We start from the raw sequence: 66,555 nt of genomic DNA on the forward strand, positions 1-66,555 counted from the left end.
CCATGTTTCTCACCTTTGGAAGGATGGCCCGCCCCACTAAGCTGGGTTGTAGGTAGCCTTAGAAGCCCATGTTTCTCACCTTTGGAAGGATGGCCCGCCCCACTAAGCTGGGTTGGAGGTATCCTTAGAAGCCCATGTTTCTCAGCTCTGGAAGGATGGCCCGCCCCACTAAGCTGGGTTGGAGGTAGCCTTAGAAGCCCATGTTTCTCACCTTTGGAAGGATGGCCCGCCCCACTAAGCTGGGTTGGAGGTAACCTTAGAAGCCCATGTTACTCAGCTCTGGAAGGATGACCCGCCCCACTAAACTGGGCTGGAGGTAGCCTTAGAAGCCCATGTTTCTCAGCTCTGGAAGGATGGCCCGCCCCACTAAGCTGGGTTGGAGGTAGCCTTAGAAGCCCATGTTTCTCACCTTTGGAAGGATGGCCCGCCCCACTAAGCTGGGTTGGAGGTATCCTTAGAAGCCCATGTTACTCAGCTCTGGAAGGATGGCCCGCCCCACTAAGCTGGGCTGGAGGTAGCCTTAGAAGCCCATGTTTCTCAGCTTTGGAAGGATGGCCCGCCCCACTAAGCTGGGCTGGAGGTAGCCTTAGAAGCCCATGTTTCTCAGCTTTGGAAGGATGGCCCGCCCCACTAAGCTGGGCTGGAGGTAGCCTTAGAAGCCCATGTTACTCAGCTCTGGAAGGATGGCCCGCCCCACTAAGCTGGGTTGGAGGTAGCCTTAGAAGCCCATGTTTCTCAGCTTTGGAAGGATGGCCCGCCCCACTAAGCTGGGCTGGAGGTAGCCTTAGAAGCCCATGTTTCTCAGCTTTGAAAGGATGGCCCGCCCCACTAAGCTGGGCTGGAGGTAGCCTTAGAAGCCCATGTTTCTCACCTTTGGAAGGATGGCCCGCCCCACTAAGCTGGGCTGGAGGTATCCTTAGAAGCCCATGTTACTCAGCTCTGGAAGGATGGCCCGCCCCACTAAGCTGGGCTGGAGGTAGCCTTAGAAGCCCATGTTACTCAGCTCTGGAAGGATGGCCCGCCCCACTAAGCTGGGCTGGAGGTAGCCTTAGAAGCCCATGTTACTCAGCTCTGGAAGGATGGCCCGCCCCACTAAGCTGGGTTGTAGGTAGCCTTAGAAGCCCATGTTACTCAGCTCTGGAAGGATGGCCCGCCCCACTAAGCTGGGTTGTAGGTAGCCTTAGAAGCCCATGTTTCTCACCTTTGGAAGGATGGCCCGCCCCACTAAGCTGGGTTGGAGGTAGCCTTAGAAGCCCATGTTTCTCAGCTTTGGAAGGATGGCCCGCCCCACTAAGCTGGGCTGGAGGTAGCCTTAGAAGCCCATGTTTCTCAGCTTTGGAAGGATGGCCCGCCCCACTAAGCTGGGTTGGAGGTAACCTTAGAAGCCCATGTTTCTCAGCTTTGGAAGGATGGCCCGCCCCACTAAGCTGGGTTGGAGGTAGTCTTAGAAGCCCATGTTTCTCACCTTTGGAAGGATGGCCCGCCCCACTAAGCTGGGTTGGAGGTAGCCTTAGAAGCCCATGTTTCTCAGCTCTGGAAGGATGGCCCGCCCCACTAAGCTGGGTTGGAGGTAACCTTAGAAGCCCATGTTTCTCAGCTCTGGAAGGATGGCCCGCCCCACTAAGCTGGGTTGGAGGTAGCCTTAGAAGCCCATGTTTCTCAGCTTTGGAAGGATGGCCCGCCCCACTAAGCTGGGTTGGAGGTAACCTTAGAAGCCCATGTTTCTCAGCTTTGGAAGGATGGCCCGCCCCACTAAGCTGGGTTGGAGGTAGCCTTAGAAGCCCATGTTTCTCACCTTTGGAAGGATGGCCCGCCCCACTAAGCTGGGTTGGAGGTAGCCTTAGAAGCCCATGTTTCTCAGCTTTGGAAGGATGGCCCGCCCCACTAAGCTGGGTTGGAGGTAGCCTTAGAAGCCCATGTTACTCAGCTTTGGAAGGATGGCCCGCCCCACTAAGCTGGGTTGGAGGTAGCCTTAGAAGCCCATGTTTCTCACCTTTGGAAGGATGGCCCGCCCCACTAAGCTGGGTTGGAGGTAACCTTAGAAGCCCATGTTACTCAGCTCTGGAAGGATGACCCGCCCCACTAAACTGGGCTGGAGGTAGCCTTAGAAGCCCATGTTTCTCAGCTCTGGAAGGATGGCCCGCCCCACTAAGCTGGGTTGGAGGTAGCCTTAGAAGCCCATGTTTCTCACCTTTGGAAGGATGGCCCGCCCCACTAAGCTGGGTTGGAGGTATCCTTAGAAGCCCATGTTACTCAGCTCTGGAAGGATGGCCCGCCCCACTAAGCTGGGCTGGAGGTAGCCTTAGAAGCCCATGTTTCTCACCTTTGGAAGGATGGCCCGCCCCACTAAGCTGGGCTGGAGGTAGCCTTAGAAGCCCATGTTTCTCAGCTTTGGAAGGATGGCCCGCCCCAATAAGCTGGGCTGGAGGTAGCCTTAGAAGCCCATGTTTCTCAGCTTTGGAAGGATGGCCCGCCCCACTAAGCTGGGCTGGAGGTAGCCTTAGAAGCCCATGTTTCTCAGCTTTGGAAGGATGGCCCGCCCCACTAAGCTGGGCTGGAGGTAGCCTTAGAAGCCCATGTTTCTCACCTTTGGAAGGATGGCCCGCCCCACTAAGCTGGGTTGGAGGTATCCTTAGAAGCCCATGTTTCTCAGCTCTGGAAGGATGGCCCGCCCCACTAAGCTGGGTTGGAGGTAGCCTTAGAAGCCCATGTTTCTCACCTTTGGAAGGATGGCCCGCCCCACTAAGCTGGGTTGGAGGTAACCTTAGAAGCCCATGTTACTCAGCTCTGGAAGGATGACCCGCCCCACTAAACTGGGCTGGAGGTAGCCTTAGAAGCCCATGTTTCTCAGCTCTGGAAGGATGGCCCGCCCCACTAAGCTGGGTTGGAGGTAGCCTTAGAAGCCCATGTTTCTCACCTTTGGAAGGATGGCCCGCCCCACTAAGCTGGGTTGGAGGTAACCTTAGAAGCCCATGTTACTCAGCTCTGGAAGGATGGCCCGCCCCACTAAGCTGGGCTGGAGGTAGCCTTAGAAGCCCATGTTTCTCACCTTTGGAAGGATGGCCCGCCCCACTAAGCTGGGCTGGAGGTAGCCTTAGAAGCCCATGTTTCTCAGCTTTGGAAGGATGGCCCGCCCCACTAAGCTGGGCTGGAGGTAGCCTTAGAAGCCCATGTTTCTCAGCTTGGAAGGATGGCCCGCCCCACTAAGCTGGGCTGGAGGTAGCCTTAGAAGCCCATGTTACTCAGCTCTGGAAGGATGGCCCGCCCCACTAAGCTGGGTTGGAGGTAGCCTTAGAAGCCCATGTTTCTCAGCTTTGGAAGGATGGCCCGCCCCACTAAGCTGGGCTGGAGGTAGCCTTAGAAGCCCATGTTTCTCAGCTTTGAAAGGATGGCCCGCCCCACTAAGCTGGGCTGGAGGTAGCCTTAGAAGCCCATGTTTCTCACCTTTGGAAGGATGGCCCGCCCCACTAAGCTGGGCTGGAGGTATCCTTAGAAGCCCATGTTACTCAGCTCTGGAAGGATGGCCCGCCCCACTAAGCTGGGTTGGAGGTAGCCTTAGAAGCCCATGTTTCTCAGCTTTGGAAGGATGGCCCGCCCCACTAAGCTGGGTTGGAGGTAGCCTTAGAAGCCCATGTTTCTCAGCTTTGGAAGGATGGCCCGCCCCACTAAGCTGGGCTGGAGGGAGCCTTAGAAGCCCATGTTTCTCAGCTCTGGAAGGATGGCCCGCCCCACTAAGCTGGGTTGGAGGTAGCCTTAGAAGCCCATGTTTCTCAGCTCTGGAAGGATGGCCCGCCCCACTAAGCTGGGTTGGAGGTAGCCTTAGAAGCCCATGTTTCTCAGCTCTGGAAGGATGGCCCGCCCCACTAAGCTGGGTTGGAGGTAGCCTTAGAAGCCCATGTTTCTCAGCTCTGGAAGGATGGCCCGCCCCACTAAGCTGGGCTGGAGGTAGCCTTAGAAGCCCATGTTTCTCAGCTCTGGAAGGATGGCCCGCCCCACTAAGCTGGGTTGGAGGTAGCCTTAGAAGCCCATGTTTCTCAGCTCTGGAAGGATGGCCCGCCCCACTAAGCTGGGTTGGAGGTAGCCTTAGAAGCCCGTGTTTCTCAGCTCTGGAAGGTTGGCCCGCCCCACTAAGCTGGGTTGGAGGTAGCCTTAGAAGCCCCTGTTTCTCAGCTCTGGAAGGATGGCCCGCCCCACTAAGCTGGGTTGGAGGTAGCCTTAGAAGCCCATGTTTCTCAGCTCTGGAAGGATGGCCCGCCCCACTAAGCTGGGCTGGAGGTAGCCTTAGAAGCCCATGTTTCTCACCTTTGGAAGGATGGCCCGCCCCACTAAGCTGGGCTGGAGGTAGCCTTAGAAGCCCATGTTTCTCAGCTCTGGAAGGATGGCCCGCCCCACTAAGCTGGGTTGGAGGTAGCCTTAGAAGCCCATGTTTCTCAGCTCTGGAAGGATGACCCGCCCCACTAAGCTGGGTTGGAGGTAGCCTTAGAAGCCCATGTTTCTCACCTTTGGAAGGATGGCCCGCCCCACTAAGCTGGGCTGGAGGTAGCCTTAGAAGCCCATGTTTCTCAGCTCTGGAAGGATGGCCCGCCCCACTAAGCTGGGCTGGAGGTAGCCTTAGAAGCCCATGTTTCTCACCTTTGGAAGGATGGCAGGCCCCACTAAGCTGGGCTGGAGGTAGCCTTAGAAGCCCATGTTTCTCAGCTCTGGAAGGATGGCCCGCCCCACTAAGCTGGGTTGGAGGTAGCCTTTGAAGCCCATGTTTCTCAGCTCTGGAAGGATGGCCCGCCCCACTAAGCTGGGTTGGAGGTAGCCTTAGAAGCCCATGTTTCTCAGCTCTGGAAGGATGACCCGCCCCACTAAGCTGGGCTGGAGGTAGCCTTAGAAGCCCATGTTTCTCAGCTCTGGAAGGATGGCCCGCCCCACTAAGCTGGGCTGGAGGTAGCCTTAGAAGCCCATGTTTCTCAGCTCTGGAAGGATGGCCCGCCCCACTAAGCTGGGTTGGAGGTAGCCTTAGAAGCCCATGTTTCTCAGCTCTGGAAGGATGGCCCGCCCCACTAAGCTGGGCTGGAGGGAGCCTTAGAAGCCCATGTTCCTCAGCTCTGGAAGGATGGCCCGCCCCACTAAGCTGGGTTGGAGGTAGCCTTAGAAGCCCATGTTTCTCAGCTTTGGAAGGATGGCCCGCCCCACTAAGCTGGGTTGGAGGTAGCCTTAGAAGCCCATGTTTCTCAGCTCTGGAAGGATGGCCCGCCCCACTAAGCTGGGTTGGAGGTAGCCTTAGAAGCCCATGTTTCTCAGCTTTGGAAGGATGGCCCGCCCCACTAAGCTGGGTTGGAGGTAGCCTTAGAAGCCCATGTTTCTCAGCTCTGGAAGGATGGCCCGCCCCACTAAGCTGGGCTGGAGGTAGCCTTAGAAGCCCATGTTTCTCAGCTCTGGAAGGATGGCCCGCCCCACTAAGCTGGGCTGGAGGTAGGCTTAGAAGCCCATGTTTCTCAGCTCTGGAAGGATGGCCCGCCCCACTAAGCTGGGTTGGAGGTAGCCTTAGAAGCCCATGTTTCTCAGCTCTGGAAGGATGGCCCGCCCCACTAAGCTGGGTTGGAGGTAGCCTTAGAAGCCCATGTTTCTCAGCTCTGGAAGGATGGCCCGCCCCACTAAGCTGGGCTGGAGGTAGCCTTAGAAGCCCATGTTTCTCAGCTCTGGAAGGATGGCCCGCCCCACTAAGCTGGGTTGGAGGTAGCCTTAGAAGCCCATGTTTCTCAGCTCTGGAAGGATGGCCCGCCCCACTAAGCTGGGTTGGAGGTAGCCTTAGAAGCCCATGTTTCTCAGCTTTGGAAGGATGGCCCGCCCCACTAAGCTGGGTTGGAGGTAGCCTTAGAAGCCCATGTTTCTCAGCTCTGGAAGGATGGCCCGCCCCACTAAGCTGGGCTGGAGGTAGCCTTAGAAGCCCATGTTTCTCACCTTTGGAAGGATGGCCTCCCCACTAAGCTGGGCTGGAGGTAGCCTTAGAAGCCCATGTTTCTCAGCTCTGGAAGGATGGCCCGCCCCACTAAGCTGGGTTGGAGGTAGCCTTAGAAGCCCATGTTTCTCAGCTCTGGAAGGATGACCCGCCCCACTAAGCTGGGCTGGAGGTAGCCTTAGAAGCCCATGTTTCTCACCTTTGGAAGGATGGCCCGTCCCACTAAGCTGGGCTGGAGGTAGCCTTAGAAGCCCATGTTTCTCAGCTCTGGAAGGATGGCCCGCCCCACTAAGCTGGGCTGGAGGTAGCCTTAGAAGCCCATGTTTCTCACCTTTGGAAGGATGGCAGGCCCCACTAAGCTGGGCTGGAGGTAGCCTTAGAAGCCCATGTTTCTCAGCTCTGGAAGGATGGCCCGCCCCACTAAGCTGGGTTGGAGGTAGCCTTAGAAGCCCATGTTTCTCAGCTCTGGAAGGATGGCCCGCCCCACTAAGCTGGGTTGGAGGTAGCCTTAGAAGCCCATGTTTCTCAGCTCTGGAAGGATGACCCGCCCCACTAAGCTGGGCTGGAGGTAGCCTTAGAAGCCCATGTTTCTCAGCTCTGGAAGGATGGCCCGCCCCACTAAGCTGGGCTGGAGGTAGCCTTAGAAGCCCATGTTTCTCAGCTCTGGAAGGATGGCCCGCCCCACTAAGCTGGGTTGGAGGTAGCCTTAGAAGCCCATGTTTCTCAGCTCTGGAAGGATGGCCCGCCCCACTAAGCTGGGCTGGAGGGAGCCTTAGAAGCCCATGTTCCTCAGCTCTGGAAGGATGGCCCGCCCCACTAAGCTGGGTTGGAGGTAGCCTTAGAAGCCCATGTTTCTCAGCTTTGGAAGGATGGCCCGCCCCACTAAGCTGGGTTGGAGGTAGCCTTAGAAGCCCATGTTTCTCAGCTCTGGAAGGATGGCCCGCCCCACTAAGCTGGGTTGGAGGTAGCCTTAGAAGCCCATGTTTCTCAGCTTTGGAAGGATGGCCCGCCCCACTAAGCTGGGTTGGAGGTAGCCTTAGAAGCCCATGTTTCTCAGCTCTGGAAGGATGGCCCGCCCCACTAAGCTGGGCTGGAGGTAGCCTTAGAAGCCCATGTTTCTCAGCTCTGGAAGGATGGCCCGCCCCACTAAGCTGGGCTGGAGGTAGGCTTAGAAGCCCATGTTTCTCAGCTCTGGAAGGATGGCCCGCCCCACTAAGCTGGGTTGGAGGTAGCCTTAGAAGCCCATGTTTCTCAGCTCTGGAAGGATGGCCCGCCCCACTAAGCTGGGTTGGAGGTAGCCTTAGAAGCCCATGTTTCTCAGCTCTGGAAGGATGGCCCGCCCCACTAAGCTGGGCTGGAGGTAGCCTTAGAAGCCCATGTTTCTCAGCTCTGGAAGGATGGCCCGCCCCACTAAGCTGGGTTGGAGGTAGCCTTAGAAGCCCATGTTTCTCAGCTCTGGAAGGATGGCCCGCCCCACTAAGCTGGGCTGGAGGTAGCCTTAGAAGCCCATGTTTCTCAGCTCTGGAAGGATGGCCCGCCCCACTAAGCTGGGTTGGAGGTAGCCTTAGAAGCCCATGTTTCTCAGCTCTGGAAGGATGGCCCGCCCCACTAAGCTGGGTTGGAGGTAGCCTTAGAAGCCCATGTTTCTCAGCTCTGGAAGGATGGCCCGCCCCACTAAGCTGGGCTGGAGGTAGCCTTAGAAGCCCATGTTTCTCACCTTTGGAAGGATGGCCCGCCCCACTAAGCTGGGCTGGAGGTAGCCTTAGAAGCCCATGTTTCTCAGCGCTGGAAGGATGGCCCGCCCCACTAAGCTGGGTTGGAGGTAGCCTTAGAAGCCCATGTTTCTCAGCTCTGGAAGGATGACCCGCCCCACTAAGCTGGGCTGGAGGTAGCCTTAGAAGCCCATGTTTCTCACCTTTGGAAGGATGGCCCGCCCCACTAAGCTGGGCTGGAGGTAGCCTTAGAAGCCCATGTTTCTCAGCTCTGGAAGGATGGCCCGCCCCACTAAGCTGGGCTGGAGGTAGCCTTAGAAGCCCATGTTTCTCACCTTTGGAAGGATGGCAGGCCCCACTAAGCTGGGCTGGAGGTAGCCTTACAAGCCCATGTTTCTCAGCTCTGAAAGGATGGCCCGCCCCACTAAGCTGGGTTGGAGGTAGCCTTAGAAGCCCATGTTTCTCAGCTCTGGAAGGATGGCCCGCCCCACTAAGCTGGGTTGGAGGTAGCCTTAGAAGCCCATGTTACTCAGCTCTGGAAGGATGGCCCGCCCCACTAAGCTGGGTTGGAGGTAGCCTTAGAAGCCCATGTTTCTCAGCTCTGGAAGGATGACCCGCCCCACTAAGCTGGGCTGGAGGTAGCCTTAGAAGCCCATGTTTCTCAGCTCTGGAAGGATGGCCCGCCCCACTAAGCTGGGCTGGAGGTAGCCTTAGAAGCCCATGTTTCTCAGCTCTGGAAGGATGGCCCGCCCCACTAAGCTGGGCTGGAGGTAGCCTTAGAAGCCCATGTTTCTCAGCTCTGGAAGGATGACCCGCCCCACTAAGCTGGGCTGGAGGTAGCCTTAGAAGCCCATGTTTCTCACCTTTGGAAGGATGGCCCGCCCCACTAAGCTGGGCTGGAGGTAGCCTTAGAAGCCCATGTTTCTCAGCTCTGGAAGGATGGCCCGCCCCACTAAGCTGGGCTGGAGGTAATGTTATGAAAGCTTGTTTTTGTGTGTTTTTTTCCTGCTCCATTCTCACACAACTGGAGCACATAAGCATTTCGTTGCACCTTTGATACCTGCTGTTAACTGTGTAAGTGATGACTAAATTATATTTTTTATTTGATCTTGCAGCAGAGGGCTACTCAGAGGGCTACTGCAATTCTACTCATTTTGCCATTGGGTAGAGCTACTTTTTTTTCTTCTTCTTCAGTTTTACAGCTAATTTCCTGCAATGCTACCCCTTTGCCATTGGGTGGAGATACATTTTTGCATTTTAAAAAGCTAATTTCCTGCAATTCTACACATTCTGTAATGACTTATGTTAATATAATATTTGAGTGCGAATGACTAACAAAATCCATGGGGGCCACCTGGAGGTAAGAGCCCCTGGGCACGTGTCCTGCATGCCCGTTGGTATTCGGCCAACGTTCAGATAGATGAGTAGGATAACTACCAATCCCCAAAAATGTGTTGACATTGCTAATTGAATGACTAACCAGGTTTACATCCAAACTTTTTATAGGAGTAAAGTACATGTCAGATTCAAAAAATCACTACAGGCCTAATGGAAACATTACATTTGTCAGTAAACTTTCCAAATGTCCACAAAACAGTATAAGCTAGACAAGGTGGGATCTTTTTGAGTTGTCAAATTTATGCGAGAAACGGTGGTGGAAACGACTTTATGCGCAAATATCATATCACATCATAACGAAGTAAACTCGGTGTCACCTGGTGATGGTGTGTGGTCCGCCCACTACGACTCGGGAAATGCAGTTAATTAGGCTACAGATGAAATAAATGATGATGAACTTCACGGGGATGTGAAAGTGCACGCAATGAGCTTGATGCTCCTTTCCAATAAATATCGAACGTCTAATTCTGGTGACATGATTGGCTGCCATTTGACAAATAAAAATGATCTTGCTCTTTTGTAATGATCTCATCATGTAGGCTATACTGGATCTGCACGCTGTTCGATAGAGCGCTCGTGCGAAGACCTGACCGGCACATTCGCTATATAACGCAAACATTTTTGTTACAAAACCGTCAGTATTGAAAATGCGATGGAAACCAATTTTTAAAAAAGCAGTACCAGTCAAAAGTCTGGACACACCTACTCATTCCAGGATTTTTCTTAATTTTTTATTATTTTCTACATTGTAGAATAGTAGTGAAGATATCAACACTATGAACACATATGGAATAATGTAGTAACCAAAAAAGTGTTAAACAAATCAAATATATTTTATATTTGAGTTTCTCCAAATAGCCACCCTTTCCTTGATGACAGCTTTGCACACTCTTGGCATTCTCTCAACCAGCTTCATGAGGTAGTCACCTGGAATGCACTTCAATTAACAGATGTGCCTTCTTAAAAGTTCATTTGTGTAATTTCTTTCCTTCTTAATGCGTTTGAGCCAATCAGTTGTGTTGTGAGGGGTGGTATACAGAAGATAGCCCTATTTGGTAAAATACCAAGTTTGAAATTACCTTTATTTAACTAGGCAAGTCAGTTAAGAACAAATTCTTATTTACAATGACATCATACCAGGGAACAGTGGGTTAACTGCCTTGTTCAGGGGCAGAACGACAGATTTTTTACCTTGTCAGCTCGGGGATTCGATCCAGCAACCTTTTGGTTACTGGCCCAACGCTCTAACAACTAGGCTACCTGCCATCCCATTTTATGGCAAGAACAGCTTAAATAAGGAAAGAGAAACGACAGTCCACCATTTCTTTAAGACATGAAGGTCAGTCAATCAGGAAAAGTTCAAGAACTTAGAAAGTTTCTTGAAGTGCAGTCGCAAAAACCATCAAACGCTATGATGAAACTGGCTCTAATGAGGACCGCCACAGGAAAGGAAGACCCAGAGTTACCTCTGCTGCAGAGGATATGTTCATTAGAGTTAACTGCACCTCAGATTGCAGCCCAAATAAATGCTTCACAGAGTTCAAGTAACAGACACATCTCAACATCAACTGTTCAGAGGAGACTGCGTGAATCAGGCCATGGTCGAATTGCTGCAAATAAACCACCACTAAAGGACACCAATAATAAGAAGAGACTTGCTTGGGCCAAGAAACACGAGCAATGGACAATAGACCGGTGGAAATCTGTCCTTTGGTCTGATGAGTGCAAATTTGAGATTTTTGGTTCCAACCGCCGTGTCTTTGTGAAACGCAGAGTAGGTGAATGGATGATCTCCGCATGTGTGGTTCCCACTGTGAAGCATGGAGGAGGAGGGGTGATGGTGTGGGGGGGCTTTGCTGGTAACAATGTCTGTGATTTATTTAGAATTCAAGGCACACTTAACCAGCATGGCTACCACAGCATTCTGCAGCGATACGTCATCCCATCTCGTTTGGGATTAGTGGGACTATCATTTGTTTTTCAACAGGACAATGACCCAAAACACACCTCCAGGCTGTGTAAGGGATATTTGACCAAGAGCTGTATCAGATTACCTGCCCTCCACAATCACCCGACCTCAACCCAATTGAGATGGTTTGGGATGCGTTGGACCGCAGAGTGAAGGAAAAGTAGCCTACAAGTGCTCAGCGTATGTGGGAACTCCTTCAAGACTGTTGGAAAAGCATTCCTTATGAAGCCGGTTGAGAGAATGCCAAGAGTGTGCAAAGCTGTCATCAAGGCAAAGGGTAGCTACTTTGAAGAATCTAAGACTTAAAATATATTTTGATTTGTTTAACACTTTTTTGGTTACTACATGATTCCATATGTGTTATTTCATAGTTTTGATGTCTTCACTATTATTCTACAATGTAGAAAATAGTAAAAATAAAGAAAAACCCTTAAATTAGGTGTTTGTCCAATTTTTGACTGGTACTGTATATTCGGTACATGGGAATTTATATGGAAAATGTATGTTTCTGTGTACTGCATCATCACACACAGGGTTTTATCTGCAACAAGTCAATTTGATGGAAACACATCTCTGATGGGAAAACGTACAGATTGTTTTTATGCTGATGTTAGAATATTCACATGAAAATCTGTCACCAATTGGATGGAAACGTCAGATAAAAAATAATAAGGAAAAACTGACGATGCACAACCAAATGTCGAAATTGCACCTGATTAATTCTACTATTCTTACTCTCAATATTAAGTTGAGACCCTGACTCAGTTCAGGGACTCATGTTTGTACCATGTTTTGTGTTGCTACCATGTTGTGCTGCTGCCATGTTGTTGCTACCATGTTGTTGTCATGTTGTGTTTCTACCATGCTGTGTCTTCATGTGTTGCGTCCATGCTATTTTGTCGTCTTAGGTCTCTCTTTATGTAGTGTTGTGTTGTCTCTCTTGTCGTGATGTGTGTTTTGTCCTATATTTTATTTGCAGATAAAAAAAAAAATCCCAGCCCCCATTCCCTCAGGAGGCCTTTTGCCTTTTGGTAAGCCGTCATTGTAAATAAGAATTTGTTCTTAACTGACTTGCCTAGACAATTAAAGGTAAAAAAAATTTTTTTTAAGTTCCAGAAAAAGCCCTTAGTGACCGCTTATCGCTGGAACCGGCCGTGTATGTGAGTTTATGTTGCTTATCCCTGGAACCGGCCGCGTATGTGAGTTTATGTTGCTTATCCCTGGAACCGGCCGCGTATGTGAGTTTATGTTGCTTATCGCTGGAACCGGCCGCGTATGTGAGTTTATGTTGCTTATCCCTGGAACCGGCCGCGTATGTGAGTTTATGTTGCTTATCCCTGGAACCGGCCGCGTATGTGAGTTTATGTTGCTTATCCCTGGAACCGGCCGCGTATGTGAGTTTATGTTGCTTATCCCTGGAACCGGCCGTGTATGTGAGTTTATGTTGCTTATCGCTGGAACCGGCCGCGTATGTGAGTTTATGTTGCTTATCGCTGGAACCGGCCGCGTATGTGAGTTTATGTTGCTTATCCCTGGAACCGGCCGTGTATGTGAGTTTATGTTGCTTATCCCTGGAACCGGCCGTGTATGTGAGTTTATGTTGCTTATCACTGGAACCGGCCGTGTATGTGAGTTTATGTTGCTTATCCCTGGAACCGGCCGTGTATGGGAGTTTATGTTGCTTATCGCTGGAACCGGCCGTGTATGTGAGTTTATGTTGCTTATCACTGGAACCGGCCGTGTATGTGAGTTTATGTTGCTTATCGCTGGAACCGGCCGTGTATGTGAGTTTATGTTGCTTATCGCTGGAACCGGCCTTGTATGTGAGTTTATGTTGCTTATCGCTGGAACCGGCCGTGTATGTGAGTTTATGTTGCTTATCGCTGGAACCGGCCGTGTATGTGAGTTTATGTTGCTTATCGCTGGAACCGGCCGTGTATGTGAGTTTATGTTGCTTATCCCTGGAACCGGCCGTGTATGTGAGTTTATGTTGCTTATCCCTGGAACCGGCCTTGTATGTGAGTTTATGTTGCTTATCACTGGAACCGGCCGTGTATGTGAGTTTATGTTGCTTATCACTGGAACCGGCCGTGTATGTGAGTTTATGTTGCTTATCCCTGGAACCGGCCGTGTATGTGAGTTTATGTTGCTTATCCCTGGAACCGGCCGTGTATGGGAGTTTATGTTGCTTATCCCTGGAACCGGCCGTGTATGTGAGTTCCCTGGAACCGGCCGTGTATGTGAGTTCAATTACATAGTGTGCGCTCAATTACATAGTGTGCGCGTCAGTGGAGGCTGGTGGGGGGAGCTATAGGAGGACGGGCTCATTGTAATGGCTAGAATGGAATAAATGGAATAGAGTCAAACGTGTGGTTTCCATACGTTAGATGTGTTTGATACCGTTCCATTTATTCCATTCCAGCCATTATACTGAGCCCGTCCTCCTATAGCTCCTCCCACCAGCCTCCACTGGTGTACATGCGCGTGTCTGTGTTTGTGTGTGCATGCAGAACAAGTTTCACCAGGTGAGCTCCACATATGGCCCTCTATTTCAAGACGTCCCTCACACAGTGCATGTGTGATAGAGAAGCTGGACCTGAGTGGCCTATAGAACAAGGAAAGGGGTCACAGTGGAGCCCTGAATAGCCCAATAGTTGAGAATTGTCGAAACCACAAACAAACTTCCTCTTTCACATTCTATTCCTGTTTAGTTTCCCATTGAGCAGAATTAGGCTAAAAGTGAATGCTGCCCACCCTATAGAAACACTGAAGAATGCCCACATTTCATCTCAATACTTTTGAAGTTCTTCCTGACCATGGCACTGCTCCGATACTTTCACGATGCATCCTTATGTGCTCCTATCCTTGTGATGGTTTTGTGAAGTTTTAGAGTACATTTTCTGCAATTCTACACATTTTGCCATAGGGTGGAGATAAGATTTGGCAGTTCTATAACATATTTAATGCATTCTACTAATTTTGCCATGGGGCGGAGAGAAACATTTGCAATTTTACAGAAAATTTCCTTCAATTCTACACATTTTGCAATAGGGTGAAGAGAAATGTTTGCAGTTTTTAATATGATATCTAAGTGAGAGTGCCTAACATAATCAATAGGGCCCCCCGGTCCATGATTACTACAAGTTTAGATAGCTGGACACTAGACTAACTTACCAATCTAAAACATGTTAGCAGACATGGCTAATTGGGTGAATGTCAGTGACACAACAAGAGAAACTGCTGATGCACAACCAGATTTCTAAATGTCACCTTGTGTGTTCTACTATTGTAACTCTCAACAGTAAGTTGAGACCCCGACTGAGTTCCTAAAAATATTTTTTCTTTCTCCTTTTTTTTTGCAGGCCTACAAAAGCCAATCCATGTTGTAGGCTGATGGGGGTGTATTACATGTTTACATGCTCATAGTAAAGCACTTGCCTGCCAACTCGGAATGTGCTGCTTGTGTGTGACCTCTCAGATAAGGTCATGTGGTTTAACCCCTGCTTTAAGGCCTATGGTGCTGGCGGATGATGCTGGCTGATGATGCTGGCTGATGATGCTGCTCTTCAATATTCCACCAAAATCAACCTTTATTGAAAGTGCATATATTCAGCATGGTACAATACACTTTTCAAATGAAGTACAAGGTAATGAAATGCTGACGCCAACATTTGGCTGGGGCCCACAGCCATAGACAGATCCCTGACTGGCACACAGGAACGGGCAACACCGTCCATAACATACATATGACAAAACAAATGCCCAGTCTTTCAACTGTTCAGAATAGATGTCGTGAGAGAACAAAACATGGCAGTCTTTTAACTGTTGTGTGTGAAACGTCATAGCCCTAGTCTGGTACGGGTACCAGTCTGTTTAGCTATCATTCCCCTCCTTGCCACTCTTTTTATGCTAAACATCTTTGGCATATGACACAGAGTACAAGGTACCCAGGCTATCATAGCCCAGGGTCAGACCCAGGGGCAGACCTGAATAGATGGCAGTCTTTTAAATGTTGTTAGTGAAACGTTATAGCCCAGGGCCAGACCTGAATACATGGCAGTCTTTTAAATGTTGTGAGTGAAACGTTATAGCCCAGGGCCAGACCTGAATACATGCCAGTCTACACCCCCTAGAGTCAATGTCCGCGCCCCCGCTGAAATCTAATTAGCATAATACAAAAATCCCCTCCCTCTGTTTAAAGATGTACTATTAAGAAATCACTCCGCCATTTCCTGGTTGATAAAACTCTAATAGTTCACCTAATTTCAGTTTATGACAAAACTAGCAGTCATTGTGTAGAGAATCATAGTACCACCTAAACTGCTGTGAAATATTTTTTCAATAACCAAAAATATTGATTCTGTACAAAACTGAAAGTAAAAGATGCAAAAATAGCACACATAGAACAGATCTACCGCTTCTTAGACTTGCTTTCATGAAAGATATATGAGATCTATAACTCATATTTCTATGTGAATTTGGTCAGGTTGCCCAAAAAATTACATATTGTAGCTTTAAGCTAGAGATATGTAGCCTTTTGGATGGGCTGCGTCTCAATTCACCACATCCGCCAATGGCGTCCTTCCGCATCTGCGGTGGAAGGTGACCAAGCTACTGTTTGTCAGACCATGAGACATGGCGAAAAATGTTCTTCTCACAAAAACGTCTGTAGAGTCCGAACGGTTTGGCCAACAAACTAATATGAACCCTTGTCACGATCGTTATATGGTGGAAGAGAGGAGGACCAAGGCGCAGCGTGATAACAATACATCTTCTTTTAATTATAACGAAGACGAAGAACACTATACAAACTATACAAAACAACAAACGAACGTGACGCTATAAACAAATAGTGCTGACACAAATACTACACATAGACATAGACAATAACCCACGAACTACCCAATGAATATGGCTGCCTAAATATGGTTCCCAATCAGAGACAACGATAGACAGCTGTCTCTAATTGAGAACCAATCTAGGCAACCATCGACATACATACACCTAGACTAGACTAGACACTGCCCCATAAACATACAAAACCCCTAGACAATACAAAACACATACATCCACCATGTCACACCCTGACCTAACTAAAATAATAAAGAAAACAAAGATAACTAAGGCCAGGGCGTGACACCCCTTTATGGAAAGATGATAGTCTTACCAACATGATGGTGTTCTCAGTTTTCTACGACCCCCACAAGTCAGTATCACCGATCTGCCAACTTCTGTCTGTAGCTTCGGAACAGTTTGGGCTACTCACCAATGAATGGAAGTATATATGGAAGTATACGGAACAAAAATATAAACGCAACATGCAACGATTTCAAAGAGTTTGCTGAGTTACAGTTAATTAAGGAAATCAGTCAATTGAAATAAATAATTTAGGCCCTAATCTATGGATTTCACATGACTGGGCAGGGGCGCAGCCATGGGTGGGCCAGGAAGAGCATAGGCTCTCCTACTGGGGAGCCAAGCCCAGCCAATCAGAATGAGTTTTTCCCCACAAAAGGGCTTTATTACAGACAGAAATACGCCTCATTCTGGCTATGGATACGGAGAACATCAACACAATAACATCAACACACCAGAGGATATACTTCCACTGGACTTGGGGCTCTGCTGGGAGTTTACCTCATATTTAGATTTTTTTATTCTGCTTTGCCACTAAAATCATAATAAACACTGAGAACTAAATGATTGTGTTATTGTTGTTTTTGTTATGCGTATTACTATTATTAATAATAGGGGAAAGGGGCAGTTCAAAAATTAACCCAAAAAAGTTCTTCAAAATGTTCTCTGAGGATCCATTAAAAGGGGTTCTTTAAAGAACTCATAGCGGTTCACCCACACTTTAAATTTGAAGAACCCCTAAAGGATACTCCAGGAACATTTTATTTTTAGAGTGTAGGACAAACACTTTAAAACAAACTTCCTTTTGATGTATTGTTTGACTATCTTCCCCCCCCTCCCCATTAACTGTTCAGAAAAGGAGTTGTGAGAGAAACATGAGTATCAATAAAGATGCCAGCCACATTCCTGATACTTTGAAGCTTGAGCCCTTCCCTTTCTCCGTGCTGCCACATCCTGCAGCGTTATTGTCGGGCTTGCTCCCCTCGCGGTTCCCCTCGAAGTGGACCGGCACACACCTGTTCTCCAGCACCTCACATGCCAGGATCAAATGCTTGGTCTCTTCCCGCACGCTGGACACGCCGCAGGTCCCAGTCTCACTCCTCACTGTTAGAAATGTGAACGGGCTTTGGCTGATGCACAGGTTCCCCTGGTACGTCTTTCCCCCAGAGCTGGAGCAGACCGCGTCCACCCTCTCCCGGTCTTTGGGATGGAGGAAGGACTGCGTGGGTCTTGAGCAGTCATTTTCTTCACGTAGATACTTCTCCCACGCGTTGCGGTCCGTCGTTAACGGGGTATTTGGACGCACATGTCGGTATAGGAACTTTTCATGGCAGTTATTGCATCGGGACCGTTGGCAGGGTTCGACATTACTGTAGCCACTCACCCCCAGGTTGCCCAGCAACAGGCAGATGGAGAGAGAGAGGATGAGAAGTTTAAGGTTCTTCATCCTTCAGAAGTCTTGAAGCTGCAGAGAAACAAATAGCTCAGTGAGTGAAGTTGCTTGTAGGCCCCCCCCCCCTTTATTTTTAAAATCTATCACAGATGCCCCTCTGGATTTAAATATGCACTGGAACTGAATGGGGCCGTCCCTATCTGATCCCTGGCTCCCTGTCACTCTCTGACCCCGTTAACACTCAGAGCTTCTACAACTGTTCTACAACCCATTGGTTATTCAATCAAAATGAAATATATAATGTGAACAGGATCTCTCTTCCTCCCATCTACAATCAAACAGGGTTCCAAAACAGGCCATTGTTTACACGTGCACATTTAATCTGTCCATATTAGTAGGCAGGCTGTCTGCACGAGGAAACTATTCACACACAGGAAGGGCTTGAGTTTGACTCACACACAGCTCTCTGTGCCTTAGGTCTGCTGGTAAAAGTTGAATCATACTACTATTTACACACGTATCCCTATCTAACACACAGAGATATGGGTATACATTAAGTTGTACATTACCTGAATATGGATCCGTAATGTCTGCTGCAGTGTGTCTCTGTAATGGAACTCTGTTCCAGATTGGTGGAGAATAACTTCAGCCCTCAGCTCACACGTCTCATTCTTTTATTTTCCTTACTGGACTGTAGACGGTTGTGTCCCCATGTGTACGTAACGTCCTGCTGCGTGTCTGCGTCACAGTGTGCATGTCTGCATGTCAGAACGGGTTAGTGTGTGTGTCCACGGAGCTAGTTAAAGGCAGGGGTTTTGCAGTGTTGCCTTTATTCTCTGTTGCTGAAGGGATCAGGTTTCAGCTGAAAATACTGTCCAGTGGGGAGGATGGGTGGGACTAGCGTATGTAGCATGTAGCGTATGTAGCATGCATGTGTGCGACTAAGATTTGTCAATACATGCTCTTCAAGACCTGAATGAGTTAAATTAGTGTTTGTTAGTGCTGGGCTAGAACAAAAGCCTGTTCACCCTGTATCTCTCCATGGTTGGTGACGCTGATGGTGTTCTTTAGCCATCTAGTGTTCGTCCATTGGTACTAAACACATCTAACGACAGAGTCTGTGGAACAACTAGCCTATGATGAGCCAAACGATGAGGGAGAATGAGAGAAGCTTATTCTAAAAAGAGCAAGCTTTCACTACGTAAGCTTCCTATCGTTCTGTTTTTGTTCCTCTCTTACGTAGTGAAACCATCTGTGTTTCTATAGATGGACACAGGATGGATGGATTTATGGACTATATCTCTGTTCCTCTCTTGTGTAGGTGGAGACCATGTGAACATACTGAACATCCTAAAGACTGTTGAGGACAAAGTCATGGGTTTTATGCATATGACTCAGACCTCATTTCAAATGTGAATTTTGAGTATGTGTTATATAAATATTTTTCTTCTGTGTATTTTGGTATTTCCAAATACACAACCTAAAACAAATACTTTTATTTTAACGTTTATTTGTAAAAACCAAGTAGTTGACCAAATTGTATTTGAAAGTGTTTTGAAATACTATTTAAATACCTGGGAGTGTATTTGAGTCAGTGTATTTGAGTACTTCAAACACAATCCAATATTAAACTACTTGTTTTTTCAAATAAAAGGTTATCTGAATACTTGTTTTGAAATGTATTGAAAAGTAATTTAAATACCTGAAATAGTGTTATAACCCAGGTCTGATGACTAGGCCTACACATTTTATACATAGGAGTGACGTTGTACAATCATCACATTTCTCAAAAGGAACAGTTCAAATGTTACAGTCCCCCGACCCCTAAAATAAACAAATATCCACCCACAAGTTCTTGACAATATAACAATTTAACAGAAAAACCAAACATTTCACTTTCTCTTGTTTAACATTTCATATACATATATATTCCTATATTTGTGTATCTGTGTGCGCTATATAAACTGCAGCTCACATCATTGTAAAAACCTGGACAGGGAGCAACCAAAGTGGTTTAAAACAATAACAAGACAACAGTCATCAAACTGCCATTTCCATCGTGTGACTATTGACACATGATGGGTTTACATACAATTCACATGTTTCGGCATGTCTGTGAATTACGCTCACAGACATGTATACATTACCGGACTTAAAATGAAAGGCCTACACAATACAATTTTTGTATTTCAGAACCTTAAAATTCACAGCCCTCTGTTGCCCAATCAGAATTCTTAATTCCCTGTATAAGAGTGTTATAGTGACTTACTAAACATCACAATCGATTTCAGAAAACAAATGTTGTGTTTGATTTAGATCATATTTATGAATGTCAAACTATCTTGATAAGGATGAACTTTGATTGAATCAACTGCAAAAAAAATAAAAAGTGTATTAATTGCCAAACTCACAATCAACATCTACTGCTTATTGATTATTGATTATTGGGTCATGTGTTTGGAACATGATTAGGATGACTTGAATTTCAGGCCAAACATCATGGCATGATTCTGTGTCATGTTGAATGAGGAATCTTGTCAGTTCTAAACAAGACCTTTCTGTCCTGAACAAGATGCCCTGATCAATATACATAAAAAACAACCTATCACGAAGTAGCAATGGAGAGGGCTACAAAACAGGGAGAGCCAATCAAAAGGCCAGAAAATAAAAACATGTTGGGGAAAATTTCAATCAATCAAATCATTACTATTTTCTGTGTATTTCCATATTCAAGAACAATAATCAAGATAAAAACATGTAGGACAGCAATAAAGAATGGCTTTAAAAAATAACATCATTCCTGCTCGTAAATTATTGCTTTCCAATGTCTTTTTTCATTTTCCTAGTGTAAGTAGAAAAAAACACACTTGGGAGGGTGATTGAGGAAGAGCGTGAGAGGAGGAAGAGTGTGCTGGGTAACCCTGGGCAACAGAGGAAGGAATACAAACGAGTGAGAAAGGGACCCTGGGATTGCTGTGCATTCAGGTTGAGATCAATAAAGTTATACAAACACCTCCAGTAGACATATAACTGTATATAAACACTTGACTTATATACTGGGTATATGTAGGAATAGATCAGGTTCTAGTTTCATATCCCCCTCTTCCCTTTACTAGTCATAGACATCTCTCTCCCCCTCTATTCCACCTGAAACCACCATAACCACATTCATAGGTGACATCGTCAATGTACACTGTGTACAAATATAAAAGTGTTTGTACAGTGTTCGTATAAATCTGCCCAAAGTTTAAAAAGCCTGCGTGAGGACAGTGTCCTTTTGAACATGCTAAGGGTCGCTAAGCTAAAACAGCGAGGGGAGCAGATAGAGGATATTCACAGGCTTCAGATCAGAATATTCCTATATATATATATTCCCACATATTCCCCCAAAGCTGTAGATCACCTGGATTGCCTGAGACTTCAAGTGAATGATTGGACTGATCTATCCATATGATGTACAGACCAGTGGAGCAGCACAATCCACTGGCTGTGGAGCTTGGGCAGTGCTGGCTACAGATGTGTCATTTTACATTTGCCCATCATTGAACCCTGAATCTCTTCTCTCTCTCCCCCTTTCACGTGTTTATTGAACCTGCATTTGCCTACCTATACTTGATTTCACTCTTTCTTTTCCCTGATTAACTCGCTCTCTCCATCCTGGCAGTGCAATCATCTGACCGATAATTAGACATGCTCTCTTTGGATCACGAAAGGCGAAGAAAGAGAGCAAAAGTGCACCAAATGAGAGAGGAGACATTTGAGAGACAGAGGTAAGTGGAAGAGTGTATGTGGGGTCACTCGTCGAAAGAGGGGTAGATGGGAATCTCAAAGTCATCGTTGTTGAAGTTGGCCGGCTGGTCCAGCATGGCGAGAACATCCTAGAGAGAGAGAGCGAGAGAGATTTAACTTCAAAGCAACATGACAACACATAACAAAAGGTACAGATGGAGACATGGGGAAGAGAAAGGCAGATTGATATAGGTAGAGGGAGAGAGACTTACAGGGAAGATGTCAGGCTGGTTGTTCTGTGCGTGGGGGTGCTGCTCTGCGCTGTTCTGAGCTTGCTGCTGGCCCTGCCACTGGGGCCACACTGCCTCCGCTGCCCTGGAGGGGAACTGCTGCCCCGACCCCAAGCCATCTATAAGAGATAGGACAATGTGCGAGTCAGTATCTAACTACACCAGCATACACAAACACATAAAAACACTCTACTGTAGTTGTTGACACACAGACACGCACACTCTCTCAGGGTCACGTACCATATCCGTTGGTATTGAGGCTGGCGCGGGGGTTGATATTTGGGTAGTTAGCCCCCGTGGTGGGGGTCGGAGCGGCAGTGGTGGGCATCACCCCAAATGAGGAGGAAGAGCCCCCCACAAAACTCCCCATGGCAAACTGGGGAGACAGAGTCTTCCCTGCCTGGGGCGCCACCTGCTGGGCGGGTGGTGAAAACCACCATGTTATTATTCACACTTTATGAACGTACAAGGTTTCTGTTATGCATTTACTGTTGAAACTGTCTGGGTGTGATACTCAAAACAGAGATTACACAGGGGATAAAAGATGAGGTCCTTTACAACGCTAAGATACAGAGATGCAAGAACCTCAGAGCACTCATCCCCATCACGCCAGCTACAGATGTAGGATTTAAATTTGACAACCCTGTTCAAGGAAAACTGTCCTGCAATGCAGCCAATTTTAAACTTGTATTGTATTTGAGTTTTAAAAAAAGCTTCTGACATTTGTAATTTCCACAAAAAAATTATAATCCACAAAATAATTCATATTTCCTGTTGCTGCAGGAATATTTTCCTGCTGTAGAAAAGTCTTAAATTAAGATTCTAAATCTGTAGCACTTTGGGCAACAACAGAGGATCTAAACTTCAGGCTGCAGCTTCTACCTGCAGCTGCCAGCTGTCTCACCTGGTTGTTGAAGAGGGGTCTAGCCCCCGCCGCTGGCCCCGGCCAGCCCACCGCTGCCCCTCCCTGTAGGGGGCTGCTGTTGGAGGGGGGTGCCCCGTTCTGACGGGACATCTGAGCCAGCATCTGGCCTGCGGAGTGGGATGGCTGCACCATCTGAGGGGCCATCCCTACTGACCTGGAATTAGTTCATAACAGGAAATTACAATCGCTTATTCAGTATACATTGCCCTTAGATCAGTTTAAAACAGTACAACAGAGGCTAGTGGTCATACCTGCTGTATGTGTCGTTGGAGCGGTTGGCAGTGGTGTAGTTGTTGTTGTCCTGAGGGTAGATGGGTACTCCGGGGGCAGAGGTGGAGGGCAGGAACTTGGCCTGGTCTGGGTTGGGGTACATGGAGGGGTGCATCTCTGCCTTGTCCATGGTCTTACTGTGGTCAGTTCCAGCTGCGGTCACGGCCTGGACAGGCATCTGACATGGACAATGGTCAACCAGCGGTCAATACTCACTAAAGGCTTGGAGGTAGGTACAACAATACAACTTGTCCATGTTACAGCGAACAATAGAACGGTCTCGCCCCCAAGACATCACACATACAGTTGAGATAAGCACAGGATCAAGCAGCAGTGCAGCGCCGCTGGATGGAGGGCATGTTGTGGGGTTAAGGCCCCAGTTAGGTGTGTGTTTAGTCAGTGCTAGTCTTACCTGTGGAAGTGTAACCTGTCCTGCCTCGTACAGACCATCTCTCCCTCCTCCCCCCAACTCTGCTTGCTGCTGCTGCAACTGCCTGGAAAGGGGGGGAAAGGGAGAGAGACAAAAGAGAGGGAGAAAAGAGAGTGAGTGGTAGAGAGTGGTAAAGGGAGAAAAGAGGGAGTGGTAGAGAGTGGTAAAGGGAGAAAAGAGAGGGAGTGGTAGAGAGTGTTAAAGGGAGAAAAGAGAGGGAGTGGTAGAGAGTGGTAAAGGGAGAAAAGAGAGGGGGTGGTAGAGAGTGGTAAAGGGAGAAAAGAGGGAGTGGTAGAGAGTGGTAAAGGGAGAAAAGGGGGAGTGGTAGAGAGAAAAAAAGAGTGTTAGCAGTGACAACAGAAAATATAATTTTCATCAAGGCCCTCCACCGCTGTTGGGGAAACCAAAACACCTGCCGACCAACAGCACTTGCCCCACCACCAGTCACTATGGTAACCAAGAAGAAAAGAGAAGAGGGGAGAGGGATCGTTACCAACACCTTGGTCATGATGAATATCTTACTGCTGTTGAGGAGGGAGAGGGATGGGGAATCACCCAAAAACAGAAAGGCCCGGTCAAATCAAGTAACAATCCACAGCCCTTACCAAGGGGTGAACTCTGGACCAGAGAGAACAGGAACATCAAGTAACAATCCACAGCCCTTACCAAGGGGTGAACTCTGGACCAGAGAGAACAGGAAAATCAAGGGAACAAGAGAGAAATAGAGTTGTAGTCTCCAGTGAAGCAGCAGCAGCCCCAGCTGACCCATGCCAGAGGGGGGGTTGAGGGGGTCTCACCTGGCAGCCACCTGCCCTGGGCTGTGGGACACAGGGGGGAAGTTAGGACTGCTCTCCCCCAGCGAGGGGGGCAAAGACACCCCCGAGGACGAGGGGGGGGTGAGGGTGTCCTGAGTTGAGGTTCTACTGGCCCACAACAAAAACAAGGGGTGAGGAGGAAAGGAAGGGAGAGAAAGATATGGAGGGGAGGTGAACATACTGACAAACACACATCCTGGAAGAGATGACATCACATTTCCTAAGGTGGCTCAACAGATTGGTCAGACAGAGTGGAGATGTTCAGATGTTGAGGTGGAAGAGAGTTGTGGTGTCTATGTGTTGTAGGCGTCTCACACTCAGGTGACTTGCGTTGGTGCAGACAATACGTGTGTGTGTGTGTGTGTGTGTTAGTACTTGAAGTTTGAGTTGGTGCAGATGTGTGTGTACGTGTGTGTATGTGTGTGTGTACCTACATGGTGTTGGTGCAGATGATGTGGTTCTGTGTGTGTATACAGCAGGTACTTGACGTTGGCGTTGGTACAGATGATGTGTGTCTGTGTGTGTATACAGCACGTACTTGACGTTGGCGTTGGTACAGATGATGTGTGTCTGTGTGTGTATACAGCAGGTACTTGACGTTGGCGTTGGTACAGATGATGTGTGTCTGTGTGTGTATACAGCACGTACTTGACGTTGGCGTTGGTACAGATGATGTGGTTCTGTGTGTGTATACAGCAGGTACTTGACGTTGGCGTTGGTACAGATGATGTGTGTCTGTGTGTGTATACAGCAGGTACTTGACGTTGGCGTTGGTACAGATGATGTGTGTCTGTGTGTGTATACAGCAGGTACTTGACGTTGGCGTTGGTACAGATGATGTGTGTCTGTGTGTGTATACAGCAGGTACTTGACGTTGGCGTTGGTACAGATGATGTGTGTCTGTGTGTGTATACAGCAGGTACTTGACGTTGGCGTTGGTACAGATGATGTGTGTCTGTGTGTGTATACAGCAGGTACTTGACGTTGGCGTTGGTACAGATGATGTGTGTCTGTGTGTGTATACAGCACGTACTTGACGTTGGCGTTGGTACAGATGATGTGTGTCTGTGTGTGTATACAGCAGGTACTTGACGTTGGCGTTGGTACAGATGATGTGTGTCTGTGTGTGTATACAGCACGTACTTGACGTTGGCGTTGGTACAGATGATGTGTGTCTGTGTGTGTATACAGCAGGTACTTGACGTTGGCGTTGGTACAGATGATGTGTGTCTGTGTGTGTATACAGCAGGTACTTGACGTTGGCGTTGGTACAGATGATGTGTGTCTGTGTGTGTATACAGCAGGTACTTGACGTTGGCGTTGGTACAGATGATGTGTGTCTGTGTGTGTATACAGCAGGTACTTGGCGTTGGTACAGATGATGTGTGTCTGTGTGTGTATACAGCAGGTACTTGACGTTGGCGTTGGTACAGATGATGTGTGTCTGTGTGTGTATACAGCAGGTACTTGACGTTGGCGTTGGTACAGATGATGTGTGTCTGTGTGTGTATACAGCAGGTACTTGGCGTTGGTACAGATGATGTGTGTCTGTGTGTGTATACAGCACGTACTTGACGTTGGTACAGATGATGTGTGTCTGTGTGTGTATACAGCAGGTACTTGACGTTGGCGTTGGTACAGATGATGTGTGTCTGTGTGTGTATACAGCACGTACTTGACGGGTTGGTACAGATGATGTGTGTCTGTGTGTGTATACAGCAGGTACTTGGCGTTGGTACAGATGATGTGTGTCTGTGTGTGTATACAGCAGGTACTTGACGTTGGCGTTGGTACAGATGATGTGTGTCTGTGTGTGTATACAGCAGGTACTTGAAGTTGGCGTTGGTACAGATGATGTGTGTCTGTGTGTGTATACAGCAGGTACTTGGCGTTGGTACAGATGATGTGTGTCTGTGTGTGTATACAGCAGGTACTTGAAGTTGGCGTTGGTACAGATGATGTGTGTCTGTGTGTGTATACAGCAGGTGACTTGGCGTTGGTACAGATGATGTGTGTCTGTGTGTGTATACAGCAGGTACTTGACGTTGGCGTTGGTACAGATGATGTGTGTCTGTGTGTGTATACAGCAGGTACTTGACGTTGGCGTTGGTACAGATGATGTGTGTCTGTGTGTGTATACAGCACGTACTTGACGTTGGCGTTGGTACAGATGATGTGTGTCTGTGTGTGTATACAGCAGGTACTTGGCGTTGGTACAGATGATGTGTGTCTGTGTGTGTATACAGCACGTACTTGACGTTGGCGTTGGTACAGATGATGTGTGTCTGTGTGTGTATACAGCAGGTACTTGACGTTGGCGTTGGTACAGATGATGTGTGTCTGTGTGTGTATACAGCAGGTACTTGGCGTTGGTACAGATGATGTGTGTCTGTGTGTGTATACAGCAGGTACTTGACGTTGGCGTTGGTACAGATGATGTGTGTCTGTGTGTGTATACAGCAGGTACTTGACGTTGGCGTTGGTACAGATGATGTGTGTCTGTGTGTGTATACAGCACGTACTTGACGTTGGCGTTGGTACAGATGATGTGTGTCTGTGTGTGTATACAGCAGGTACTTGACGTTGGCGTTGGTACAGATGATGTGTGTCTGTGTGTGTATACAGCAGGTACTTGACGTTGGCGTTGGTACAGATGATGTGTGTCTGTGTGTGTATACAGCAGGTACTTGGCGTTGGTACAGATGATGTGTGTCTGTGTGTGTATACAGCAGGTACTTGACGTTGGCGTTGGTACAGATGATGTGTGTCTGTGTGTGTATACAGCAGGTACTTGACGTTGGCGTTGGTACAGATGATGTGTGTCTGTGTGTGTATACAGCAGGTACTTGACGTTGGCGTTGGTACAGATGATGTGTGTCTGTGTGTGTATACAGCAGGTACTTGACGTTGGCGTTGGTACAGATGATGTGTGTCTGTGTGTGTATACAGCAGGTACTTGCGTTGGCGTTGGTACAGATGATGTGTGTCTGTGTGTGTATACAGCAGGTACTTGACGTTGGCGTTGGTACAGATGATGTGTGTCTGTGTGTGTATACAGCAGGTACTTGACGTTGGCGTTGGTACAGATGATGTGTGTCTGTGTGTGTATACAGCAGGTACTTGGCGTTGGTACAGATGATGTGTGTCTGTGTGTGTATACAGCAGGTACTTGACGTTGGCGTTGGTACAGATGATGTGTGTCTGTGTGTGTATACAGCAGGTACTTGACGTTGGCGTTGGTACAGATGATGTGTGTCTGTGTGTGTATACAGCAGGTACTTGACGTTGGCGTTGGTACAGATGATGTGTGTCTGTGTGTGTATACAGCAGCGTACTTGACGTTGGCGTTGGTACAGATGATGTGTGTCTGTGTGTGTATACAGCACGTACTTGACGGGGTTGGTACAGATGATGTGTGTCTGTGTGTGTATACAGCAGGTACTTGACATTGGCGTTGGTACAGATGATGTGTGTCTGTGTGTGTATACAGCAGGTACTTGGCGTTGGTACAGATGATGTGTGTCTGTGTGTGTATACAGCAGGTACTTGACGTTGGCGTTGGTACAGATGATGTGTGTCTGTGTGTGTATACAGCAGGTACTTGACGTTGGCGTTGGTACAGATGATGTGTGTCTGTGTGTGTATACAGCAGGTACTTGGCGTTGGTACAGATGATGTGTGTCTGTGTGTGTATACAGCAGGTACTTGACGTTGGTACAGATGATGTGTGTCTGTGTGTGTATACAGCAGGTACTTGACGTTGGCGTTGGTACAGATGATGTGTGTCTGTGTGTGTATACAGCAGGTACTTGACGTTGGCGTTGGTACAGATGATGTGTGTCTGTGTGTGTATACAGCACGTACTTGACGTTGGTACAGATGATGTGTGTCTGTGTGTGTATACAGCAGGTACTTGACGTTGGCGTTGGTACAGATGATGTGTGTCTGTGTGTGTATACAGCAGGTACTTGACGTTGGCGTTGGTACAGATGATGTGTGTCTGTGTGTGTATACAGCACGTACTTGACGTTGGCGTTGGTACAGATGATGTGTGTCTGTGTGTGTATACAGCAGGTACTTGGCGTTGGTACAGATGATGTGTGTCTGTGTGTGTATACAGCAGGTACTTGACGTTGGCGTTGGTACAGATGATGTGTGTCTGTGTGTGTATACAGCACGTACTTGACGTTGGCGTTGGTACAGATGATGTGTGTCTGTGTGTGTATACAGCACGTACTTGACGTTGGCGTTGGTACAGATGATGTGTGTCTGTGTGTGTATACAGCAGGTACTTGGCGTTGGTACAGATGATGTGTGTCTGTGTGTGTATACAGCAGGTACTTGACGTTGGCGTTGGTACAGATGATGTGTGTCTGTGTGTGTATACAGCAGGTACTTGACGTTGGCGTTGGTACAGATGATGTGTGTCTGTGTGTGTATACAGCAGGTACTTGACGTTGGCGTTGGTACAGATGATGTGTGTCTGTGTGTGTATACAGCACGTACTTGACGTTGGCGTTGGTACAGATGATGTGTGTCTGTGTGTGTATACAGCAGGTACTTGACGTTGGCGTTGGTACAGATGATGTGTGTCTGTGTGTGTATACAGCAGGTACTTGACGTTGGCGTTGGTACAGATGATGTGTGTCTGTGTGTGTATACAGCAGGTACTTGACGTTGGCGTTGGTACAGATGACGTGTGTCTGTGTGTGTATACAGCACGTACTTGACGTTGGCGTTGGTACAGATGATGTACTCTATCTCCTCAGAGAAGGGGTTCTGGAAGGTGAAGGAGCTGGTCCTGATCCAGAGCCAGTCTCTGGTCTTGGACAGAAAGCGGAACATGACGGACAGCACCTGACCCTTCAGCTTGACCACCTGCTGGAAGCTGTCTCTCAGCAGACCCTGGTCCTCAGGGTGGGCCAGCTCCAAGACGTTCTTACCCAGCAGTTCCTGGCAAACACACACACACAGGCGCCAACACACACACACAGAAAAAGTTAGATCAAGCTTACAGCTGTCACACAATTTAAACACATACTGTATTCTGATAGACTATGAAATGCGATGCTGGGTGTTTGTCCTACTCTAGCCCCAGGCTGTGAGTGAGACCTACCTGAGGCTGGTAGCCCACTGTGGCCATGCAGCGGTGGTCTACGAAGGTAAAGAGGCCCTGGCAGTTGTGACGAGAGATGAACTCCACCGGAACGCTGATGCTGTTTATGTCTGTGTCGCTCAGGCAAGAGGTCACCTAGACAACAAGGGGAGAACAAGCGTATGCAAGATGGTCGTTCCATGAGCCCATCCAAACATTGGACATTAAGTTGTCCCATCTTACCTGAAGTCTACCGATGGCGACTAGACAGTAGCGACTCCCCTGAATATTGTCTGCTTCCTCATCTGTTAGATTCACCCCTGAAATGCGCGCACGCAAACACACACAGACATTGGACTCAGTATGCAGCAGTAGTGTATACATTGGATATATGCCGGGAAAGTGGAGTCGCAATTCAACGGCTGAGACACCAGATGTATGTGGCAGGGTCTACAGGAAATCACGGACTACAAAAAGAAAACAAGCCACGTCACTGACACCGACATCACCCTTCCAGACAAACTAAACACCTTCTTTGCCCGCTTTGATGATAATACAGTGCCACCGTCGCGGTCGACGTGAGTAAAATATTTAAACGTGATAACTCTTGGAAGGCTGCTGGCCCAGATGGCATCCCTAGCCGGGTCCTCAGAGCATGCGCAGGCCAGCTGGCTGGTGTGTTTACGGACATATTCAATCGCTCCCTATCCCAGTCTGCTGTCCCCGCTTCAAGATGGCCACCATTGTTCCTGTACCCAAGAAGGCAAAGATAACTGAACTAAATGACTACCGCCCCGTAGCACTCACTTCTGTCATCATGAAGTGCTTTGAGAGACTAGTCAAGGATCATATCACCTCCACCTTACCTGACACCCTAGACCCACTTCAGTTTGCATACCGCCCCAACAGGTCCACAGACGATTCAATCGCCATCACACTGCACACTGCCCCAAGAGAAATACATATGTAAGAATGCTGTTCATTGACTACAGCTCAGCATTCAACACCATAGTACCCTCCAAGCTCACAATTAAGCTTGATGCCCTGGGTCTCAACCCCGCCCTGTGCAATTGGGTCCTGGACATTCTGACGGGCTGCCCCCAGGTGGTGAAGGTAGGAAACAACATATCCACTTCGCTGACCCTCAACACTGGGGCCCCACAAAGGTGCGTGCTCAGCCCCCTCCTGTACTCCCTGTTCACCCACGACTGCGTAGCCATGCACGCCTCCAACTCAATCATCAAGTTTGCAGACAACACAACAGTAGTGGGCTTGATTACCAACAACGACGAGACGGCCTACAGGGAGGAGGTAAGGGCACTCGGAGTGTACTGTCAGGAAAATAACCTCTCACTCAACGTCAACAAAACAAAGGAGATGATCGTGGACTTCGGGAAACAGCAGAGGGAGCACTACCCTATCCACATCGAAGGGACAGCAGTGGAGAAGGTGGAAAGTTTTAAGTTCCTCGACGTACACATCACAGACAAACTGAAATGGTCCACCCACACAGACAGTGTGGTGAAGAAGGCGCAACAGTGCCTCTTCAACCTCAGGAGGCTGAAGAAACTTGGCTTGTCACCCAAAACCCTGACAAACTTTTACAGATGCACAATCGAGAGCATCCTGTTGGTCTGTATCACAGCCTTGTACGGCAACTGCTCCGCCCACAACCGCAAGGCTCTCCAGAGGGTGGTGCAGTCTGCACAACGCATCACCGGGGGCAAACTACCTGCCCTCCATGACACCTACAGCACCCGATGTCACAGGAAGGCCAAAAAGATCATCAAGGACAACAACCACCCGAGCCACTGCATGTTCACACCGCTACCATCCAGAAGGCGAGGTCAGTACAGGTGCATCAAAGCTGGGACAGAGAGACTGAAAAACATATTCTGTCTCAAGGCCATCAGACTGCTAAACAGCAATCACTAACTCAGAGAGGTTGCTGCCTACATTGAGACCCAATCACTGGACAATTTAATAAATGGATCACTACTCACTTTAAACAATGCCACTTTAAATAATGTCACTGCAATAATGTTTACATATCTTACATTACTCATATCATATGTATATACTTTATTTTATACCATCTATTGCACCTTGCCTATGCCGCTCGGCCATCGCTCATCCCATCCATATAATTATATGTACATATTCTCATTTACCCCTTTAGATTTGTGTGTATAAGGTAGTTGTTGGGGAATTGTTAGATTACTTGTTAGATATTACTGCACTGTCGGAACTAGAAGCACAAGCATTTCGCTACACTCACAATAACATCTGCTAACCATGTGTATGTGACCAATAAAATTTGATTTGATATAAGAGCTAAGCCATAGGTTAGTTAGTTAGTTACCTGTGGGGGGCCAGGACTTGATGTATCCAGTGCAGTGGACCACCACATACTGAGGCTCCCCATCCTTGGGTGGACCCAGACCATTCCTACAAGGAAGAGCACTACCAGTCAAGGCATAGTTCACTATACATTGCATTCGGGAAAGTATTCAGACATCTTGACTTTTTCGACATTTTGTTAAGTTAAAGCCTTTTTCCTCATCAATCTACACACAATACCCCACAATGACAAAGCAAAAACACGTTTTCAGAAATGTTTGCAAATTTATAAAAAAACTGAAATATGACATTCACATAAGCAATCAGACCATTTACTCAGTTGTTGAAGCACCTTTGGCAGCAATTAGAGCCCAGAGTCTTCTTGGGTATGACGCTACAAGCTTGGCACACCTGTATGAGGGGAGTTTCTCCCATTCTTCTCTGGAGATCGTCTCAAACCCTGTCAGGTTGGATGGGGAGCGTCGCTGACCAGCTCTTTTCATGTTTCTCCAAAGATGTTCGATCGGGTTCAAGTCTGGGCTCTGGCTGGGCCACTCAAGGACATTCAGAAACTTGTCCCGAAGCCACTCCTGCGTTGTCTTGGCTGTGTGCTTAGGGTCGTCGTCCTGTTGGAAGGTGAACCTTCGCCGCAGTCTGAGCTCTCTGGAGCAGGTTTTCATCAAGGATCTCTCTGTACTTTGCGCCGTTCATATTTGCCTCGATCCTGACTAGTCTCGTAATCCCTGCCGTTGAAAAACATCCCCACAGTATGCTACCACCACGATGCTTCACCGTGGGGATGGTGCAGGTTTCCTCCAGACGTGACGCTTGGCATTCAGGCCAAAGAGTTCAATCTTGGTTTCATCAGACCAGACAATCTTGTTTCTCATGGTCTGAGAGTCATTTAAATGCCTTTTGGCAAACTCCAAGCAGACTGTCATGAGCCTTATACTGAGGAGTGGCTTCCGTCTAGCCACTCTACCATAAATACCTGATTAGTGGAGTGCTGCAGAGATGGTTGTCCTTCTGGAAGGTTCTCCCATCTCCAAAGATGAACTCTGGAGCTCTATCAGAGTGACCGTCGGGCTCTTGGTCACCTCCCTGACAAAGGCCCTTCTCCCCCGATTGCTCAGTTTGGCCGAGTGGCCAGCTCTAGGAAGAGTCTCGGTGGTTCCAAACTTCTTCCATTCAAGAATGATGGAGGCCACTGTGTTCTTGTGGAACTTCAATGCTGCAGAAATATTTAGTTACCTTTCCCCAGATCTGTCTCTGGTACCTCGACACAATCCTGTCTCTGGTACCTCGACACAATCCTGTCTCTGGTACCTCGACACAATCCTGTCTCTGGTACCTCGACACAATCCTGTCTCTGGTACCTCGACACAATCCTGTCTCTGGTACCTCGACACAATCCTGTCTCTGGTACCTCGACACAATCCTGTCTCTGAGCTCTATAGACAATTCCTTCAACAACGTGGCCTGAATTTTGCTCTGACATGCACTGTCAACTGTGGGAACTTTTATAGACAGGTGTGTGCCTTTCCAAATCATGTCCAATCAACTGAATTTACTACAGGTGGACTCCAATCAAGTTGTAGAAACATCTCAAGGATGATCAATGGAAACAGGATGAACCTGAGCTCAATTTCGAGTCTCATAGCAAAGGGTCTGAATACTTATGTAAATAAGGTATTTCTGTTTTTTTATTTATAATAAATGTGCAAACATTTATAAAAACCTGTTTTCGATTTGTCATTATGGTATTGTGTGTAGATTGATGAGGAAAAATGTGTATTTAATACATTTTAAAACAAGGATGTGGCATAACAAAATGTGGAAAAAGTCAAGGGGTCTGAATACTTGCACTTTTTACAGTAAAATATATAAGAATTATCTCACCTGTTCCTGCTCCGCAGGAAATTCAATCTGTTCATAGACATGGGCTCCACTGGACACGAACCACATCTACAAACATACACATTTCAGAATACACACTCCCAACACAGGTGCATACAGCCATATACACATGCAAGCTCATCACACACACCTCATCCTACATATGAAGGATCGTCTGGCTCCCATACACATCCTCACGGAGGACTGCTGTCCCTCCTTCTTAACTGTTCCTGTCTTCAGGTCTAACATCCTCCCTGAGAAAGAGAGGGAAGGGTCGTTACTCACAGTCATTAGTGTTGTGTGTGTCTCCTACCTGTATTATAACTCTCTGCAGTACAGAGCTGCTCCTGTAGTTCATCTGTACCACCTGTATTATAACTCTCTGCAGTACAGAACTGCTCCTGTAGTTCATCTATACCACCTGTATTATAACTCTCTGTAGTACAGAACTGCTCCTGTAGTTCATCTGTACCACCTGTATTATAACTCTCTGCAGTACAGAGCTGCTCCTGTAGTTCATCTATACCACCTGTATTATAACTCTCTGTAGTACAGAGCTGCTCCTGTAGTTCATCTATACCACCTGTATTATAACTCTCTGCAGTACAGAACTGCTCCTGTAGTTCATCTGTACCACCTGTATTATAATTCTCTGTAGTACAGAGCTGGTCCTGTAGTTCATCTGTACCACCTGTATTATAACTCTCTGTAGTACAGAGCTGGTCCTGTAGTTCATCTGTACCACCTGTATTATAACTCTCTGCAGTACAGAGCTGCTCCTGTAGTTCATCTGTACCACCTGTATTATAACTCTATGTAGTACAGAGCTGCTCCTGTAGTTCATCTGTACCACCTGTATTATAACTCTCTGCAGTAGAGAGCTGGTCCTGTAGTTCATCTGTACCACCTGTATTATAACTCTCTGCAGTAGAGAGCTGCTCCTGTAGTTCATCTATACCACCTGTATTATAACTCTATGTAGTAGAGAGCTGCTCCTGTAGTTCATCTGTACCACCTGTATTATAACTCTCTGCAGTAGAGAGCTGGTCCTGTAGTTCATCTGTACCACCTGTATTATAACTCTCTGCAGTACAGAGCTGCTCCTGTAGTTCATCTGTACCACCTGTATTATAACTCTCTGCAGTACAGAGCTGCTCCTGTAGTTTATCTGTACCACCTGTATTATAACTCTCTGCAGTACAGAGCTGCTCCTGTAGTTCATCTATACCACCTGTATTATAATTCTCTGCAGTAGAGAGCTGCTCCTGTAGTTTATCTATACCACCTGTATTATAACTCTCTGCAGTACAGAGCTGCTCCTGTAGTTCATCTATACCACCTGTATTATAATTCTCTGCAGTAGAGAGCTGCTCCTGTAGTTTATCTATACCACCTGTATTATAACTCTCTGCAGTACAGAGCTGCTCCTGTAGTTCATCTGTACCACCTGTATTATAACTCTCTGCAGTAGAGAGCTGCTCCTGTAGTTCATCTGTACCACCTGTATTATAACTCTCTGCAGTAGAGAGCTGCTCCTGTAGTTTATCTGTACCACCTGTATTATAACTCTCTGCAGTAGAGAGCTGCTCCTGTAGTTCATCTGTACCACCTGTATTATAACTCTCTGTAGTACAGAGCTGCTCCTGTAGTTCATCTGTACCACCTGTATTATAACTCTCTGCAGTACAGAGCTGCTCCTGTAGTTCATCTGTACCACCTGTATTATAACTCTCTGTAGTACAGAGCTGCTCCTGTAGTTTATCTGTACCACCTGTATTATAACTCTCTGTAGTACAGAGCTGCTCCTGTAGTTCATCTGTACCACCTGTATTATAACTCTCTGTAGTACAGAGCTGGTCCTGTAGTTCATCTGTACCACCTGTATTATAACTCTCTGTAGTACAGAGCTGCTCCTGTAGTTCATCTGTACCACCTGTATTATAACTCTCTGCAGTACAGAGCTGCTCCTGTAGTTTATCTGTACCACCTGTGTGTACCTGTATTGTTATTCTCTGCAGTAGAGAGCTGCTCTCGTAGTTTGTCTCCGTCGTCCGGGTGGAGCTGGTCGTAGAGTGAGGAGCCTAGCCAGTCGGACTGTGATTGGTTAAGAACAGGGGTCAGGGAGTCTGACACGTAGACGACCCGTCCACTCTCACACGACACCACAAACAGGAAGCCATCAGCAGCTTCCAGGATCAGGTGTTTCAGCTCCTACAAAGAGAGGCATGGGGGGGAGAGAGAGGAAAGGAGAGGTAGAGGAGAGAGAGAACAATGGAGGGAGAGATGACATGGAAGATACACTCAGTTATTATTATATGATAACATTTTTCCCTTTTCATCCCTCAGCCCCCTCTCCCCCCTTTCCGTCCTCCCTCTCTTTCTCTAACCTGGTCGGTGAGGAAGGATGGTTTGTATGTCCCATCTGCTGCAGTGTTGCCGCTCCCTCTCAGAGACTTCATGTGGGACACGGCCATGCGCAGGATGGTCAGCTTATCTGGTTTCCGTGCCAACGCGCTACAGGTGGGAACCATGTCCGACAGCTCTGTGATGTAAGCAGTCATCTTATTCCTCCGCCGCCGCTCAATCTCACTGTGGTTCTCCCTGGAGCGAGGGAATGAGGGAGGAGAGGAAGAGAGGAGAGTAGGAAGGACAGAGATGGGGTAGAGATGGGAGAGCAGGGGGAGGAGCGACAGACATGGAGTAGGAGAAGGGACAGGGATGGGGTAGAGATGGGGATAAATAGGAAGGGCAGAGAGGAAGAGGTAGAGGAGGGACGGGGCAGGAGAGAAAGAGGGAGGGATATAAATGGGAAGAGGTGGGCAGGTAGGTGGACAACATGGAGTAGAGTTTAGTGTTGGCGTAACCAAATTATATTTTCAGATTAGGATGAGGTAGGTGGAACAAGCATGGATTGATAAATATAACAAGGAGTGAATGATCCATCAATAGGATAGATAAATGTAGAGATCGAGATAGAGAGAACCTGGTCTTTCAAAGCGAGACGGAGTGATAGAGGAGAGGAAGTGCTGAAAGAAAAAGACTTCAGAGATCCTGAGAGAGAGAAGCAGAGAGGGAAGGAGGGAGAGAAAGGGGTTGTGCTCAGAAGAAAGGGATTGATAGGAGTGAACAGGTGTCCCTGAGCTCAGGGGTTAGTAGTAGTGACAAGAATCACAGTGGTGTGATAGGGATTCTGGTGTCTCGGGATGTGTGCATGCAGAATATCTGTATTATACACACGCACAAACACGCACCAACAACCGCCTTATTCTACCTGGCAAATCGCTCTTTGTCTCCTCCTCCTCTGTCGTCATCACACCTGGTCAAAGACAGAGAAGAAGATCTGTCATCAAAACAACCAACACAATACAGTCAGATCAGATAGAGAGGGAGAGATGAGAGAGCAAGAAAGAGCGAGAGACAGGTGTCAGTCCTACCTGAAGAGCTTGCTTCCATCATCATCATCATCATCGAAGTCTGGCCTGTGAGGAAGTAGACAGAATCCATGTTTGTAAAGTTAACACCAAAGAATGGATCAACAACTTATCGGTGTGATTCTGATTCTGCACCTATGGACAACTTCTACCCTGTGCTGTCATAGCTATAGACCGTCTGTTAAAGTTATGTGACATAGTGATTGACTGATTCATTGGCATTGTATACTATACTCACGCAGCTCGCCTCTTATTGGACCCTTTTGGCACAACAGCACTGCTGCTTGCCTGGGCCCCACCGGCTCCCAAACCCAGAGAATCATCTGGTATGTCTGCCACACACACACAGACAGACAGACAGACAGAGATAAATTATGCAACGTAACGTTACACGATGCTACAAGTGTATCCACTTCAGTAACACAACTGTTTGTTTAATTTATTTAGCCATAAACATATCTACCGGGACATATGTTGTTCCAGACAGCCATGTAGCACACCTGAGTCAACTAACGTTAATCAACCAATCGTAAGAATTGATTAGACGAATAAAATGAAGGTGTGTGAATGCTGGATTGAACCATGCACCATGTAGCTCTCCAAGCCAGAGCGTGTGACCACTGCAGTTGTGAGTATAGCGAGCTAGCTATTGCCTCTCTGGTAATGAAACTGGCTATGCGTTAACTTACCTGGCCACAAAGCTAGCTAGCTAACAAATACTGTAGCTACAACTAACTCGCAAGCTATGCTAAGCCAAGCAGAACAAGCTAACTGTTAGCTGGCCAAAAAAGCTAATCGTTCGTTCAAAATAACACTTGTTTTGATGAAATATCGACACAAACTAGCTAGATAGTTAACTAGCTAACTTATCTGAGCATAACCTACGCAAGTCTGTCACCTAGCAAGCTAGCTAAAAATGATTACTAGCTAACTAGCTAAGCTAACATGGCGAGTTGGCTACATTAACCTCAGGTCATGCCAGCTAAATGTAAGACAAGCTATTTGCCAAGGTTGGTAGCTAACTTGCTAACTACGATTTTGCAAGAAAGACAGAAACGTCAATAGCTAGCTAAGTAGCTAGCTAGTTAAATTATTCAAGTCAAATGTCAAAGTCAAATATCCAGTTAGCTTGCTTTCGCTGGGCAGTTAGCTTAGCCCCAGCTGAGCTATCTAGCTCCATAATGCTGTCATCAGACGCAATCGGGAGAAAGTGACAGATTCGGTCAAAGGGCCATGGATCGCCAATTTTCCATCTGCATTATCACCTGTAACATTTGAACTTATTTCCACAAGCGTAAAACTTTACTGTACCTGGGTTAGAAGAGTCCATGTCCGGGTTGAATAACATAAACAAACCAAATTACAGTAAACTGCGGAAATTTCCTCAGTCCACAATCCTATTTCCTCTCAGATTTACCGATTTGAACTATATCAGCAAATAAAGAGGCGACGTCATGACTCGTGTTTCTTCATCATCAGCCAGTGGGGGAAATTACTAAATAAGAACGAAAGTATCTATTTTCCTGTTTTCCCCGTTTAAAAACCATCTAGATCCAAGATGGCGTTCACGGCTAACAGCAATAACTGTATAGGCGCCCAAGACTGCTCTAGCTATGTAACACTTTTCTTCAATCACTAGCGGGATACAAGTGACATCCAATAAGAAGGCAACCCCAATGTTTGACCACTTACACAGAATCACAGGCCAGAATCATCTGTATAAAATGTTATTTGAGTCAAAGCAAGATCTTAACCTTTAAGATTATTTGAGTGATATGTTATACTCACATTATAATGTAATTTTGTATTATAATGTAATAAACCTACTACTCCTTTTTCAGAAACGTGTTGTATGTGTGTACACTAAAATAAGTGCACAATATACAATCCCCGTTTTTATAGAAGGTTATAGGCCTCAGTACCTAAACCAAGACATAGGAAACCAATAGATACTCTCCCCTTATCCACCAGTGAGGAGAACTTCATAATTTGAGTGTGTAAAACAAACATTGGAGTAAACAGGTTTGGCGTAGTGATTCATGATCGTTGTTTTTATTATTAATGATAATACTTAAGCATCATAATACACACAAAAAAATAACACTGTAATTACGTGACTGTTATTTTTCCAAAGCGACGGGGGAAGAGAGGAAGATTGGTCAAGGTTAGTACAAATGAACGAGGGTTGGAATGGGGATGTGAAAGGCTGTGAGGGGAGGATCTCAGAATGAGGGAGGAGGAGGAGATGGATGAGTAGAAGGAGTGGGGGACATATGGAACAATGAGAAGGAAAAGAAAGAGGGAGAAAGGATGAATGAGGATGAGAGGAGCTGAAGAAGGTAGAAAGGTGAGAGGGTAGGCTATCCCATACATTCCAGATAAGGCACTTAACATACAACAACAATTGAAAATATATAATGATAAAAATACAACACTTCCATTGTTCCATGTATCATACTTTTGCTTACTGAGCAATTGAGTTGCTAAAATCCAAACTCAAGAAAAATCCAAACTTTTCTAAAACAATGATGTCAAACATGAAACATAACTGTAAACCTGTTTCTCATAGGAATCATACCTCAAATCACTCTAGAATAACAAAAAAACACATACCACACACACGGGATAATCTAATCCGGGGCAGTATGGCCTAAAAAATCTGCCCTAAATAAAGCCTAAATTACAATGGCCCTTTCCAGTCTCCTGAGAAGAAATGTCCTGTTCTGACCAACCAATCCAGGCCCCCGATTAATATCCATCATGAGGCATGATATCATCAGTGTGGGTCAGGATTCTACTGGATCATTGTGCCCAGAAACAGATTGGACTGGACTGGACCAAACCAAACTGGCATTCAACTCTGCAAACATTTGCAGAAAACTTTCATCCTTACAAGGTCATTGTTGGAAGAAAGAGTACACAATCAAGTGTTTTCAATAGAATAGAACAGTTCGCTCCTGTTGTCAAACATTCTTGGTGAATTGGATTGTTGGTGGGCGCTCAGAGTTGGGAGCTTCATAATCGTTAGCGGAGTTGAATGCATCTCTAGTCGATGACATGCGTCATACCACACTGGATTGAAACCACAACTGGTCCATACTGGTCTTAACTGGTGTAGACTGGAAAACAGTTAAAATATTTATTTTTAAAAAAATATGAATTATTGACATTCTATTTGGGATCCTGACTGGCTGGACTGTTGTTGTTTTTTGCCTTTACATTTACAATGGCAATTTTTGTTTTTGCAAAAACTATTGAAATATACTGAAAATAAAGTTCTGCCTGTGTGACCTTGGTAAGATGTCAATGATACTCAGAAGATATACTGAATTAGTCACGCACATACAGAGCAAAAACATGATAAAACTGTTTGATAAAAAGTATTTTCCTCTCCAATGTCAACGGAGAGTGTCTACAGACAGAGCGTTACCACTGGCACATAAACATGAATCAGCAGAGGAAGGAGAGCATCATTCAGAATCAGCAGAATCTCAATATACCCAAAAAACGATTTAACACTTTGTTTGAAGGACTGCTTATAAGCTGCTTATAAACATGATTACATCGTTTATTAACCAGTTAAACATTATTACAGTTTATGAACCAGTTATTCACATTATTACATTGTTTATTAACCATTCAATAAAGCAGTTTATAAACAGGCCCTCAAATCAAGGTCCATACAGTGCAGTATTTAAACCCATGCTACCAGTGAGGGAGACAACCAGACTCCCTCACTATCTTACTGCATGGCTTCTACAAGCTTAGAGGTGTCCCAAACAACGTCAAACAACGCCCATTCAGATGTACTACAGGAGCTGAGCAGAAAAAAACATAATTGCATAGAATCATAAAAACCAGGGCTGGCGAATCTGTATGTTCCAAATCAACATTCACACAAGGACACATTCACATGATTGTATAGTTGTCTGTCAGGTTAAATCTTGTTGTGTCTCTTTTCTAAAGTCTGTCTTTCATGGCAACTGGAGTATTGGACATAAAGGCACATGGACAAAACATGCTTATAGCAGGTTGAGCAACAACAAGGTAAGTGAAAAATAAAAGAATAAGGTAAAAGCACCATAATCTGGCTGTAAGGCACATGAGTACAGTAAGAAGAGCCATAGTAGAAGCAGCATCACACTTTCTCCCCTTCCTTCTCTTCTTCCCTTCATTCTCATCATTCTGTCCTCTCTTCCTTTCACATCCTTTTGAACACTCTAAGAGGGACTGAAATCACACTGACGTTCCCAATGCTAATCCTTAACTTGTGTGTGGGGGTGGGGGGTATTCTCATGAAACCAGTTTTAAAATGTCTGGAACAAATTGAGTTACAAAACTATGATGCATCTGCAAACAACTATCATTCTGAGGACTAAGATGTCTAGTTTTAGGGGAAAGTGTCATGTAAAAAAAATAAAAAAAAACATTTTCATTACTGAAATGCGTCCTGATTAAATTCATAATTTTAGAAAAATACATCTTTAGAAAAACCTAACTTATTTAAATAAAACAAAATATGTTGCTGTAGTTTGTCCATAAATTATAAAAATGGTATACTAGTTGAAGTTTACATTAAACTATAATATTTATTACATACAAGCAGTGTCTGTGGATATGTCTCATTACCATTTTTTTCAAGTTCCTATAAAACTCCTGTTTTTAAATAAACATTTCTTCACCCATGATGCATCATCTAGAGTAGTCCTTAGAAAACAGCTAAAGAGCTCAAATTGGGAAAAAGTCTGATTTTAATTTTATAATAATTGTCATTTAAAATATTTGTATTTTCAGTGTTATATTTAACTCAGGTATTTTCATTAGGGGAGCAATGTTAAAAAAATATTATAAATATTGATTTATAACTTTTTTGGACTTCAAAAACTAATGAGAATTTTGTGAAAATGTTGGTAGAATGCATAATATCTGATCAAAAACAAATACTAATTATGAAATAGATACATATAGATCCTAATCTCAGTTATTCAAGAGGACATTTTGTGTAAAATTACTAAATGTATTTGTTTTTACAGTTTCGTGAGAATTACCCGTGTGTGTGTGTGTGTTATTAATGAACTATAATAACAGGTCCATGCCAATTAATGTAGTATATCCAAAATTGTGTGTGTGATTGAGTGTTTATAATGTAGTACAGTGTATCTAACCACAGGCACAGGTCTACCTGTAGTTCTCAGGCTTTAGGAATGCCTTTCCTTCTCCTTCATCCATTTTCCCTACCACTCTCTCCCTTTCCCCTTCCCTCCATCTCTCCCACTCTGCTGAGTGAGGGATGTGAATTCTTCACACTCTTACTTCCTGGCACACGTTTTCATTACTCCGTCTTGCGGTGGTTGTTGTGAGCGGCGTGACCATTCTGCACCGCGCCTTTCTTCTCCACCCCCTCCTCTTCCTCCCCTGACTCGTCTGTCTCTTCTTTATCGCTCCTCTCGTCCTCCACCTTTTCCTGAAGCGAAAGAAAGAGAGGTGTGTTTAGAAACATGTCATCCGTCCAGAGACATTACTTTTCCTTTCCGCAAACTGAACCCAAACCAGACTGCTGCTCTTTATCAGCTGGGCTTTCCAACACATATCAACGTGTGATTTCTGAATAAACTTTCTCTCTCCTCCACCCAACCCTCCTCTCCCAGTCTCTCTCCTCCACCCACCCCTCCTCTCCCAGTCTCTCTCCTCCACCCACCCCTCCTCTCCTAGTCTCTTTCCTCCACCCACCCCTCCTCTCCAAGTCTCTCTCCTCCTCTCCCAGTCTCTCTCCTCCACCCACCCCTCCTCTCCTAGTCTCTCTCCTCCACCCACCCCTCCTCTCCCAGTCTCTCTCCTCCACCCACCCCTCCTCTCCTAGTCTCTCTCCTCCACCCACCCCTCCTCTCCCAGTCTCTCTCCTCCACCCACCCCTCCTCTCCCAGTCTCTCTCCTCCACCCACCCCTCCTCTCCTAGTCTCTCTCCTCCACCCACCCCTCCTCTCCCAGACTCTCTCCTCCACCCACCCCTCCTCTCCCAGTCTCTCTCCTCCACCCACCCCTCCTCTCCCAGTCTCTCTCCTCCACCCACCCCTCCTCTCCCAGTCTCTCTCCTCCACCCACCCCTCCTCTCCCAGTCTCCCAGTGTTGTCAGGGTGTGTGTGTGTCGTGTTGTCAGAGTGTGTGCAGTGTTGTCAGGGTGTGTGTGCAGTGTTGTGTACATACATCGCTGCTCAGGAAGCGGACGGCCATACGCAGAATGAGGATGGCCCAGAAGATATGGAGACACTGCAGCACCATCATAAGGAAATTCAGGAAGTAGTATCCAAAGAACGGAGAGTACATAGTCATTGGATAAATGTACGTAGAATAAATGATGCTGAGAGAGAGAGGAGAGGGGGGGCAAGAAGAGTGAATAACATCAGTAACAACCAACAGACATGCTAATCAGAATTTGTTGTTAACTGACTTGCCTAGTTAAATAAAGGTTACATAAATAAAACAATCAGAATGGGTGTGAGAGAGACAGATCATTGGTGTGTGGTGGGAGTGTTCAGGTGTCATCTCACTAGAAGGGGAAGATATAGAGTCTAGTGAAGATGAAGACGGGAGCGAAGAGGAAGAAGACGTAGTTACTGGTGTTTCTCCATCCAGCATAGATGAATATCTTAGCGGACTATCAGAGAGAGAGAGGGAGAGAGAGAAAGGTTGTTGTTGTTAGAAAATAATTGTAATGTCATATTTCTTCCACCAGGGGGCAGTACTAACTCTCTCCATATCTCCACTTCTCCAATATCAGTAGTACTTTGTCCACTTCCTGGTTTATCAAATAAAATGTGACTTTCTTGTGGGTGATTCCCCTGTGGGCCCCACCTACAAACCACATGTGCTAACTGTAAGTTGTATTGGATAACAGCAACTACTAAATCACCATAGTATTATGTGTGACTAGGAGACTAGGAGAGGAGGGGTGGGTGGAGGAGAGAGACTTGGAGAGGAGGGGTGGGTGGAGGAGAGAGACTAGGAGAGGAGGGGTGGGTGGAGGAGAGAGACTGGGAGAGGAGGGGTGGGTGGAGGAGAGAGACTGGGAGAGGAGGGTTGGGTGGAGGAGAGAGAAAGTTTATTCAGAAATCACACGTTGATATGTGTTGGAAAGCCCAGCTGACAGAAACAAACATCTTTCTGGTAAGAAGAGGGGCGGGGGGGTATGCCTTATGATTAACGAGACGTGGTGTGATCATCATAACAACACACAGGAACTCAAGTCATTCTGTTCACCTGATCTAGAACTCCTCACAATAAAATGTCGACCGCATTATCTACCAAGGGAATTCTCTTCAATCATAATCACAGCCGTATATATTCCCCCCCAAGCAGACACATCGATGGCCCTGAACGAACTTTATCTGACTCTTTGTAAACTGGAAACCACACACCCTGAGGCTGCATTCATCGTAGCTGGGGATTTTAACAAGGCTAATCTAAAAACAAAACTCCCTAAATTCTATCAGCATATCGATTGTGCTACCAGGGCTGGAAAAACCCTAGATCATTGTTATACTAATTTCCGCGACGCATATAAGGCCCTCCCCCGCCCCCCTTTCGGAAAAGCTGACCACGACTCCATTTTGTTGATTCCAGCCTACAAACAGAAACTCAAACAACAAGCTCCCGCGCTCAGGTCTGTTCAACGCTGGTCCGACCAATCTGATTCCACGCTTCAAGACTGCTTCGATCACGCGGATTGGAATATGTTCCGCATTGCGTCCAACAACAATATTGACGAATATGCTGATTCGGTGAGCGAGTTCATTAGGAAGTGCATTGACGATGTCGTACCCACAGCAACGATTAAAACATTCCCAAACCAGAAACCGTGGATTGACGGCAGCATTCGCGTGAAACTGAAAGCGCGAACCACTGCTTTTAACCAGGGCAAGGTGACCGGAAGCATGACCGAATACAAACAGTGTAGCTATTCTCTCCGCAAGGCAATCAAACAGGCTAAGTCCCAGTACAGAGACAAAATCGAGTCGCAATTCAACAGCTCAGACACAAGAGGTATGTGGCAGGGTCTACAGTCAATCACGGATTACAAAAAGAAAACCAGCCCCGTCGCGGACCAGGATGTCTTGCTCCCAGACAGGCTAAACAACTTTTTTGCCCGCTTTGAGGACAATACAGTGCCACTGACACGGCCCCCTACCAAAACCTGCGGGCTCTCCTTCACTGCAGCCGAGGTGAGTAAAACATTTAAACGTGTTAACCCTCGCAAGGCTGCAGGCCCAGACGGCATTCCCAGCCGCGTCCTCAGAGCATGCGCAGACCAGCTGGCTGGTGTGTTTACGGACATATTCAATCAATCCTTATCCCAGTCTGCTGTTCCCACATGCTTCAAGAGGGCCACCATTGTTCCTGTTCCCAAGAAAGCTAAGGTAACTGAGCTAAACGACTACCGCCCCGTAGCACTCACTTCCGTCATCATGAAGTGCTTTGAGAGACTAGTCAAGGACCATATCACCTCCACCCTACCGGACACCCTAGACCCACTCCAATTTGCTTACCGACCCAATAGGTCCACAGACGACGCAATCGCAACCACACTGCACACTGCCCTAACCCACCTGGACAAGAGGAATACCCATGTGAGAATGCTGTTCATCGATTACAGCTCAGCATTTAACACCATAGTACCCTCCAAACTCGTCATCAAGCTCGAGACCCTGGGTCTCGACCCCGCCCTGTGCAACTGGGTCCTGGACTTCCTGACGGGCCGCCCCCAGGTGGTGAGGGTAGGTAACAACATCTCCACCCCGCTGATCCTCAACACTGGGGCCCCACAAGGGTGCGTTCTGAGCCCTCTCCTGTACTCCCTGTTCACCCACGACTGCGTGGCCATGCACGCCTCCAACTCAATCATCAAGTTTGCGGATGACACTACAGTGGTAGGCTTGATTACCAACAACGACGAGACGGCCTACAGGGAGGAGGTGAGGGCCCTCGGAGTGTGGTGTCAGGAAAATAACCTCACACTCAACGTCAACAAAACAAAGGAGATGATTGTGGACTTCAGGAAACAGCAGAGGGAGCACCCCCCTATCCACATCGACGGGTCAGTAGTGGAGAAGGTGGAAAGTTTTAAGTTCCTCGGCGTACACATCACGGACAAACTGAATTGGTCCACCCACACAGACAGCGTCGTGAAGAAGGCGCAGCAGCGCCTCTTCAACCTCAGGAGGCTGAAGAAATTCGGCTTGTCACCAAAAGCACTCACAAACTTCTACAGATGCACAATCGAGAGCATCCTGTCGGGCTGTATCACCGCCTGGTACGGCAACTGCTCCGCCCACAACCGTAAGGCTCTCCAGAGGGTAGTGAGGTCTGCAGAACGCATCACCGGGGGCAAACTACCTGCCCTCCAGGACACCTACACCACCCGATGTCACAGGAAGGCCATAAAGATCATCAAGGACAACAACCACCCAAGCCACTGCCTGTTCACCCCGCTATCATCCAGAAGGCGAGGTCAGTACAGGTGCATCAAAGCAGGGACCGAGAGACTGAAAAACAGCTTCTATCTCAAGGCCATCAGACTGTTAAACAGCCACCACTAACATTTAGCGGCCGCTGCCAACATACTGACTCAACTCCAGCCACTTTAAAAATGGGAATTGATGGAAATTATGTAAAAATGTACCACTAGCCACTTTAAACAATGCCACTTAATATAATGTTTACATACCCTACATTACCCATCTCATATGTATATACTGTACTCTATATCATCTACTGCATCTTGCCATCTTTATGTAATACATGTACCACTAGCCACTTTAAACTATGCCACTTTATGTTTACATACCCTACAGTACTCATCTCATATGTATATACCGTACTCTATACCATCTACTGCATCTTGCCTATGCCGTTCTGTACCACCACTCATTCATATATCTTTATGTACATATTCTTTATCCCTTTACACTTGTGTGTGTATAAGGTAGTAGTTGTGGAATTGTTAGGTTAGATTACTTGTTGGTTATTACTGCATTGTCGGAACTAGAAGCACAAGCATTTCGCTACACTCGCATTAACATCTGCTAACCATGTGTATGTGACTAATAAAATTTGATTTGATTTGATTTGTGTTTATTATCGTATCATGGCAGGGATATTATTATCATGTTATGTTGGTGACCCAGCTCTCCTGTAATTGGTTGTACCTCCAGTAAATAGTCGGAGGAGTCGTGCAGCAGCATGATGAGCGTGCCCGCTCTGATGTAGTTGACACACCAGGAGAAACTGATGAGGAAGATGGTGGCCATATGGTGAACCATCTGCTCCTTAAAGTCCTACAGAGAGGAAGGGAGGGAGAAGGAGGGAAAGAGAGAAATGCAGAGAGGGAGAGAGAGAAGGTTAGAGTTTGTGTTTTGTTACCTTGATAACATGATAACATTCTGATCCTTCACACACACACCTGCACGCATGCACACGCACACACACACACACACACACGCACACACACACACTATAGTAAATCATGCCAGAGGGCCATCAGGTGATATTTAGCAGGTACACACTGTCTGTACTGACCTGACCCTAGTGGAGTAGAGTCCACTGACAAACTCCCCTTTAACCTCCGGCTCCACACACACAAACACGTCATATCAGTCTAATGTCCACCTCCTGCAGTTGCCCCCTGGCCCCTGTCCCTATACACACTGACACTTACATCAGTGTCATGACAGTAACCCCTGGTCGTCAGCACAGGGGCAACACCATGGCAACAGCAGGAGAGGGATCGGAAAGACTTGCTTACTGCGTTCAATGAATCACTTGTAGCTAACAGAGTGTGCAGGCTTGGTTAACCACTATCCCTGATCTTGTAAACTGCACTCTCCCATGTATGGAAGAATCTTTGGGTGATCTGCGTGCTGTAATTGATTGACTCTTAAAGTGAATAGGACTGTAAGTAAAGGGATTCTGTACCACCATTTTTAGTGGTTCATTTGTATACTGTATACTTGATTGTTACAAGCATAGTGTTTCGTAGAGCAGGTACGGTGCACACTTACTTTGCGTTTGACGTCTGACGCCACACTGAAGATTAGAGAGACGTAGAAACCCAGCTCTATCATATAGTACCAATACTGAGACGGCAGGAGAGTCTGGGGGAGAGATGAAAGATTGAGGGATGGAGAAAGAAATAGATGAGGGATGGAGGGAAATAGATGAGGGATGGAGGGAAATAGATGAGGGATGGAGGGAGAAATAGATGAGGGATGGAGGGAGAAATAGATGAGGGATGGAGGGAAATAGATGAGGGATGGAGGGAAATAGATGAGGGATGGAGGGAAATAGATGAGGGATGGAGGGAAATAGATGAGGGATGGAGGGAAATATATGAGGGATGGAGGGAAATAGATGAGGGATAGAGGGAAATTGATGAGGGATGGAGGGAAATAGATGAGGGATAGAGGGAAATTGATGAGGGATGGAGGGAAATATATGAGGGATGGAGGGAAATTGATGAGGGATGGAGGGAGAAATAGATGAGGGATGGAGGGAGAAATAGATGAGGGATGGAGGGAGAAATAGATGAGGGATGGAGGGAGAAATAGATGAGGGATGGAGGGAGAAATAGATGAGGGATGGAGGGAAATAGATCAGGGATGGAGGGAGAAATAGATGAGGGATGGAGGGAGAAATAGATGAGGGATGGAGGGAGAAATAGATGAGGGATAGAGGGAAATAGATGAGGGATAGAGGGAAATAGATGAGGGATAGAGGGAAATAGATGAGGGATAGAGGGAAATAGATGAGGGATAGAGGGAAATAGATGAGGGATGGAGGGAGAAATAGATGAGGGATGGAGGGAAATTGATGAGAGATGGAGGGAAATTGATGAGAGATGGCGGGATGGAGAGAAATTGATGAGAGATGGTGGGATGGAGAGAAATTGATGAAAGATGGAGGGATAGGGAGAGAGATGGATGGGGAGAGAGAGAGAGGAGAGAGAGAGCAAGATAATATCAATAACATACATTGATACTTCCATAATATGCTTTCTGAACACAGTCAAACACTGGACATAACATGATATGATTGATTATGATTTATGCCTTCCAATGACTTTCCTATGTTACAATGTTACCACTCGTCAATAACCAGAGGGACATACCAGAATAGGGAAGCCCTGCCACATCTCCTTAAAGTCATACAGCCAGGGTTTCTGAGAGAGGGAGAGAGTTATACATAAATCGGAGAGTTCTAACTTCAGTCAAAGAGAAATACAGCATTGAAACAGAAGAAGTGATACATCATTTTCACACCCTCTTTCCCTCTATATATTAATGTGTCTTTATAATTATCTTCCAGTGTCATTTGTAAGTTCTTTATTAATCATGTTAGAAAAAGATCAAATTGTATAACATTTGTTTTGGATACTCAGTTGTCCCTGATATAACCAGCACTGTTGTTGACAAGGCTTCTATTCTATCTTAGTATCCTGTAACACATTAATGCTGTCAGTGAACAGGCTCTGTTTCTCCCATCAATGGTTTAACTAGGATCTAAAGTTTAAACTATGAGTCATGACAGAGGTCACTTTAAACAATGAGTTATGACAGAAGTCAGATGACACGATTGACCAATGTTGGTGCAGGGAGATTAGCTAGGAGACAGGCGAGAGTTTTAAAGGTCAAAGGTGAAACAGCAGTACTCACGTCAATGAGGGCAGCTAGGCCAGCAATGAAAGCAAGAAGGTAAAAGGTGAATCTCCAACTGCAAGAGAACACACACAATCATTGGACAACACACACACACACATACTTTATACTATAGTGCATTTGGAAAGTATTCAGACCCCTTGACCTTTTCCACATTTTGTTACGCTACAGCCTTATTCTAAAATTGATTAAATCGTTTGTTCCCTCATCAATCTACATACAATACCCCACAATGACAAAGCAAAAACAGCTTTTTAGATATTTTTGCAAATGTATTAAAAATACAAAACTTAAATATCATATTTACATAATTTTTCAGACCCTTTACTCAGTACTTTGTTGAAGCATCTTTGACAGCGATTACAGCCTCGAGTCTTCTTGGGTATGACACTACAAGCTTGGCACACCTGTATTTGGGGAGTTTCTCCCATTCTTATCTGCAGATCCTCTCAAACTCTGTCAGGTTGGATGGGGAGCGTCGCTGACCAGCTCTTTTCACGTTTCTCCAGAGATGTTCGATCGGGTTCAAGTCCAGGCTCTGGCTGGGCCACTCGAGGACATTCAGAGACTTGTCCCGAAGCCACGTTGTCTAGGCTGTGCTCTCAGAGTCATTGTCCTTTTGGAAGATGACCCTTTACCCCAGGCAGAGGTCCTGAGCAGGTTTTAATCAAGGATCTCTCTGTACTTTGCTCCGTTCATCTTTCCCTCGTCTCCAAGTTCCTGCTGCTGAAAAACATCCCCACAGCATGATGCTGCCACCACCATGCTTCACCGTAGGGATGGTGCCAGGTTTCCTCCAGACGTGACACTTGGCATTCAGGCCAAATAGTTCAATCTTGGTTTCATCAGAACAGATGGTTTTTTCCAAGCAGGACTGTCATCTGCCTTTTACTGAGGAGTGGCTTCCGTCTGGCCACTCTACCATAAAGGCCTGATTGGTGGAATGCTGCAGAGATGGTTCCCTGGGCCGTGGATGTTGATTATGGCAGCCCCCCGCATCTCTCTGATTCAGAGGGGTTGGGTTAAATGCGGAAGACACATTTCAGTTGAATGCATTCAGTTGTACAACTGACTAGGTATCCCCCTTTCCCTTTCTGGAAGGTTCTACCATAGAGTAACCATCGGGTTCTTGGTCACTTCCCTGACCAAGGCCCTTCTCCCCTGATTGCTCAGTTTTTCCGGGCGGCCAGCTCTAGGAAGAGTCTTGCTGGTTCCAAACTTAGTTCATTTAAGAATGACGGAGGCCACTGTGTTCTTGAGGACCTTCAATGCTGCAGACATTTTTTGATACCCGTCCCAGATCTGTGCCTCGACACAATCCTGTCTCGGAGCTCTATGGACAATTCCTTCGACCTCATGGCTTGGTTTTTGCTCTGACATGCATTGTCAACTATGGGACCTTATATAGACAGGTGTGTGTACCTTTCCAAATTATGTCCAATCAATACATTTGACCAAATGTGGACTCTAATCAAGTTGTAGAAATATCAAGGACTATCAATGGAAAAAAGGATGAACCAGAGCTCAATTTCGAATCTCATAGCAAATGGTCTGAATACTTATGTAAATAAAATATTTAAGTTTTTTATTTTGAATACATTTGCACAAATTTCTAAAAACCTGTTTTCACTTTGTCATTATGGGGTATTGTATAAAGATTGATGAGGGAAAAAATATATGTAATCCATTGTAGAATAAGGCTGTAATGTAAAAAAAATTGGCAAAAGTGAAGGGGTCTGAATGCACTTTCTTAATGTACTGTATATGTACAGTAAAGAGAACATACACACATACACACATTCTGCTAAACTGTAGTGGAACAGTCCCGTGCAAATTTCCCAGCACACAATGGGAACAGTCATACAGTAGCCTCCCAGTTCAGTCCTGTCACACAGATAGAGACCAGACCTCCAGTACTGTACAACAACAACCTGCTGACTGCAGATAGAGACCTCCAGTACTGTACAACACAACAACCTGCTGACTACAGATAGAGACCTCCAGTACTGTACAACAACAACCTGCTGACTACAGATAGAGACCTCCAGTACTGTACAACACAACAACATGCTGACTACAGATAGAAACCTCCAGTACTGTACAACACAACAACCTGCTGACTACAGATAGAGACCTCCAGTACTGTACAACACAACAACATGCTGACTACAGATAGAGACCTCCAGTACTGTACAACAACAACCTGCTGACTACAGATAGAGACCTCCAGTACTGTACAACAACAACCTGCTGACTACAGATAGAGACCTCCAGTACTGTACAACAACAACCTGCTGACTACAGATAGAGACCTCCAGTACTGTACAACACAACAACATGCTGACTACAGATAGAGACCTCCAGTACTGTACAACACAACAACCTGCTGACTGCAGATAGAGACCTCCAGTACTGTACAACAACAACCTGCTGACTACAGATAGAGACCTCCAGTACTGTACAACAACAACCTGCTGACTACAGATAGAGACCTCCAGTACTGTACAACAACAACCTGCTGACTACAGATAGAGACCTCCAGTACTGTACAACAACAACCTGCTGACAACAGATAGACCTCCAGTAATGTACAACAACAACATGCTGACTACAGATAGAGACCTCCAGTACTGTACAACAACAACCTGCTGACTACAGATAGAGACCTCCAGTACTGTACAACAACCTGCTGACTACAGATAGAGACCTCCAGTACTGTACAACACAACAACCTGCTGACTACAGATAGAGACCTCCAGTACTGTACAACAACATGCTGACTACAGATAGAGACCTCCAGTACTGTACAACAACAACCTGCTGACTACAGATAGAGACCTCCAGTACTGTACAACAACCTGCTGACTACAGATAGAGACCTCCAGTACTGTACAACACAACAACCTGCTGACTACAGATAGAGACCTCCAGTACTGTACAACAACAACCTGCTGACTGCAGATAGAGACCTCGAGTACTGTACAACACAACAACCTACTGACTACAGATAGAGACCTCCAGTACTGTACAACAACAACCTGCTGACTACAGATAGAGACCTCCAGTACTGTACAACAACAACCTGCTGACTACAGATAGAGACCTCCAGTACTGTACAACAACAACCTGCTGACTACAGATAGAGACCTCCAGTACTGTACAACAACAACATGCTGACTACAGATAGAGACCTCCAGTACTGTACAACAACAACAACAACCTGCTGACTACAGATAGAGACCTCCAGTACTGTACAACACAACAACCTGCTGACTACAGATAGACCTCCAGTACGGTACAACAACAACCTGCTGACTACAGATAGAGACCTCCAGTACTGTACAACACAACAACCTGCTGACTACAGATAGAGACCTCCAGTACTGTTCAACAACAACCTGCTGACTACAGATAGAGACCTCCAGTACTGTACAACACAACAACCTGCTGACTACAGATAGAGACCTCCAGTACTGTACAACAACAACCTGCTGACTACAGATAGAGACCTCCAGTACTGTACAACAACAACCTGCTGACTACAGATAGAGACCTCCAGTACTGTACAACACAACAACCTGCTGACTACAGATAGAGACCTCCAGTACTGTACAACAACAACCTGCTGACTACAGATAGAGACCTCCAGTACTGTACAACAACAACCTGCTGACTACAGATAGAGACCTCCAGTACTGTACAACAACAACCTGCTGACTACAGATAGAGACCTCCAGTACTGTACAACAACAACCTGCTGACTACAGATAGAGACCTCCAGTACTGTACAACAACAACCTGCTGACTACAGATAGAGACCTCCAGTACTGTACAACAACAACCTGCTGACTACAGATAGAGACCTCCAGTACTGTACAACAACAACCTGCTGACTACAGATAGAGACCTCCAGTACTGTACAACACAACAACCTGCTGACTACAGATAGAGACCTCCAGTACTGTACAACACAACAACCTGCTGACTACAGATAGAGACCTCCAGTACTGTACAACACAACAACCTGCTGACTACAGATAGAGACCTCCAGTACTGTTCAACAACAACCTGCTGACTACAGATAGGACCTCCAGTACTGTACAACAACAACCTGCTGACTATAGATAGAGACCTCCAGTACTGTACAACAACAACATGCTGACTACAGATAGAGACCTCCAGTACTGTACAACAACAACAACCTGCTGACTACAGATAGAGACCTCCAGTACGGTACAACAACCTGCTGACTACAGATAGAGACGTCCAGTACTGTACAACAACAACAACCTGCTGACTACAGATAGAGACCTCCAGTACGGTACAACAACAACCTGCTGACTACAGATAGAGACCTCCAGTACTGTACAACAACAACATGCTGACTACAGATAGAGACCTCCAGTACTCTACAACAACAACCTGCTGACTACAGATAGAGACCTCCAGTACTGTACAACCCAACAACCTGCTGACTACAGATAGAGACCTCCAGTACTGTACAACACAACAACCTGCTGACTACAGATAGAGACCTCCAGTACTGTACAACACAACAACCTGCTGACTACAGATAGAGACCTCCAGTACTGTTCAACAACAACCTGCTGACTACAGATAGGACCTCCAGTACTGTACAACAACAACCTGCTGACTATAGATAGAGACCTCCAGTACTGTACAACAACAACATGCTGACTACAGATAGAGACCTCCAGTACTGTACAACAACAACAACCTGCTGACTACAGATAGAGACCTCCAGTACGGTACAACAACCTGCTGACTACAGATAGAGATGTCCAGTACTGTACAACAACAACAACCTGCTGACTACAGATAGAGACCTCCAGTACGGTACAACAACAACCTGCTGACTACAGATAGAGACCTCCAGTACTGTACAACAACAACCTGCTGACTACAGATAGAGACCTCCAGTACGGTACAACAACAACCTGCTGACTACAGATAGAGACCTCCAGTACTGTACAACAACAACCTGCTGACTACAGATAGAGACCTCCAGTACGGTACAACAACAACCTGCTGACTACAGATAGAGACCTCCAGTACTGTACAACAACAACCTGCTGACTACAGATAGAGACCTCCAATACTGTACAACAACAACCTGCTGACTACAGATAGAGACCTCCAGTACTGTACAACACAACAACCTGCTGACTACAGATAGAGACCTCCAGTACTGTACAACAACAACCTGCTGACTACAGATAGAGACATCCAGTACTGTACAACAACAACCTGCTGACTACAGATAGAGACCTCCAGTACTGTACAACACAACAACCTGCTGACTACAGATAGAGACCTCCAGTACTGTACAACAACAACCTGCTGACTACAGATAGAGACCTCCAGTACTGTACAACACAACAACCTGCTGACTACAGATAGAGACCTCCAGTACTGTACAACAACAACCTGCTGACTACAGATAGAGACCTCCAGTGCTGTACAACAACAACATGCGGACTACAGATAGAGACCTCCAGTCCTGTACAACACAACAACCTGCTGACTACAGATAGAGACCTCCAGTACTGTACAACACAACAACCTGCTGACTACAGATAGAGACCTCCAGTACTGTACAACACAACAACCTGCTGACTACAGATAGAGACCTCCAGTACTGTACAACAACAACCTGCTGACTACAGATAGAGACCTCCAGTACTGTACAACAACAACCTGCTGACTACAGATAGAGACCTCCAGTACTGTACAACAACAACCTGCTGACTACAGATAGAGACCTCCAGTACTGTACAACACAACAACCTGCTGACTACAGATAGAGACCTCCAGTACTGTACAACACAACGACCTGCTGACTACAGATAGAGACCTCCAGTACTGTACAACAACAACCTGCTGACTACAGATAGAGACCTCCAGTACTGTACAACAACAACCTGCTGACTACAGATAGAGACCTCCAGTACTGTACAACAACAACCTGCTGACTACAGATAGAGACCTCCAGTAATGTACAACAACAACCTGCTGACTACTGATAGAGACCTCCAGTACTGTACAACAACAACCTGCTGACTACAGATAGAGACCTCCAGTACTGTACAACAACAACCTGCTGACTACAGATAGAGACCTCCAGTACTGTACAACACAACAACCTGCTGACTACAGATAGAGACCTCCAGTACTGTACAACACAACAACCTGCTGACTACAGATAGAGACCTCCAGTACTGTACAACACAACAACCTGCTGACTACAGATAGAGACCTCCAGTACTGTACAACAACAACCTGCTGACTACAGATAGAGACCTCCAGTACTGTACAACACAACAACCTGCTGCCTACAGATAGAGACCTCCAGTACTGTACAACACAACAACCTGCTGACTACAGATAGAGACCTCCAGTACTGTACAACACAACAACCTGCTGACTACAGATAGAGACCTCCAGTACTGTTCAACAACAACCTGCTGACTACAGATAGAGACCTCCAGTACTGTACAACAACAACCTGCTGACTACAGATAGAGACCTCCAGTACTGTACAACACAACAACCTGCTGACTACAGATAGAGACCTCCAGTACTGTACAACAACAACCTGCTGACTACAGATAGAGACCTCCAGTACTGTACAACAACAACCTGCTGACTACAGATAGAGAGCTCCAGTACTGTACAACAACAACCTGCTGACTACAGATAGAGACCTCCAGTACTGTACAACAACAACCTGCTGCCTACAGATAGAGACCTCCAGTACTGTACAACAACAACCTGCTGACTACAGATAGAGACCTCCAGTACTGTACAACAACAACCTGCTGACTACAGATAGAGACCTCCAGTACTGTAAAACAACAACCTGATGACTACAGATAGAGACCTCCAGTAATGTACAACAACAACCTGCTGACTACAGATAGAGACCTCCAGTACTGTACAACACAACAACCTGCTGACTACAGATAGAGACCTCCAGTACTGTACAACACAACAACATGCTGACTACAGATAGAGACCTCCAGTACTGTACAACAACAACCTGCTGACTACAGATAGAGACCTCCAGTACTGTACAACAACAACAACCTGCTGACTGCAGATGGAGACCTCCAGTACTGTACAACAACAACCTGCTGACTACAGATAGAGACCTCCAGTACTGTACAACACAACAACATGCTGACTACAGATAGAGACCTCCAGTACTGTACAACACAACAACCTGCTGACTACAGATAGAGACCTCCAGTACTGTACAACAACAACCTGCTGACTACAGATAGAGACCTCCAGTACTGTACAACAACCTGCTGACTACAGAGAGAGACCTCCAGTACTGTACAACAACAACCTGCTGACTACAGATAGAGACCTCCAGTACTGTACAACACAACAACCTGCTGACTACAGATAGAGACCTCCAGTACTGTACAACAACAACCTGCTGACTACAGATAGAGACCTCCAGTACTGTACAACAACAACCTGCTGACTACAGATAGAGACCTCCAGTACTGTACAACACAACAACCTGCTGACTACAGATAGAGACCTCCAGTACTGTTCAACAACAACCTGCTGACTACAGATAGAGACCTCCAGTACTGTACAACACAACAACCTGCTGACTACAGATAGAGACCTCCAGTACTGTACAACAACAACCTGCTGACTACAGATAGAGACCTCCAGTACTGTACAACAACAACCTGCTGACTACAGATAGAGACCTCCAGTACTGTACAACAACAACCTGCTGACTACAGATAGAGACCTCCAGTACTGTACAACAACAACCTGCTGACTACAGATAGAGACCTCCGGTACTGTACAACAACAACCTGCTGACTACAGATAGAGACCTCCAGTACTGTACAACAACAACCTGCTGACTACAGATAGAGACCTCCAGTACTGTACAACACAACAACATGCTGACTACAGATAGAGACCTCCAGTACTGTACAACACAACAACCTGCTGACTACAGATAGAGACCTCCAGTACTGTACAACACAACAACCTGCTGACTACAGATAGAGACCTCCAGTACTGTTCAACAACAACCTGCTGACTACAGATAGAGACCTCCAGTACTGTACAACAACAAACTGCTGACTACAGATAGACCTCCAGTACTGTACAACACAACAACCTGCTGACTACAGATAGAGACCTCCAGTACTGTACAACACAACAACCTGCTGATTACAGATAGAGACCTCCAGTACTGTACAACAACAACCTGCTGACTACAGATAGAGACCTCCATTACTGTACAACAACAACCTGCTGACTACAGATAGAGACCTCCAGTACTGTACAACAACAACCTGCTGACTACAGATAGAGACCTCCAGTACTGTACAACAACAACCTGCTGACTACAGATAGAGACCTCCAGTACTGTACAACAACAACCTGCTGACTACAGATAGAGACCTCCAGTACTGTACAACAACAACCTGCTGACTACAGATAGAGACCTCCAGTACTGTACAACAACAACCTGCTGACTACAGATAGAGACCTCCAGTACTGTACAACACAACAACCTGCTGACTACAGATAGAGACCTCCAGTACTGTACAACACAACAACCTGCTGACTACAGATAGAGACCTCCAGTACTGTACAACACAACAACCTGCTGACTACAGATAGAGACCTCCAGTACTGTTCAACAACAACCTGCTGACTACAGATAGAGACCTCCAGTACTGTACAACAACAACCTGCTGACTACAGATAGAGACCTCCAGTACTGTACAACAACAACCTGCTGACTACAGATAGAGACCTCCAGTACTGTACAACAACAACCTGCTGACTACAGATAGAGACCTCCAGTACTGTACAACAACAACCTGCTGACTACAGATAGAGACCTCCGGTACTGTACAACAACAACCTGCTGACTACAGATAGAGACCTCCAGTACTGTACAACAACAACCTGCTGACTACAGATAGAGACCTCCAGTACTGTACAACACAACAACCTGCTGACTACAGATAGAGACCTCCAGTACTGTACAACACAACAACCTGCTGACTACAGATAGAGACCTCCAGTACTGTACAACACAACAACCTGCTGACTACAGATAGAGACCTCCAGTACTGTTCAACAACAACCTGCTGACTACAGATAGAGACCTCCAGTACTGTACAACAACAAACTGCTGACTACAGATAGACCTCCAGTACTGTACAACACAACAACCTGCTGACTACAGATAGAGACCTCCAGTACTGTACAACACAACAACCTGCTGATTACAGATAGAGACCTCCAGTACTGTACAACAACAACCTGCTGACTACAGATAGAGACCTCCATTACTGTACAACAACAACCTGCTGACTACAGATAGAGACCTCCAGTACTGTACAACAACAACCTGCTGACTACAGATAGAGACCTCCAGTACTGTACAACAACAACCTGCTGACTACAGATAGAGACCTCCAGTACTGTACAACAACAACCTGCTGACTACAGATAGAGACCTCCAGTACTGTACAACAACAACCTGCTGACTACAGATAGAGACCTCCAGTACTGTACAACAACAACCTGATGACTACAGATAGAGACCTCCAGTAATGTACAACAACCTGCTGACTACAGATAGAGACCTCCAGTACTGTACAACAACAACCTGCTGACTACAGATAGAGACCTCCAGTACTGTACAACAACAACCTGCTGACTACAGATAGAGACCTCCAGTACTGTACAACACAACAACATGCTGACTACAGATAGAGACCTCCAGTACTGTACAACAACAACCTGCTGACTACAGATAGAGACCTCCAGTACTGTACAACAACAACCTGCTGACTACAGATAGAGACCTCCAGTACTGTACAACACAACAACCTGCAGACTACAGATAGAGACCTCCAGTACTGTACAACAACAACCTGCTGACTACAGATAGAGACCTCCAGTACTGTACAACACAACAACCTGCTGACTACAGATAGAGACATCCAGTACTGTACAACACAACAACCTGCTGACTACAGATAGAGACCTCCAGTACTGTACAACAACAACCTGCTGACTACAGATAGAGACCTCCAGTACTGTACAACAACAACCTGCTGACTACAGATAGAGACCTCCAGTACTGTACAACAACAACCTGCTGACTACAGATAGAGACCTCCAGTACTGTACAACAACAACCTGATGACTACAGATAGAGACCTCCAGTAATGTACAACAACCTGCTGACTACAGATAGAGACCTCCAGTACTGTACAACAACAACCTGCTGACTACAGATAGAGACCTCCAGTACTGTACAACACAACAACATGCTGACTACAGATAGAGACCTCCAGTACTGTACAACAACAACCTGCTGACTACAGATAGAGACCTCCAGTACTGTACAACAACAACCTGCTGACTACAGATAGAGACCTCCAGTACTGTACAACACAACAACCTGCTGACTACAGATAGAGACCTCAAGTACTGTACAACACAACAACCTGCTGACTACAGATAGAGACCTCCAGTACTGTACAACACAACAACCTGCTGACTACAGATAGAGACCTCCAGTACTGTTCAACAACAACCTGCTGACTACAGATAGAGACCTCCAGTACTGTACAACAACAAACTGCTGACTACAGATAGACCTCCAGTACTGTACAACACAACAACCTGCTGACTACAGATAGAGACCTCCAGTACTGTACAACACAACAACCTGCTGACTACAGATAGAGACCTCCAGTACTGTACAACAACAACCTGCTGACTACAGATAGAGACCTCCAGTACTGTACAACAACAACCTGCTGACTACAGATAGAGACCTCCAGTACTGTACAACAACAACCTGCTGACTACAGATAGAGACCTCCAGTACTGTACAACAACAACCTGCTGACTACAGATAGAGACCTCCAGTACTGTACAACAACAACCTGCTGACTACAGATAGAGACCTCCAGTACTGTACAACAACAACCTGCTGACTACAGATAGAGACCTCCAGTACTGTACAACAACAACCTGCTGACTACAGATAGAGACCTCCAGTACTGTACAACAACAACCTGCTGACTACAGATAGAGACCTCCAGTACTGTACAACAACAACCTGCTGACTACAGATAGAGACCTCCAGTACTGTACAACAACAACCTGATGACTACAGATAGAGACCTCCAGTAATGTACAACAACCTGCTGACTACAGATAGAGACCTCCAGTACTGTACAACAACAACCTGCTGACTACAGATAGAGACCTCCAGTACTGTACAACACAACAACATGCTGACTACAGATAGAGACCTCCAGTACTGTACAACAACAACCTGCTGACTACAGATAGATACAGTGAGGGAAAAAAGTATTTGATCCCCTGCTGATTTTGTACGTTTGCCCACTGACAAAGTTATGATCAGTCTATAATTTTAATGGTAGGTTTATTTGAACAGTGAGAGACAGAATAACAACAAAAATATCCAGAAAAATGCATGTCAAAAATGTTATAAATTGATTTGCATTTTAATGAGGGAAATAAGTATTTGACCCCTTCTCAATCAAAAAGATTTCTGGCTCCCAGGTGTCTTTCATACAGGTAACGAACGGAGATTAGGAGCACACTCTTAAAGGGAGTGCTCCTAATCTCAGTTTCTTACCTGTATAAAAGATACCTGTCCACAGAAGCAATCAATCAATCAGATTCCAAACTCTCCACCATTGCCAAGACCAAAGAGCTCTCCAAGGATGTCAGGGACAAGATTGTAGACCTACACAAGGCTGGAATGGGCTACAAGACCATCGCCAAGCAGCTTGGTGAGAAGGTGACAACAGTTTCTGTGATTATTCGCAAATGGAAGAAACACAAAAGACCTGTCAATCTCCCTCAGCCTGGGGCTCCATGCAAGATCTCACCTCGTGAAGTTGCAATGATCATGAGAACGGTGAGGAATCAGCCCAGAACTACACAGGAAGATCTTGTCAATGATCTCAAGGCAGCTGGGACCATAGTCATCAAGAAAACAATTGGTAACACACTATGCCGTGAAGGACTGAAATCCTGCAGCGCCCGCAAGGTCCCCCTGCTCAAGAAAGCACATATACATGCCCGTCTGAAGTTTGCCAATGAACATCTGAATGATTCAGAGGACAACTGGGTGAACGTGTTGTGGTCAGATGAGACCAAAATGGAGTTCTTTGGCATCAACCCAACTTGCCGTGTTTGGAGGAGGAGGAATGCTGCCTATGACCCCAAGAAACCATCCCCACCGTCAAACATGGAGGTGGAAACATTATGCTTTGGGGGTGTTTTTCTGCTAAAGGGACAGGACAACTTCACCGCATCAAAGGGACGATGGACGGGGCCATGTACCGTCAAATCTTGGGTGAAAACCTCCTTCCCTCAGCCAGGGTATTGAAAATGGGTCGTGGATGGGTATTCCAGCATGACAATGACCCAAAACACACGGCCAAGGCAACAAAGGAGTGGCTCAAGAAGAAGCACATTAAGGTCCTGGAGTGGCCTAGCCAGTATCCAGACCTTAATCCCATAGAAAATCTGTGGAGGGAGCTGAAGGTTCGAGTTGCCAAACGTTAGCCTCAAAACCTTAATGACTTGAAGAAGATCTGCAAAGAGGAGTGGGACAAAATCCCTCCTGAGATGTGTGCAAACCTGGTGGCCAACTACAAGAAACGTCTGACCTCTGTGATTGCCAACAAGGGTTTTGCCACCAAGTACTAAGTCATGTTTTGCAGAGGGGTCAAATACTTATTTCCCTCATTAAAATGCAAATCAATTCATAACATTTTTGACATGCGTTTTTCTGGATTTTTTTGTTGATATTCTGTCTCTCACTGTTCAAATAAACCTGCCATTAAAATTATAGACTGATCATTTCTTTGTCAGTGGGCAAACGTACAAAATCAGCAGGGGATCAAATACTTTTTTCCCTCACTGTACCTCCAGTACTGTACAACAACAACCTGCTGACTACAGATAGAGACCTCCAGTACTGTACAACACAACAACCTGCTGACTACAGATAGAGACCTCCAGTACTGTACAACAACAACCTGCTGACTACAGATAGAGACCTCCAGTACTGTACAACAACAACCTGCTGACTACAGATAGAGACCTCCAGTACTGTACAACACAACAACATGCTGACTACAGATAGAGACCTCCAGTACTGTACAACAACCTGCTGACTACAGATAGAGACCTCCAGTACTGTACAACAACAACCTGCTGACTACAGATAGAGACCTCCAGTACTGTACAACAACCTGCTGACTACAGATAGAGACCTTCAGTACTGTACAACAACAACCTGCTGACTACAGATAGAGACCTCCAGTACTGTACAACACAACAACCTGCTGACTACAGATAGAGACCTCCAGTACTGTACAACAACAACCTGCTGACTACAGATAGAGACCTCCAGTACTGTACAACAACAACCTGCTGACTACAGATAGAGACCTCCAGTACTGTACAACAACAACCTGCTGACTACAGATAGAGACCTCCAGTACTGTACAACACAACAACCTGCTGACTACAGATAGAGACCTCCAGTACTGTACAACACAACAACATGCTGACTACAGATAGAGACCTCCAGTACTGTACAACAACAACAACCTGCTGACTACAGATAGAGACCTCCAGTACTGTACAACAACAACCTGCTGACTACAGATAGAGACCTCCAGTACTGTACAACACAACAACCTGCTGACTACAGATAGAGACCTCCAGTACTGTACAACACAACAACCTGCTGACTACAGATAGAAACCTCCAGTACTGTACAACACAACAACATGCTGACTACAGATAGAGACCTCCAGTACTGTACAACACAACAACAACCTGCTGACTACAGATAGAGACCTCCAGTACTGTACAACACAACAACCTGCTGACTACAGATAGAGACCTCCAGTACTGTACAACACAACAACCTGCTGACTACAGATAGAGACCTCCAGTACTGTACAACACAACAACCTGCTGACTACAGATAGAGACCTCCAGTACTGTACAACAACAAACTGCTGACTACAGATAGACCTCCAGTACTGTACAACACAACAACCTGCTGACTACAGATAGAGACCTCCAGTACTGTACAACACAACAACCTGCTGATTACAGATAGAGACCTCCAGTACTGTACAACAACAACCTGCTGACTACAGATAGAGACCTCCATTACTGTACAACAACAACCTGCTGACTACAGATAGAGACCTCCAGTACTGTACAACAACAACCTGCTGACTACAGATAGAGACCTCCAGTACTGTACAACAACAACCTGCTGACTACAGATAGAGACCTCCAGTACTGTACAACAACAACCTGCTGACTACAGATAGAGACCTCCAGTACTGTACAACAACAACCTGCTGACTACAGATAGAGACCTCCAGTACTGTACAACAACAACCTGATGACTACAGATAGAGACCTCCAGTAATGTACAACAACCTGCTGACTACAGATAGAGACCTCCAGTACTGTACAACAACAACCTGCTGACTACAGATAGAGACCTCCAGTACTGTACAACACAACAACATGCTGACTACAGATAGAGACCTCCAGTACTGTACAACAACAACCTGCTGACTACAGATAGAGACCTCCAGTACTGTACAACAACAACCTGCTGACTACAGATAGAGACCTCCAGTACTGTACAACACAACAACCTGCTGACTACAGATAGAGACCTCCAGTACTGTACAACAACAACCTGCTGACTACAGATAGAGACCTCCAGTACTGTACAACACAACAACCTGCTGACTACAGATAGAGACCTCCAGTACTGTACAACAACCTGCTGACTACAGATAGAGACCTCCAGTACTGTACAACAACAACCTGCTGACTACAGATAGAGACCTCCAGTACTGTACAACAACAACCTGCTGACTACAGATAGAGACCTCCAGTACTGTACAACAACAACCTGCTGACTACAGATAGAGACCTCCAGTACTGTACAACAACAACCTGATGACTACAGATAGAGACCTCCAGTAATGTACAACAACCTGCTGACTACAGATAGAGACCTCCAGTACTGTACAACAACAACCTGCTGACTACAGATAGAGACCTCCAGTACTGTACAACACAACAACATGCTGACTACAGATAGAGACCTCCAGTACTGTACAACAACAACCTGCTGACTACAGATAGAGACCTCCAGTACTGTACAACAACAACCTGCTGACTACAGATAGAGACCTCCAGTACTGTACAACACAACAACCTGCTGACTACAGATAGAGACCTCCAGTACTGTACAACAACAACCTGCTGACTACAGATAGAGACCTCCAGTACTGTACAACACAACAACCTGCTGACTACAGATAGAGACCTCAAGTACTGTACAACACAACAACCTGCTGACTACAGATAGAGACCTCCAGTACTGTACAACACAACAACCTGCTGACTACAGATAGAGACCTCCAGTACTGTTCAACAACAACCTGCTGACTACAGATAGAGACCTCCAGTACTGTACAACAACAAACTGCTGACTACAGATAGACCTCCAGTACTGTACAACACAACAACCTGCTGACTACAGATAGAGACCTCCAGTACTGTACAACACAACAACCTGCTGACTACAGATAGAGACCTCCAGTACTGTACAACAACAACCTGCTGACTACAGATAGAGACCTCCAGTACTGTACAACAACAACCTGCTGACTACAGATAGAGACCTCCAGTACTGTACAACAACAACCTGCTGACTACAGATAGAGACCTCCAGTACTGTACAACAACAACCTGCTGACTACAGATAGAGACCTCCAGTACTGTACAACAACAACCTGCTGACTACAGATAGAGACCTCCAGTACTGTACAACAACAACCTGCTGACTACAGATAGAGACCTCCAGTACTGTACAACAACAACCTGCTGACTACAGATAGAGACCTCCAGTACTGTACAACAACAACCTGATGACTACAGATAGAGACCTCCAGTAATGTACAACAACCTGCTGACTACAGATAGAGACCTCCAGTACTGTACAACAACAACCTGCTGACTACAGATAGAGACCTCCAGTACTGTACAACACAACAACATGCTGACTACAGATAGAGACCTCCAGTACTGTACAACAACAACCTGCTGACTACAGATAGATACCTCCAGTACTGTACAACAACAACCTGCTGACTACAGATAGAGACCTCCAGTACTGTACAACACAACAACCTGCTGACTACAGATAGAGACCTCCAGTACTGTACAACAACAACCTGCTGACTACAGATAGAGACCTCCAGTACTGTACAACAACAACCTGCTGACTACAGATAGAGACCTCCAGTACTGTACAACACAACAACATGCTGACTACAGATAGAGACCTCCAGTACTGTACAACAACCTGCTGACTACAGATAGAGACCTCCAGTACTGTACAACAACAACCTGCTGACTACAGATAGAGACCTCCAGTACTGTACAACAACCTGCTGACTACAGATAGAGACCTCCAGTACTGTACAACAACAACCTGCTGACTACAGATAGAGACCTCCAGTACTGTACAACACAACAACCTGCTGACTACAGATAGAGACCTCCAGTACTGTACAACAACAACCTGCTGACTACAGATAGAGACCTCCAGTACTGTACAACAACAACCTGCTGACTACAGATAGAGACCTCCAGTACTGTACAACAACAACCTGCTGACTACAGATAGAGACCTCCAGTACTGTACAACACAACAACCTGCTGACTACAGATAGAGACCTCCAGTACTGTACAACACAACAACATGCTGACTACAGATAGAGACCTCCAGTACTGTACAACAACAACAACCTGCTGACTACAGATAGAGACCTCCAGTACTGTACAACAACAACCTGCTGACTACAGATAGAGACCTCCAGTACTGTACAACACAACAACCTGCTGACTACAGATAGAGACCTCCAGTACTGTACAACACAACA

General features: G+C 46.2%; 2 protein-coding genes across 7 annotated transcripts; both read right to left on the bottom strand.

Moving 5' to 3' along the window:
• Positions 1-14,601: 14,601 nt before the first annotated feature.
• Positions 14,602-38,394, bottom strand: LOC139572296 (aryl hydrocarbon receptor nuclear translocator). Of its 6 annotated transcripts, none has more exons than XM_071394963.1 (20): positions 38,091-38,394; positions 37,018-37,111; positions 36,783-36,827; positions 36,620-36,664; positions 35,736-35,949; positions 35,346-35,559; positions 33,500-33,602; positions 33,352-33,417; positions 31,475-31,560; positions 29,356-29,432; positions 29,134-29,268; positions 28,744-28,970; positions 24,000-24,122; positions 23,185-23,266; positions 22,754-22,950; positions 22,482-22,656; positions 21,818-21,989; positions 21,560-21,696; positions 18,128-21,436; positions 14,602-17,630 (listed from the first exon to the last, which is right to left on the bottom strand). In XM_071394963.1, exons 1-19 carry the CDS (start codon positions 38,125-38,127, stop codon positions 21,353-21,355), a joined length of 2,313 nt encoding a protein of 770 aa, XP_071251064.1. In that variant the 5' UTR covers positions 38,128-38,394; the 3' UTR covers positions 14,602-17,630; positions 18,128-21,352. The 6 variants fall into 6 exon arrangements, with proteins under 6 accessions (XP_071251064.1, XP_071251063.1, XP_071251065.1 ...); XM_071394962.1 differs by having other exon boundaries at positions 21,818-21,992; XM_071394964.1 differs by lacking the exon at positions 38,091-38,394 and adding an exon at positions 37,243-37,908 and having other exon boundaries at positions 21,818-21,992.
• A 408-nt stretch (positions 38,395-38,802) lies between these two features.
• On the bottom strand, positions 38,803-49,635 carry LOC139572308 (ceramide synthase 2-like). The gene is made up of 7 exons (XM_071394993.1): positions 49,484-49,635; positions 48,940-48,990; positions 47,834-47,926; positions 46,982-47,110; positions 43,328-43,434; positions 42,984-43,137; positions 38,803-42,243 (listed from the first exon to the last, which is right to left on the bottom strand). Exons 2-7 carry the CDS (start codon positions 48,961-48,963, stop codon positions 42,112-42,114), a joined length of 639 nt encoding a protein of 212 aa, XP_071251094.1. The 5' UTR covers positions 48,964-48,990; positions 49,484-49,635; the 3' UTR covers positions 38,803-42,111.
• Between the last annotated feature and the right edge of the window lie 16,920 nt (positions 49,636-66,555).

This window comes from Salvelinus alpinus, chromosome 4 (assembly GCF_045679555.1).
Source record: "Salvelinus alpinus chromosome 4, SLU_Salpinus.1, whole genome shotgun sequence".
Taxonomy (NCBI): Eukaryota; Metazoa; Chordata; class Actinopteri; order Salmoniformes; family Salmonidae; genus Salvelinus; species Salvelinus alpinus.

Coding starts and splice junctions, on each gene's coding strand:
- LOC139572308 (XM_071394993.1), bottom strand. CDS start 48,963: ATGTGGCAGGGCTTCCCTATTCTG. Junction 47,111..47,833: donor CGTCAGACGTCAAACGCAAA/GTAAGTGTGCAC, acceptor TCCTCTCTGTAG/GACTTTAAGGAGCAGATGGT. Junction 42,244..42,983: donor TCCGCTTCCTGAGCAGCGAT/GTATGTACACAA, acceptor CTTTCGCTTCAG/GAAAAGGTGGAGGACGAGAG.
- LOC139572296 (XM_071394962.1), bottom strand. CDS start 38,127: ATGTTATTCAACCCGGACATGGACTCTTCTAACCCAG. Junction 33,603..35,345: donor TGCAGAGAATAACAATACAG/GTACACACAGGT, acceptor TCTCTTTCTCAG/GGAGGATGTTAGACCTGAAG. Junction 21,697..21,817: donor CCTCAATACCAACGGATATG/GTACGTGACCCT, acceptor TATCTCTTATAG/ATGGCTTGGGGTCGGGGCAG.